This window comes from Oncorhynchus keta, chromosome 12, assembly GCF_023373465.1.
Source record: "Oncorhynchus keta strain PuntledgeMale-10-30-2019 chromosome 12, Oket_V2, whole genome shotgun sequence".
Taxonomy (NCBI): Eukaryota; Metazoa; Chordata; class Actinopteri; order Salmoniformes; family Salmonidae; genus Oncorhynchus; species Oncorhynchus keta.
In genome coordinates, this window is record NC_068432.1 from 47,455,548 (window position 1) to 47,527,636 (window position 72,089).

General features: G+C 43.8%; 1 protein-coding gene across 2 annotated transcripts; it reads left to right on the forward strand.

The window, feature by feature from the left end:
* The first annotated feature begins 23,607 nt into the window (after positions 1–23,607).
* Positions 23,608–57,925, forward strand: LOC118372968 (zinc finger and BTB domain-containing protein 7C-like). Of its 2 annotated transcripts, none has more exons than XM_035759019.2 (3): positions 23,608–23,806; positions 53,744–55,081; positions 55,687–57,925. In XM_035759019.2, the coding sequence occupies exons 2-3, from the start codon at positions 53,772–53,774 to the stop codon at positions 56,435–56,437; spliced, it is 2,061 nt and encodes a 686-aa protein (XP_035614912.1). In that variant the 5' UTR covers positions 23,608–23,806; positions 53,744–53,771; the 3' UTR covers positions 56,438–57,925. The 2 variants fall into 2 exon arrangements, with proteins under 2 accessions (XP_035614912.1, XP_035614913.1); XM_035759020.2 differs by lacking the exon at positions 23,608–23,806 and adding an exon at positions 45,688–46,074.
* The last annotated feature ends 14,164 nt before the right edge of the window (positions 57,926–72,089 follow it).

Sequence of the window (72,089 nt, forward strand, 5' to 3'; positions counted from 1 at the left end):
AAAGGGTGATACTTCCTCTCATTTGGGGACAAATGAGTTGTGGCTATCACTTTCTTATTTTCTGAAAAGTATGTTTAGTAGATTAGTGCAGCAGCTCTGAGAAAAATCTGTTGAGATAAAGGTGCTGTGATAGACCTCACCTTTCCTCTTGGGCCTGTTTCTAAACCACAACAATGAGGTGATGATACACTGAGGCCTGATAACAAATACTATAACCTTTTAGAGTCTGTTTCTCTATTAACCCAGACGCACATCCTGTCTCCCCCACATCAGCATATTCTCAAACACAACTGAGAAAAAAAGAGTGAATGAGTACATATAGAAAAAAAGATCTTTGATCATCAAGCAGGATCATCAAAGTATTGAAGTCACATATTTTTTAAAGAAGAATATATTTTTCATAGGATAGATGCAGTATACTCCCTGTCTGGAAATGGGAGTGACCTTCGTCTGTCAATTACAAGATTATGGGAGGGACTTCCATATGACTGATGATTGGCTGAGAGAAATTGATGATACAATTATTGTGAGGGTTGTCTTGTTAGACTTCAGTGCAGCTTTTGACATTATTGATCATAGTCTGCTGCTGGAAAAACGTATGTGTTATGGCTTTAAACACCCTGTTATAAAGTGGATAAAGAGTTACTTGTCTAACAGAACACAGAGGGTGTTCTTTAATGGAAGCCTCTCAAATATAATCCAGTTAGAATCAGGAATTCCCCAGGGTAGCTGTTAAGGCCCCTTTGTTTTTTTCAATTTTTACTAACGACATGCCACTGACTTTAAGTAAAGCCAGAGTGTCTATGTATGCGGATGACTCAACACTACACACGTCAGCTACTACAGCAACTGAAATGACTGCAACACTTAACAAAGAGTTGCAGTTCGCTTCAGAATGGGTGGCGAGGAATAAAACTAAAAGCATTGTATTTGGTGACAAAATATTCACTAAACCCTAAACCTCAACTACATCTTGTAATAAATCATGTGAATTTTGAGCAAGTTGAGATGACTAAACTGCTTGGAGTAACCCTGGGTAGTAAACTGTCATGGTCAAAACATATTGATGGAATAGTAGCTAAGATGGGGAGAAGTCTGTCTATAATAAAGCACTGCTCTGCCTTCTTAACAACACCATCAACAAGGCAGGTCCCACAGGCCCTAGTTTTGTCGCACCTGGATTACTGTTCAGTCGTGTGGTCAGGTGCCACAGAATAGGACTTAGGAAAATAGCAATTGGCTCAGAACAGGGCAGCACGGTTGGCCCTTGGATGTACACAGAGAGCTAATATTAATAATAGGCATGTCAATGTCTCCTGGCTTAAAGGAGAGCTTGACTACACCTACTTGTATGTATGAGAGGATTTGACACACACAGCACACAGCTCGGACACCTATGCACACCCCACAAGACATACCCGTAAGAGGTCTCTTCACAGTCTCCAAGTCCAGAACAAACTATGGGAGGCGAACAGTACTAAATAGAGCCACGACTACATGGAATTCCACATCAAGTAACTCATGCAACAGTGAAATTAGATATAAAAAACACCTTATGGATGCAGGGACTGTGAAGCAACACAAACATTGGCACAGACACACGCACGCACACACGCACACACACACACACACACACACACACACACACACACACACACACACACACACACACACACACACACACACACACACACACACACACACACACACACACACACACACACACACACACACACACACACACACACACACGATAACATACACACTATACATACATACACATGGATGTAGTACTGTAAATATGTGGTACTGGTGGAGTAGGGGCCTGAGGGCACACAGTGTGTTGTGAAATCTGTGAATGTATTATAATGTTTTTGAAATGGTATAAACTGCCTTAATTTTGCTGGACCCCAGGAAGAGTAGCTGCTGCCTTGGCAGGAACTAATGGGGAGCTATATTAAACACCAGGAAGTGTAGCTGTTGCCTTGGCAGGAACTAATGGGGATCCATAATAAATACAAATATTTCCTCTTTCTTCCTGGTTATGTAACATGTTTGTCACATTGTATATCTAAATACTGTACATTAACTCCTCTTCATACATTCAAATAACTCCAGCCTGGTTTATATATTCTCTCTACCCCATGCAGTGACAGGGTTAAGTTGAGAAGAAGTGCTCCCTCCCTCCCTCCCTCCCTCCCTCCCTCCCTCCCTCCCTCCCTCCCTCCCTCCCTCCCTCCCTCCCTCCCTCCCTCCCTCCCTCCCTCCCTCCCTCCCTCCTGCAGCTGCCCACCCACCCACCCACTCCCTCCTCCTGCTACAGGGTGGGTAGGATGTACAGTATGTTGAGAGAGGAGTTCTGTGAAACTGTGTAGGAGAGGCTAAGAAAAACATTCCGGCCTGGCAGCAATATCGTTGAAGAGGAGGAGTGGAGGAGGGGGAGAACAAGGGAGAGAGAGAGGGTCGAGTTGGTGGATGGAGGGGGGGGGGGTGAGGCGAATGAGGGTGTGGGTGCGGGGGGTGAGGTAATATATCTCTGGGAGAGAGCGTGTGGTTAGATCACATTCCTCTCCCTGTCTTCTCATGCCGTGGGTTGAGGGCCTGACTGGGAGGGAGGGAGGGAGGGAGGGAGTGGGGGAGAGAGCTGCTCGTGTGAACCAGTCCGACCGCTCCAGGGGCGTAGCCTTGGCATGGCCTCACTTAGAACCACGGACACGCAGCTCTATTTCGGCTCTATCTTACCTCTTGCTCTCTCCTTCCATCTCTCTCTCTCTTTCTCTCTCTCTCACTGTCTCTCTCCATCTACTTCTTTTGTGAGTGAGGTATTGGTTTCCTAGCCAGACTTTGCCTGTGCCGGGTTTTGCCAGTTCTATGGAGTTTATGGTACATGGCACAATGTCTATGGTACATACCGATACATAGCGTTTCTTGGCAGAGATGTGAACTTGACTGGTTTCACCCCTACTCCAATAGCAACACACCCTGTATAACGTTAGAGTTAATACCAAGTCACAGAAATCTCAAGGACAGGGAGTTCTTAGGGTGCGTTCCACTTGATTTGTGTATCGGTTAAGGAGGATTATGTGCTTTGTTATAACCAATACCAACTCATGAAAGACATAGCCTACCAACTTCGGAAAGACAGCCAACTTCTGAAAAACAACCCTGTTAACCTCTGAAAGACATTTTTAACAGACTGAAAAGTCTAAATCGTGTTTTTCATGAAATTGGATCATATTTGGATGAAAAAAAGACTGAAGTGTGATGACTGTTTCTTCTACATTGATAAAGTTTGATCATAAAGTGACTGGTCCCCTCCTCTGTGACAAACACTTGAGGAGACGGCATTATTAACCCCCTGAGAATCGATTGGCGCACACGCACACAAAAAATCCATCAGTTTAAGCTAGAGATATCTGTCTCAATCCACAACATCCGTCAGTTTAAGCTAGAGATATCTGTCTCAATCCACAACATCCATCAGTTTAAGCTAGAGATATCTGTCTCAATCCACAACATCCATCAGTTTAAGCTAGAGATATCTGTCTCAATCCACAACATCCATCAGTTTAAGCTAGAGATATCTGTCTCAATCCACAACATCCATCGGTTTAAGCTAGAGATATCTGTCTCAATCCACAACATCCATCAGTTTAAGCTAGAGATATCTGTCTCAATCCACAACATCCGTCGGTTTAAGCTAGAGATATCTGTCTCAATCCACAACATCCATCAGTTTAAGCTAGAGATATCTGTCTCAATCCACAACATCCATCAGTTTAAGCTAGAGATATCTGTCTCAGTCCACAACATCCATCAGTTTAAGATAGAGATATCTGCCTCAATCCACAACATCCATCAGTTTAAGCTAGAGATATCTGTCTCAATCCACAACATCCATCAGTTTAAGATAGAGATATCTGTCTCAATCCACAACATCCATCAGTTTAAGCTAGAGATATCTGTCTCAGTCCACAACATCCATCAGTTTAAGCTAGAGATATCTGTCTCAGTCCACAACATCCATCAGTTTAAGCTAGAGATATCTGTCTCAATCCACAACATCCATCAGTTTAAGCTAGAGATATCTGTCTCAGTCCACAACATCCATCAGTTTAAGCTAGAGATATCTGTCTCAATCCACAACATCCATCAATTTAAGCTAGAGATATCTGTCTCAATCCACAACATCCATCAGTTTAAGCTAGAGATATCTGTCTCAGTCCACAACATCCATCAGTTTAAGCTAGAGATATCTGTCTCAGTCCACAACATCCATCAGTTTAAGCTAGAGATATCTGTCTCAGTCCACAACATCCATCAGTTTAAGCTAGAGATATCTGTCTCAATCCACAACATCCATCAGTTTAAGCTAGAGATATCTGTCTCAGTCCACAACATCCATCAGTTTAAGCTAGAGATATCTGTCTCAGTCCACAACATCCATCAGTTTAAGCTAGAGATATCTGTCTCAATCCACAACATCCATCAGTTTAAACTAGAGATATCTGTCTCAATCCACAACATCCATCGGTTTAAGATAGAGATATCTGTCTCAATCCACAACATCCATCAGTTTAAGCTAGAGATATCTGTCTCAATCCACAACATCCATTAGTTTAAGATAGAGATATCTGTCTCAATCCACAACATCCGTCAGTTTCATACTTCCGCATCTGTGGTGAAAGATGGCTAGAGTGATGTTTGTCAGACCATGAGACATCTGTGGTGAAAGATGGCTAGAGTGGTGTTTGTCAGACCATGAGACATCTGGGGTGAAAGATGGCTAGAGTGGTGTTTGTCAGACCATGAGACATCTGGGGTGAAAGATGGCTAGAGTGGTGTTTGTCAGACCATGAGACATCCTGAAAATCGGCCTTCTCACGAAAAACGTCTGTAGCGTAATCTATTATTAACTATTACCACTCTATATACCACTATATTACCACTCTATATACCTCTCTATGGAAAGGAGAGACTCTCGTGAACACGATGGTGTTCTCTGTTTTACTCTACGACCCCCACAGGGGTCACGGGACTTGTCTAACTGTAACCGGTACCGTTTTCTGTAACGAATGGAAGGATGAAGGTAGTTTTGTACCTAGCCAAAAAACAAGCGTTAATATGTGTAAAATATATATATATAAATCTCTATATATATACAGTACCAGTCAAAAGTTTCTACATTGTAGAATAATAGTGAAGACAACATAACTATGAAATAACACATATGAAATCATGTAAACTCAGCAAAAAAATAAACGTCCCTTTTTCAGGACTCTGTCTTTCAAAGATAATACGTAAACATCCAAATACACAGATCTTCATTGTAAAGGGTTTAAACACTGTTTCCCAATGCTTGTTCAATGAAGCATGAACAATTAATGAACATGCACCTGTGGAACGCTCGTTAAGACACTAACAGCTTACAGACGGTAGGCAATTAAGGTCACAGTTATGAAAACTCAGGACACTAAAGAGGCCTTTCTAATGACACTGAAAAACACCAAAAGAAAGATGCCCAGGGTCCCTGCTCATCTGTGTGAATGTGCCTTAGGCATGCTGCAAGGAGGCATGAGTACTGCAGATGTGGTCAGGGCAATAAATTGCAATGTCCGTACTGTGAGATGCCTAAGACAGCGCTACAGGGAGACAGGATGTACAGCTGATCATCCTCACCGCATGTAACCACACCTGCACAGGATATGTACATCCGAACATCACACCTGTGGGACAGGTACAGGATGGCAACAAAAACAGCCCAAGTTACACCAGGAATGCACAATCCCTCCATTAGTGCTCAGGCTGTCCGCAATAGGCTGAGAGAGGCTGGACTGAGGGCTTGTAGGCCTGTTGTAAGGCAGGTCCTCACCAGACATCACCGGCAACAACGTCGCCTATGGGCACAAACCCACCGTCGCTGGACCAGACAGGACTGGCAAAAAGTGCTCTTTCTCTGACGAGTCACAGTTTTGTCTCACCAGAGGTGATGGTCGGATTCGCGTTTATCGTAGAAAGGAATGAGCGTTACACCGAGGCCTGTACTCTGGAGCGGGATCGATTTGTTTGGTGGAGGGTCCGTCATGGTCCGGGGCGGTGTGTCACAGCATCATCGGACTGAGCTTGTTGTCATTGCAGGCAATCTCAACGTTGTGCGCTACAGGGAAGACATCCTCCTCCCTCATGTGGTACCCTTCCTGCAGGCTCATCCTGACATGACCCTCCAGCATGACAATGCCACCAGCCATACTGCTCGTTCTGTGTGTGATTTCCTGCAAGACAGGAATGTCAGTGTTCTGCCATGTCCATGAGGAGGAGATGCACTGCAGTACATAATGCAGCTGGTGGCCACACCAGATACTGACTGATTTGGACCTCCCCTTTGTTCAGGGACACATTATTCCATTTCTGTTAGTCACATGTCTGTGGAACTTGTTCAGTTTATTTCTCAGTTGTTGAATCTTGTTATGTCCATACAAATATCTACACATGTAAAACGCAGTTGACAGTGAGAGGACGTTTCTTTTTTGGCTGAGTTTAGTAACCAAAAAACTGTTCAACAAATTATAATATATTTTATATTTGAGATTCTTCAAAGTAGCCACCCTTTGCCTTGATGACAGATTTGCACACTCTTGGCATTCTCTCAACCAACTTCATGAGGTAGTCACCTGGAATGCATTTCAATTAACAGGTGTGGAATTTGTGGAATTTCTTTCCTTCTTAATGAGTTTGAGCCAATCGTTTGTGTTGTGACAAGGTAGGGTAGGTCAATTTGGTAAAAGACCAAGTCCATATTAGGGCAAGAACAGTTCAAATAAGCAAAGAGAAACGACAGTCGATCATTGCTTTAAGACATGGAACATTTTCAAGAACCTTTTTCTTCAAGTGCAGTTGCAAAAACCATCAAGCGCTATGATAAAACTGGCTCTCATGAAGACTGCCACAGGAAAGGAAGACCCAGAGTTACCTCTGCTTCAGAGGATAAGTTCATTAGAGTTAACAGCCTCAGAAATTGCAGCCCAAATAAATGCTTCAAGTAACAAACACATCTCAGCATCAACTGTTCAGAGGAGACTGTGTGAATCAGGCCTTCATGGTCAAATTGCTGCAAAGAAACCACTACTAAAGAACACCAATAAGAAGAAGAGACTTTCTTGGGCCAAAAAACACAAGCAATGGACATCAGACCGGTGGAAATCTATCCTTTGGTCTGATGAGTCCAAATTTGAGATTTTTGTTTCCAACTGTCGTGTCTTCGTGAGAGTCAGAGTGGGTGAACGGATGATCTCCGCATGTGTGGTTCCCACCATGAAGCATGGAGGAGGAGGTGTGATGTTGTGGGGGTGCTTTGCTGGTGACACTGTCAGGGATTTATTTAGAAATCAAGGCACACTTAACCAGCATGGCTACCACAGAATTTTGCAGCAATACGCCATCCCATCTGGTTTGGGCTTAGTGGGACTATCATTTGTTTTTCAACAGGACAATGACTCAACACACCTCCAGGCTGTGTAAGGGCTATTTGACCAAGAAGGAGAGTGATGGAGTGCTGCATCAGATGACCTGGCCTCCACAATCACCTGACCTCAACCCAATTGAAAATGTTTGTGATGAGTTGGACCGCAGAGTGAAGGAAAAGCAGCCAACAAGTGTTTTATCATATGTGGGAACTCCTTTAAGACTTTTGGAAAAGCATTCCTGGTGAGGCTGGTTGAGAGAATGCCAAGAGTGTGCAAAGCTGTCATCAAGGCAAAGGGTTACTTTGAAGGATCTAAAATATAAAATATATTCTGATTTCTTTAAAACTTCTTTGGTTACTACATGATTCCATATGTGTTATTTCATAGTTTTGATGTCTTCACTATTATTCTACAATGTAGAAAATAGTACAAATAAAGAAAAACCCTTGAATGAGTCCGTGTGTCCAAACTTTTAACTGGTACTGTAGGTGTTTCAAAGAGCTGCCAGTCAAGGCGAGCTCATGAATAGTGTTTTTGTATATTTATTAATATTGATATTTAATTACTCAAAAGGCTATTTTACATGGGAATCAGAATGACTTTTCGGGACCTTTAAACATTTACCAAACTTTTTGTTCAGTCTGTCATTTTACAAGTGTCTGTTGTGTGATCTCCAGAATAACTAAGCCTATAGAGAGGGAATAGTCAACCGTATCTGACCTGTGTGTACACAACCATACTCTATTCCTCTCGGCTAACTGGACATTCCTTTAATCTATACAGAGTTAGGTATATCAGCTTTTAGGTTTTTTTTTGCATCTTATTTGTGAAACAATCTTCAAAATGTTCTTAATTTTGATGTTTTGGTGCTTCTAGGACAATTCAGAAAGATGATTGATGACCTTATTACTGATGAATGTGTTTGGTTTTATTGACTCTGTTTTTCTTTCTGTTTGCATTTTGTATTTCTATTTTGATGTGTGTATTTTTTGTCATTTCTGTCATTTAGGGGTAATCTGTAAAGACATCTCAGTATGACTAAAATACTCCAGGCAACTATACTTACTCTTCTCTACCTACTCTACTCTACCTAACCTGTGCCCCCGCACATTGACTCAGTACCGGTTCCCCCTGTATATAGCCTCGCTATTGTTATTTTACTGCTGCTCTTTAATTATATTTTACTTTTATTTCTTATTTTTCTTTAGGTATTTTTCTTAAAACTGCATTGTTGTTTAAGGGCTTGTAAGTAAGCATTTCACTGTAAGGTGAATCTGTGAAACCTGTTGTATTTGGCGCATGTGACAAATACAATTTGATTTGATTTGATAACATGACATGACACGACACCTACAATCTTAACATAGTCAGACAGCCTGACACCACTTTAATTCACATAAACATGGTTAATAGTTACAGTGAGACTAGATAAGAATGTAGGAATTAAAGTGGTGGCAGGCTGTCTGACTAGATAAGAATGTAGGCACAGCGCTTCACAGGTAATGCCATCCCAAAGGCCAGGTTGTCTGAATACAACCTGCAGTCAATATCAGGTGAGGCTAGGTGGGACAATCTGCAGTCAGTCTCAGGTGAGGCCAGATGAGGCCAGATGAGGCCAGGGAAAGGTGGGACAATCTGCAGGATCTCAGGTGAGGCCAGATGAGGCCAGATGAGGCCAGATGAGGCCAGGCGAAGGTGGGACAATCTGCAGGATCTCAGGTGAGGCCAGATGAGGCCAGATGAGGCCAGATGAGGCCAGGGGAAGGTGGGACAATCTGCAGGATCTCAGGTGAGGCCAGGGGAAGGTGGGACAATCTGCAGGATCTCAGGTGAGGCCAGATGAGGCCAGGGGAAGGTGGGACAATCTGCAGGATCTCAGGTGAGGCCAGATGAGGCCAGATGAGGCCAGGGGAAGGTGGGACAATCTGCAGGATCTCAGGTGAGGCCAGATGAGGCCAGGGGAAGGTGGGACAATCTCCAGAATCTCAGGTGAGGCCAGGGGAAGGTGGGACAGGACAGCTGGCAGGTACAGTATGGGAATGAGGAAGGCAAGGAGCAGGATGTTTGCCTTGGGTGTGTCTGTCAGCTCGACAACCTCCTGAGGCTCAAGGGCCTAACCTCACCCACCCTTAACATATACCCTACAATGATCTACCCCTACGCTCTCCCTACCACTTACCCACCCTTACCTTATACCCTACCCTGACCCTACGCTCTCCCTACCACTTACCCACCCTTACCTTATACCCTACCCTGACCCTACGCTCTCCCTACCACTTACCCACCCACCCTTACCTTATTCCCTACCCTGACCCTACCCCTACGCTCTCCCTACCACTTACCCACCCATACCATATACCCTACCCTGACCCTCACCCTACCCCTAAACTACCACTCAACCACTCTTACCGTATACCCTACCCCTACGCTCTTCCTTGCCTTATACCCTTACCCTAGCGGGGTGGGGGTATAACTGTGGCAACAATTCCCAAGCATGTGCAGACAATTAAAGAGTTTATTTTCTCGTCTATAGGCTCCACTCATTGCACAGAGTTAATAATAGCATTCTTCACCAAGTAACATTAGCCTATCGAAAATGAACGATTACCCCTCTGAAATGAAATCAAAAGTTCAGTACTACCTTACAACATTACAAAAAAACATGCTTCATTTTTATCAATATCATGCAAATCATTGCATGTGGTAAAAGCTCATTGCTAGTGAAAATGTGGGTATTAGTGAATTCAAATCAAATGTTACAGAATACAACTGGTGTAAACATTACTGTGAAATGTTTACTTACAAGCACTTAACCAACAATGCTGTTCAAGAAATAGAATTAAGAAAATATTTACTAAATAAACTAAGGTAAAAAAATAATATATTTTTAAAAGTAACACAATAAAATTACATAACAATAACGAGGTTATATACAGGGGGTACCGGTACCGAGTCAATGTGCGGGGGTACAGGTCAGTCGAGGTAATTTGTAAATGTTGGTAGGGATGAAGTGACAATACATAGATAATAATCAGCAAGTCGCAGCAGTGTAAAAACATGGGGGGTGGGGGGTGGGGGTCAATGCAAAAAATATGTGTGGCCATTTGATTAATTATGGCTTGGGCGTAGAAGCTTTTAAGGAGCCTTTTGGACCTAGATTTGGCGCTTGCAATGCGGTAGCAGAGTGAACAGTCTATGACTTGGGTGACTGAAGTATTTGACCATTTTTGGGCCCTCCTCTGACACCGCCTGGTATATAGGTCCTGGATGGCAGAAAGCTTGGCCCCAGTGATGTACTGGACTGTACGCACTTCCCTCTGTAGCGCCGTATGGTCGGATGCCGAGCAGTTGCCATGCGATGATGCAACCGGTCAGGATGCTCTCGATGGTGCAGCTGTAGATCTTTTTGAGGATCTGAGGACCAAAACCAAATATTTTCAGTCTCCTGAGGGGGAAAGGTGTTGATGTGCCCTCTTCACTACTGTCTTGGTGTGTCTGGACCATGATAGTTTGTTGGTGATGTGGACCCAAGGAACATGAAACTCTCGACCCGCTCCACTACAGCCCTGTCGATGTTAATGGGGGCTTGTTCGGCTCTCATTTTCCTGTAGTCTGCAATCAGCTCCTTTGTCTTGCTCACATTGAGGGAGAGGTTGTTGTCCTGGCACCACACTGACATGTCTCTGACCTCCTCCCTATAGGCTGTCTCACCGTTGTCTGGGATTAGGCCTACCACTGATGGTGTTGGAGCCGTGTTTGGCCACACAGTCATGAGTGAACAGGAAGTACAGGAGGGGACTAAGCACGCACCCCTGCGGAGCCCCGGTGTTGAGGATCAGCGTGGCAGATGTGTTGTTGCCTACCCTTACCACCTGGGGGTGGCACGTCAGGAAGTTCAGGATCCAGTTGTAGAGGGAGGTGTTAAGTCCCAGAGTCCTTAGCTTAGTGATGAGGTTTGTGGGCACTATGATGTTGAATGCTGAGCTGTGGTCAATGAACAGCATTCTCACATAGGTGTTCCTTTTTTCCAGGTGGGAAAGGGCAGTTTGGATTGAGATTGAGTGATCTGTGGATCTGTTGGGACGGTATGTGAATTGGAGTGGGTCTAGGGTTTCCGGGATGATGGTGTTGATGTGAGCCATAACCAGCCTATCAAAGCAGCTCATAGCTACAGACGTGAGTGCTACAGGGCGGTAGTCAATTAGGAAGGTTAGCTTTGCATTCTCTGGTACAGGGACTATGGTGGTCTGCTTGAAACATGTAGGTATTACAGACTCGGTCAGGGAGAGGTTGAAAATATCAGTGAAGACACTTGCCAGTTGGTCCACACATGCTCTGAGCACCCATCCTGGTAATCCGTCTGGATGTGTACTCAGTGCTCACGGCTGGGTTTCCCTTTGTAGTCCGTAATAGTTTGCAAGCCCTGCCACATCCGATGAGCGTCAGAGTTGGTGTTTTAAGATTCAACATTTGTCCTGTATTGACGCCTTACCTGTTTGATGGTTCGTCTGAAATATTCAGCAGGATTTCTTATAAGCGTCCGGATTAGTGTCCTGCTCCTTGAAAGTGGCAGCTCTAGCCTTTAGCTCAGTGCGCATGTTGCCTGCAATCCATGGCTTCTGGTTGGGATATGTACGTACTGTCACTGTGGGGACGGTGTCCTCGATGCACTTATTGATGAAGTCGGTGACTGAGGTGGTATACTTCTCAATGTCATTGGATGAATCCCGAACATATTCCAGTCTGTGCTAGAAAAACAGTCCTGTAGCGTAGCATCCGCTTCATCTGACCACTTCTGTATTGAGCGAGTCACTGGTACTTCCTGCTTTAGTTTTCGCTTAAAAGCAGGAATCAGAATAATAGAATTCAGGTTCAGATTTGCCAAATGGATGGCAGGGGAGAGCTTTGTATGCGTCTCTGTGTGTGGTGTAAATGTGGTTTAGAGTTTTTTTTTCATCTGGTTGCACATATGACATGCTGGTAGACATTAGCTAAAACGGATTTAATTACAACTTCTTAGGGTTAGGCCCCTTTTTCCCTCAATTTCCGCCTGAATGACGTGCCCAAAGTAAACCGCCTGTTTCTCGGGCCCTGAAGGATATGCATATAATTGGTATCATTGGAAATAAAATATTTTAAAGTTTGTAGAAATGTGAAAATAATGTAGGAGAATATCACACAATAGATATGGTTGGAGAAAATCCAAAGGAAAAACAATCGGAAATATAATTTTTGGGGGGAGACCATCGTCTTACAATAGTAATAGTAAGGTCATACTGAAAAGTAGCTCCCTGGATGCAATTCCTATGGGGTGTCAACAGTCTATGTTCAAGTTTTCAGGCTTGTAACTTCAAAAATGAATAGGAAATAACAGTTTTAGTAGAAGGACACAGTCTTCGGAAATTTGTATTTGCATGCCATGAAGACAGGACGCACCTGCTAAAATCGGTTTCCTATTGAACATACTTCTTTCCATAAAAAATATTATAGTTTAATTACATTTTAGGGTATCTGAGGAGTATATAGAAATTGAATTTGACTTGTTGAAACAAAGTTTAGGGGAAGATTTTCGGATTCCTTTCTCTGCATGATGAGCGAGTGGATTGCTCAAATCGATGGTGCCAACTAAACAGACTTTTTGGGATATAAAGGATTTTATCTAACAAAACAACACTACATGTTATAGCTGGAACCCTTTGGATGACAAATCAGAGGAAGATTTTCAGAAAGTAAGTGAATATTTAATCGCGATTTGTGAATTTATGAAACCTGTGCCGTTGGAAAAATGTTTTGATGTGGGGTGCCGTCCTCAAACAATCGCAAGGCATGTTTTCGCTGTAATAGCTACTGTAAATCGGACAGTGCAGTTAGATTAACAAGAATTTAAGCTTTCAAATGATATAAGACACTTATATGTACCTAAATGTTTAATATCCACAATTTTTATGAATATTTATTTGATTGTGCGCCGCCCCCCCGTTTCATTGAAAGTTGTCCCGCTAGCGCACCCGTTAATTGAAATACATTCCAGGTGACTCCCTTGTGATGAGGGTTGAGAGAATGCCAAGGGTGGCTACTTTGAAAACAATGAAAAATCCCTGTTTTAGGTCAGTTAGGATCACCACTTTATTTTAAGAACGTGAAATGTCAGAATAATAGTAGAGAGAAGGATTTATTTCAGCTTTTATTTCTTTCATCACATTCCCAGTGGGTCAGAAGTTTACATACACTCAATTAGTATTTGGTAGTATTGCCTTTAAATGGTTTAACTTGGGTCAAATGTTTTGGGTAGCCTTCCACAAGCTTCCCACAATAAGTTGGGTGAATTTTGGCCCATTCCTCCTGACAGAGCTGGTGTAACTGAGTTAGCTTTTTTGGCCTCCTTGCTCACACATGCTTTTTCAGTTCTGCCCACACATTTTTTATAGGATTGAGGTCAGGGCTTTGTGATGGCCACTCCAATACCTTGACTTTGTTGTCCTTAAGCCATTTTGTCACAACTTTGGAAGTATGCTTTGGGTCATTTTCCAGTTGGAAGACCCATTTGCCACCAATCTTTAACTTCCTGACTAATGTCTTGAGATGTTGCTTCAATATATCCACATCATTTTACTTCTTCATGAGACATCTATTTTGTGAAGTGCACCAGTCCCTCCTGCAGCAAAGCACCCCCACAACATGATGCTGCCACCCCCGTGCTTCACGGTTGGGATGGTGTTCTTTGGCTTGCAGGCCTCCCCCTTTTTCCGCCAAACATAACGATGGTCATTATGGCCAAACAGTTCTATTTTTTTGTTTCATTTTTCTCCAAAAAGTACAATCTTTGTACCCATGTACAGTTGCAAACCGTAGTTGGCCTTTTTTATGACGGTTTTGGAGCAGTGGCTTCTTCCTTGCTGAGCGGCCTTTCAGGTTATGTCGATATAGTTATGTAAACTTCCGACTTCAACTGTAAGTGTTCAGTCCCTTTGCTATGAGACCCAAAATGTTGCTCGGGTACATCCTGTTTCCATTGATCTTCCCTGAGATGTTTCTACAAGTTGATTGGAGTCCACCTGTGGTAAATACAATTGATTGGACATGATTTGAAAAGGCACACACCTGTCAATATAAGGTCCCACAATTGCCAGTGCATGTCAGAGCAAAAACCAAGCCATGAGGTTGAAGGAATCTGTCTGTAGAGCTCAAAGACAGGATTGCGTCGAAGGCACAGATCTGGGGAAGGGTATCAAAAATGACTTCAGCATTGAAGGTCCCCAAGAACATAATTCATAAATGGATGAAGATTGGAACCACCAAGACTCTCTATAGAACTGGCTGCCCGGCCAAAATGAGCAATCGTGGGAGAAGGGCCTTGGTCAGGGAGGCCTTTCTGGTAGAGTGGCCAGATGGAAGCCACTCCTCAGTAAAGGGCACGTGACAGCCCGCTTGGAGTTTGCCAAAAGGCACCTAGAGGACTCTCCATGAGAAAGAAGATTCTCTGGTCTGATGAAACCAACATTGAACTCTTTGGCCTGAATGCCAAGTGTCAGATCTGGAGGAAACCTGGCACCACCCCTAAGGGGATGCGACTGGGAGACTAGTCAGGATCGAGGGAAAGATGAACGGAGCAAAGTACAGAGAGATCCTTGATGTAAACCTGCTCCAGAGCACTCAAGACCCCAGACTGGGGTGAAGGTTCACCTTAAAACAGGACAACAACCCTAAGCACACATCCAAGAAAATGCAAGAGTTGCATTTGGACAAGTCTCTAAATGTCCTTGAGTGTCCCAGTCAGAGCCCGAACTTGAACTTGATTGAACATCTCTGGAGAGACCTGAAATTAGCTGTGCAGCGATGCTCCCCATTCAACCTGACAGATCTTGAGAGGATCTGCAGAGAAGAATATGAGACACTCCCCAAATACAGGTGTGTCAAGCTTGTAGGGGCATACCCAAAAGACTCTAGGCTGTAATCACTACCAAAAGGTGCTTCAACAAAGTACTGAGTAAAAGGTCTGAATACTTATGTAAATGTGATATTTCGGAGCTCTATGGACAATTCCTTCGACCTCATGGCTTGGTTTTTGCTCTGACATGGACTGTCAACTGTGTACCTTTCCAAATCATGTCCAATCAATTGAATTTACCACAGGTGGATTCCAATCAACTTGTAGAAACATCTCAACGATGTTCAACACAGAAAAGGATGAACCTGAGCTCAATTTGGAGACTCATAGCAAAGGGTCTAAATACTTATGTAAATAAGGTATTTCTGTTTTTTTATTTGTAATAAATGTTTTCACTTTGTCATTATGGGGTATTGTGTGTAGATGATGATGACATGTTTTCTTTATTTAATCCATTTAAAAATAAGGCTGTAACTTAACAAAATGTGGAAAAGGGGAAGGGGTCTGAATACTTTCCGAATGCACAGTACATGTATACTTACACATCATTATATGCTGCTACTGCACTGTACACTATTCCACTCCAGTCACATGGGAAAACCATGTCCATACAAAATTGTGGCTTTAAAAAAAAAAAGGTATTTTCAGTTATATTTTATTTTATCTGCATGCCTCTTGTACTTGATTTAGTTAATGTTGTCCTTTTCATTAGGCCCTACGCTGTTATATATTTACAATTTCACTTATTTGCTTGCTTCCCTGTGTTACTTATTTGATTACTTTGTCACTTTTGTCACCATTGCACTACTGTGTGAGAAGCCTGCAAGTACATGACAATAACATTTGATTTAGGTGGATTTGATTCGTTGTCACCAGTGGATCCACGTGACCAGGACTGGCCCTTGTTATCTGATATATTACACACATTAACAGTATTTTTCCACAAACCATTTTTAAATGGACATGGCATACAATGTATCTTAAATAATAAATATAAATATATAAGAAATAAGTGGTGTCAGGGTGTACGCATACCGCTGGCTTGACGCTCCAACTGGCAGCTGTAGTGTACCCGGGAGAAGGGCGGGTGCCGCTTGACAAGTTGGCATATTCGCGGGCGCCCGGTGAACGTGAGGCGATGGGCAAACAAACCTGTCGCATTGCGCTCGACCACTGTAGGAATGCAGGCGTCCCGAGTGCTCATTGCAAATTGGGTCTTTGTCTGCTGTGTAAAGGGTTTTAATGTTTTCATCCTCCCAAGGGCCAGGAGTTTTCCCAGGAGTAAAAAAAAAAAAAACGTATGACCTGATTAGAAAAATTATCTGGTCCCATCATACATAGCCTAAATAAAACCTTGTTGTTTATTCCACTGATTTATGACTAAGTCATAAGCTACAACTAGGGTCCAGAGTTGGTTTGGTTACCTTACTACCAGATCAGGAAAAACTCTGGGCACCAGGAAAATACCCCCCCCCCCGCTCTGGGACCTGTGGTGCCACCTCTGAAATCAGAACACGATGTTTCAAATAAAATAAAACTATCCTTCTTGTGATCTAGATCAACAACAAAAAGAATGGTGGTGGGGATGCGCTTCCATAGTTCTACATGGCTCAGTGCAGCCAGCAGCTACTGCGACAATTTCAAAATGTAACAGGCTGTTACTGCAATTTCAGGTAAAAACTAAATAAAACGAGTCTCAAATATCAAAAGGTCTTTACATTCAGCTGTTTAAAAAACATGGCTCTACTATTTACCATTTACCAGTGCTTTACTTAGACATATAAAGGTGCCCGGTAGCCTATTCATTTTAGGTGCCGGTAGGCTACTGTTTAAATGCACAGGAGCTCCACAATACTTTTGAGGCTACAGTAATGGTCTATGAGGAACAGGAGCTCAGTAGAAAATTGGAGGTGCCGGTAGCCTACTCAGCTCTGGTAAACTCCGGCCTAAATCAAGCACTGCCATTTACGTTTAGCCTACTGAGTGTTGGCTCAACATGACACAACTGTCGGGTGACAAGACAAAACTGTCGTGCGCTACCACGAGGTAGCGGTTGAAACGTAAGCAAGTCCGCAAATTTACATTTGAGTAATATGTGTAGCCGACGGTAGGCTATTTTTACGAAAGGTGTAGCAAGTGTGAAACGGCTCTGTCTTTCTGCCTCTCACCGCTGCGCATATGAGCCAACCAGACAGAACATTGATGATGTAGGCTAAATCAAGTGTTGATCGAACGTTATGCTGATGTGGCAGAAACCGTTGATTTTTAAACTAGGTAGCTTGCTAGCAAGAGACACTCGACCGGTGACCGCATTTCTCAGACAATACATGTTTGGATACCGGGCGCGCGCAATCTCCATACAAAGCAGACTGGGGAAAGGCGCAACCGGTCTCCCTGTCTCCGCAACCAACGGACGGTTGATATTTATACAAAAACTATTATTTTTGTGAAAAATTATACCACCAACCAAAAGGGCACTTTGGAGACTGAAATGGCAATGGGGAATGTGCTCTGTACAGGTAAAGTCCAATCTGTGCACGTGCCTTCCCTACACCTACCCTCTCCCTACCCCTCACCCACCCACCCACCCTTACCTTATACCCTACCCTGTCCCATCCCCGTACCTACCCTTTACTCACCCACCTTACCACTACCCTCACCCACCATACCACTCACTACCCTCACCCACCTTACCACTACCCTCACCCACCATACCACTACCCTCACCCACCTTCCACTACCCTCACCCACCATACCACTACCCTCACCCACCATACCACTACCCTCACCCACCTTACCACTACCCTCACCCACCTTACCACTATCCCTCACCCACCTTACCACTACCCTCACCCACCTTACCACTACCCTCACCCACCTTACCACTACCCTCACCCACCATACCACTACCCTCACCCACCATACCACTACCCTCACCCACCATACCACTACCCTCACCCACCTTACCACTACCCTCACCCACCATACCACTACCCTCACCCACCTTACCACTACCCTCACCCACCATACCACTACCCTCACCCACCTTACCACTACCCTCACCCACCTTACCACTATCCCTCACCCACCTTACCACTACCCTCACCCACCTTCCACTACCCTCACCCACCTTTTTTATCTAAATGTTTTTATTTAAACTTTATTTAACACCTTCACCCCACCCTCACCCTATCCTGAGCTGTTCTTATAAATTAATATTCTGTATTATGTCATGTTTTTATGTTCTGTGTGGACCCCAGGAAGAGGAGGTTCTTTAGGTTCTGTGTGGACCCCAGGAAGAGGAGGTTCTTTAGGTTCTGTGTGGACCCCAGGAAGATTAGCTGCTTTATGTTCTGTGTGGACCCCAGGAAGAGGAGCTGCTTTATGTTCTGTGTGGACCCCAGGAAGAGGAGGTTCTTTATGTTCTGTGTGGACCCCAGGAAGAGGAGCTACTTTATGTTCTGTGTGGACCCCAGGAAGAGGAGGTTCTTTATGTTCTGTGTGGACCCCAGGAAGAGGAGCTGCTTTAGGTTCTGTGTGGACCCCAGGAAGAGGAGGTTCTTTATGTTCTGTGTGGACCCCAGGAAGAGGAGGTTCTTTGTGTTCTGTGTGGACCCCAGGAAGAGTAGCTGCTTTATGTTCTGTGTGGACCCCAGGAAGAGGAGGTTCTTTATGTTCTGTGTGGACCCCAGGAAGAGGAGATTCTTGTGTTCTGTGTGGACCCCAGGAAGAGGAGGTTCTTTAGGTTCTGTGTGGACCCCAGGAAGAGTAGCTGCTTTATGTTCTGTGTGGACCCCAGGAAGAGGAGGTTCTTTATGTTCTGTGTGGACCCCAGGAAGAGGAGGTGCTTTATGTTCTGTGTGGACCCCAGGAAGAGTAGTTGCTTTATGTTCTGTGTGGACCCCAGGAAGAGGAGGTTCTTTATGTTCTGTGTGGACCCCAGGAAGAGGAGGTGCTTTATGTTCTGTGTGGACCCCAGGAAGAGTAGCTGCTTTATGTTCTGTGTGGACCCCAGGAAGAGGAGGTTCTTTAGGTTCTGTGTGGACCCCAGGAAGAGGAGGTGCTTTATGTTCTGTGTGGACCCCAGGAAGAGGAGGTTCTTTATGTTCTGTGTGGACCCCAGGAAGAGGAGGTTCTTTAGGTTCTGTGTGGACCCCAGGAAGAGGAGGTTCTTTATGTTCTGTGTGGACCCCAGGAAGAGGAGGTTCTTTATGTTCTGTGTGGACCCCAGGAAGAGGAGGTTCTTTATGTTCTGTGTGGACCCCAGGAAGAGGAGGTTCTTTATGTTCTGTGTGGACCCCAGGAAGAGGAGGTTCTTTATGTTCTGTGTGGACCCCAGGAAGAGGAGGTTCTTTAGGTTCTGTGTGGACCCCAGGAAGAGTAGCTGCTTTATGTTCTGTGTGGACCCCAGGAAGAGGAGCTGCTTTATGTTCTGTGTGGACCCCAGGAAGAGTAGCTGCTTTATGTTCTGTGTGGACCCCAGGAATAGGAGGTTCTTTATGTTCTGTGTGGACCCCAGGAAGAGGAGGTTCTTTATGTTCTGTGTGGACCCCAGGAAGAGTAGCTGCTTTATGTTCTGTGTGGACCCCAGGAAGAGGAGGTTCTTTAGGTTCTGTGTGGACCCCAGGAAGAGTAGCTGCTTTATGTTCTGTGTGGACCCCAGGAAGAGGAGGTTCTTTATGTTCTGTGTGGACCCCAGGAAGAGGAGCTGCTTTATGTTCTGTGTGGACCCCAGGAAGAGGAGCTGCTTTATGTTCTGTGTGGACCCCAGGAAGAGGAGGTTCTTTATGTTCTGTGTGGACCCCAGGAAGAGGAGCTACTTTATGTTCTGTGTGGACCCCAGGAAGAGGAGGTTCTTTATGTTCTGTGTGGACCCCAGGAAGAGGAGCTGCTTTAGGTTCTGTGTGGACCCCAGGAAGAGGAGGTTCTTTATGTTCTGTGTGGACCCCAGGAAGAGGAGGTTCTTTGTGTTCTGTGTGGACCCCAGGAAGAGTAGCTGCTTTATGTTCTGTGTGGACCCCAGGAAGAGGAGGTTCTTTATGTTCTGTGTGGACCCCAGGAAGAGGAGATTCTTGTGTTCTGTGTGGACCCCAGGAAGAGGAGGTTCTTTAGGTTCTGTGTGGACCCCAGGAAGAGTAGCTGCTTTATGTTCTGTGTGGACCCCAGGAAGAGGAGGTTCTTTATGTTCTGTGTGGACCCTAGGAAGAGGAGGTGCTTTATGTTATGTGTGGACCCCAGGAAGAGTAGCTGCTTTATGTTATGTGTGGACCCCAGGAAGAGGAGGTTCTTTATGTTCTGTGTGGACCCCAGGAAGAGGAGGTGCTTTATGTTCTGTGTGGACCCCAGGAAGAGTAGCTGCTTTATGTTCTGTGTGGACCCCAGGAAGAGGAGGTTCTTTAGGTTCTGTGTGGACCCCAGGAAGAGGAGGTGCTTTATGTTCTGTGTGGACCCCAGGAAGAGGAGGTTCTTTATGTTCTGTGTGGACCCCAGGAAGAGGAGGTTCTTTAGGTTCTGTGTGGACCCCAGGAAGAGGAGGTTCTTTATGTTCTGTGTGGACCCCAGGAAGAGGAGGTTCTTTATGTTCTGTGTGGACCCCAGGAAGAGGAGGTTCTTTATGTTCTGTGTGGACCCCAGGAAGAGGAGGTTCTTTATGTTCTGTGTGGACCCCAGGAAGAGGAGGTTCTTTATGTTCTGTGTGGACCCCAGGAAGAGGAGGTTCTTTAGGTTCTGTGTGGACCCCAGGAAGAGTAGCTGCTTTATGTTCTGTGTGGACCCCAGGAAGAGGAGGTTCTTTATGTTCTGTGTGGACCCCAGGAAGAGGAGGTTCTTTAGGTTCTGTGTGGACCCCAGGAAGAGTAGCTGCTTTATGTTCTGTGTGGACCCCAGGAAGAGGAGGTTCTTTATGTTCTGTGTGGACCCCAGGAAGAGGAGCTGCTTTATGTTCTGTGTGGACCCCAGGAAGAGTAGCTGCTTTATGTTCTGTGTGGACCCCAGGAATAGGAGGTTCTTTATGTTCTGTGTGGACCCCAGGAAGAGGAGGTTCTTTATGTTCTGTGTGGACCCCAGGAAGAGTAGCTGCTTTATGTTCTGTGTGGACCCCAGGAAGAGGAGGTTCTTTAGGTTCTGTGTGGACCCCAGGAAGAGTAGCTGCTTTATGTTCTGTGTGGACCCCAGGAAGAGGAGGTTCTTTATGTTCTGTGTGGACCCCAGGAAGAGGAGCTGCTTTATGTTCTGTGTGGACCCCAGGAAGAGTAGCTGCTTTATGTTCTGTGTGGACCCCAGGAAGAGGAGGTTCTTTATGTTCTGTGTGGACCCCAGGAAGGGTAGCTGCTTTATGTTCTGTGTGGACCCCAGGAAGAGGAGGTTCTTTATGTTCTGTGTGGACCCCAGGAAGAGGAGCTGCTTTAGGTTCTGTGTGGACCCCAGGAAGAGGAGGTTCTTTATGTTCTGTGTGGACCCCAGGAAGAGGAGGGTCTTTATGTTCTGTGTGGACCCCAGGAAGAGGAGGTTCTTTAGGTTCTGTGTGGACCCCAGGAAGAGGAGGTTCTTTATGTTCTGTGTGGACCCCAGGAAGAGGAGGGTCTTTATGTTCTGTGTGGACCCCAGGAAGAGGAGGTTCTTTAGGTTCTGTGTGGACCCCAGGAAGAGGAGGTTCTTTATGTTCTGTGTGGACCCCAGGAAGAGGAGGTTCTTTATGTTCTGTGTGGACCCCAGGAAGAGGAGCTGCTTTAGCAACAGTTAGTTGGGCTCCTAATAAAACACAGAAAAGAGTGAATGTCTTCCCTTTTAATTATCTATTCTCTGTCCAGTCATTGTCCTTGGTTTGTGATCAGAATGAAAAGCCAACAGCAATTAGCCAGGCATTTGAGACCTTGCTGAGGGGTTTTATGGTAATCAGTGTAGTAGTAGTGGCCACTGCTAATTGCATTGTTTTAAATCACTGTGTTGAGAGGGACTCATTACGTTTTCAATGATATTTCAAATTAAAATGACTCAACGTATGAATGTGTTTGTAGAAGTTAAAACAAGCAACAATTGTGTAACAGCATATTTAATTTGAAGCAGACATTCTTGTTTGTGTGCTATTGTATTACTGTAAGTATTTTAATAGTGCACAGCACACCTGTTTTCTAAGGCTGGTTCTTCACAAGCAATGAAAACCAAACATCCGTTTTTGGGGCCATTTAATTGCAGTGCCCAACCTGATACTTGGGCCCCTCCCTTATACGCCTCTGTGCGCTTTGGGAGGGTAATACTGGGAGACATGGATGTTGACAAATTTTCAAAAATAGTGGACACATTTACAAATTTGAGACAAAAATAAAGAAGCAAGGAAACAAGAAAGATTTGTAGCTACTCTTTTAATACTGTACAGCTAAAAAGAAGAAAAAAAACTCAGCAGGCCATATGAGGTCTGAGGCCCAACCTTGATTGACCCAAAGAATATAGGTATACAGTAGGTCTATACTTGGTAAGCATTGACATCACTGATTACACCTTTTCATTATGTTCTCAATACGAGTCTAAAGAGCTTTCACAATGATGTGTGTTTCTACCTGCCACCAGGTACCAACCGACACACACCAGCACACACCCAACGCGATCACACAATCAGATAGCCCACCACACGACAGCACACACCCTGACTCAACATAAAAACAAAGATAGCCCACTTATGTCATTGCCTTTCTTCACTGTTATTTGCCTTTGTAATATTATATTGCTTAATTCCTGGCAGCAAGGGCTTTGTATTGAGCCCCTACCACAACCTTAGACAACCCCAGTCCTAGTCCCAGTTGCAGAGCACCAATTTCAGCCTTAGCTCCAATCCCAAACCCAGTCCCAGTTCTAGAGACCCAGTCCCAGTTCTAGAGACCCAGTCTCAGCTTCTATTTCAGTTCCAGCCCCAGTCCAAACATACCCCAGTTCTATTCCCACCCAAAGTCCCAGACCAGACCCCCCTGGGTTTCAGAACCAGCCCTAGCCCCAGCTATTGTTTCAAACCCAAGCCACAGACCTGGCCATAGCACCAAGCCTTATCATAATCCCCAAACAAATCCAGTTCTTGTCCCAGGCCCAGCCCCAATGCCATTACTGTGTGAGCAGGTTGATTTGTAGGCTTGGCCTGTGTGTGCGTCACTCTCCTACCCTCCACACAGCACAGGTGGACATGTGGGGAACACTGCCAAATAGTTTGGCCTGGAGAGAGGGAGGGGTTTTGGTAGGTAGGTGGGTGGGTGTTCACATTTTAACTGTTCAAATCAGTTTAACTGTTCAAATCAGTGACACACCTTCAGAGCAAAGTCGAGCTCTTCTGTCTCTGTCTACCTTTCTTTGTTTCTCTCTCACTTTCGCATGCCTGCCACAGAGGACAGGACTCTGCTTCCTGACAGACAGGGACTGAGAGTAGCGTGAGAGGAAGAAACTCAAATACAAAACGCCTATCTGCTAAAAGGTCAGTAACATCTTTCGTTCACACCAACTCATTAGTAAAGATGTCTGTTGAAGTGAGTAGAGTTCAGTGTTCACATTATGATACATCCTCAGGGTTTATTTTACATTATAGGGTCTGCATGTACCCCACACTTACTGCCTAAAATGTGGCTGGTCTCATTTCAACAAGTCTCTCCTTTACTAGAAAGTCAAACTGTACTAAGGAAGCAGTACAATTGATGATGACTTGTTGACTAGATTGCAGTGCAGTCACTCTGTTGTGTGTTGGTTATTGTCAGAAGCATGTAATGTCTTAGTAATTACATCACAAAATCATGCACATGCATGCACTTGTGGTAATATAATGCCTTGGCATGACAGTGACATCTCCTTGTTGTCTTGAGACTTCCTCAAGAGCATCTTCAATGGAATACTGGAACGGGTTTGAAAAAGGGCAACGTAATAATAAAGTGACCGAATAGCACTTTCAAACAGTTATATCAGAAAATGATACAACAACATTTTAGTAAATCTCACAGATTTTACACAACAGAAATGTATATATTTTTATTAAACACCTGCAACAACATTACACCCTCATAATGGTGTATAAATGTCATTATGCCCAGAAATAGAGAGAATCCAGCGGGCCGGCTCTCAATGGTCAAGGCTATATCAGGTTATATTAGGCTATATTAGGTTATATCATTCTATATCAGGGTATATTAGGCTATATTAGGTTATATCATTCTATATCAGGGTATATCAGGTTATATTAGGCTATATTAGGTTATATCATTCTATATCAAGCTATATCAGGTTATATTAGGCTATATTAGGTTATATCATTCTATATCAGGGTATATCAGGTTATATTAGGCTATATTAGGTTATATCATTCTATATCAAGCTATATCAGGTTATATTAGGCTATATTAGATTATATCATTCTATATCAGGTTATATCATTCTATATCATTCTATATTAGGTTATATCATTCTATATCAGGTTATATTAGGCTATATTAGGTTATATCATTCTATATCAGGGTATATCAGGTTATATTAGGCTATATTAGGTTATATCAGGCTATATCAGGTAATATTAGGCTATATTAGGTTATATCATTCTATATCAGGTTATATCAGGTTATATCATTCTATATCAGGTTATATCAGGTTATATCATTCTATATTAGGTTATATCTTTCTATATCAGGTTATATTAGGCTATATCAGGTTATATCAGGCTATATCAGGTTATATCAGGTTATATCATTCTATATCAGGTTATATCAGGTTATATCATTCTATATTAGGTTATATCTTTCTATATCATTCTATATCAGGTTATATCAGGTTATATCAGGCTATATCAGGTTATATCAGGCTATATCAGGCTATATTAGGTTATATCATTCTATATCATTCTATATCAGGTTATATCAGGCTATATCAGGTTATATCAGGCTATATCAGGCTATATTAGGTTATATCAGGCTATATCAGGTTATATCAGGCTATATCAGGCTATATTAGGTTATATCATTCTATATCATTCTATATCAGGTTATATCAGGTTATATCAGGTTATATCAGGCTATATTAGGTTATATCATTCTATATCATTCTATATCAGGTTATATCAGGCTATATCAGGTTATATCAGGCTATATCAGGCTATATCAGGCTATATTAGGTGTGTAGGTCGGCAGATGACTGACAGATTCATTATTCTGCCTCCGTCACATTGCATCTGTTGTAGATACATGCTAGTCTGAGATTTCCTTTCAAACCATAAGTGAGAATGGGTTTGGATCAGGGCTCCTTCATTCTCTCTACATGTCAGTCATTAGTCAATGATTGATATCTGATGATGATTACACCAGCAGACCCACCCTGCAGAGAAAGGTGTGTGTGTGTGTGTGTGTCAACACTCGAAAAGGGTTACTTAAGCAATAAGGCCCGAGGGGGTGTGGTATATGGTCAATATACCACCGCTAAGGGCTGTTCTTATGAATGACACAACGCGGAGTGCCTGGACACAGCCCTTAGTCGTGGTATATTGACCATATACCACAAACCCCTGAGGTGCCTTATTGCTATTATAAACTGGTTACCAACATAATTAGCACAGTAAAAATACACATTTTGTCATACCAATGGTATATGGTCTGATATACTACGGCTTTCAGCCAATCAGCATCCAGGGCTCGAACCACCCAGTTTATAATTGTGGATAGCCAACATGTGCCACCGTAGCGCACCACACCTCTGTCTATTGAATAAAACTACCAGGGCTCTTTCATTTCAGTCACTCACTGGGACAACAAGGTTTATCACAGTTGAACCTGATCCCAGAGCTTGTTTTGTTACAACATTCCGGATACTTTTACATCAGTGTGTTAACAATACAACCCAGGCACAGCCAGCCTCTTTCGCATGTGTGTGCGCAGCTCTAGTTTGTGGGAATGCAACAGGCAGTACAATGCTCAGACAGGCATGTTTACAGTGGAGTACCAACATCCCACATGGCAACAACCCTGCCATGTCTCTTTCTATCCTCCCCTGCCTCCCCTGCCTTTGCAAAACCACAATCTAGACCAAGGTGGGCACTTCAATCCATCCCGCAACACATATATATATTTTTTAAATACTTATTTAATATATATATATATTTTTTTACACATTTTTTCTCCCCAATTTCATGGTATCCAATTTGTAGTAGTTACAGTCTTGTCCCATCGCTGCAACTCCCGTACGGACTCGGGAGAGGCGAAGGTCAAGAGCCGTGTGTCCTCCGAAACACAACCCAGCCAAGCCACACTGTTTCTTGACAATGCCCATCCAACCCAGCCGCACCAATGTGTCGGAGGAAACACCGTACACCTGGCGACCACGTCAGCGTGCATGTGCTTGGCCCGCCACAGGAGTAGCTAGAGCGCCGTGGGACAAGGAAATCTCAGCCTGCCAAACCCTCTCCTAACCGGACGACGCTGAGCCAATTGTGCGCCGCCTCATGGGTCTCCCGGTCACAGTCAGCTGTGACACAGCCTGGGATCGAACCCGGGTCTGTAGTGACGCCTCTAGCACTGCAATGCAGTGCTTTAGACCGCTGCACTACTCGGTAGGCCCCTGCAAATAGATTTTAACGAACAATTGGTCCCCCCAAAAATGCGTCCCTCCATTGAATTTCAAAATCCCAAAGTGTCCCTCGAGCCAAAATGTTTGTCCACCCTGATCAAGACGGTCATTTAACTATAACAGTACAAGCTACACGATAATCCATTCATACAATACTGAGGTGTAATAATGGCAGCTAATTATCATCCATAGTCCCATAGTGGACAGCTAATTATCATCCATAGTCCCATAGTGGACAGCTAATTATCATCCATAGTCCCATAGTGGAGAGCTAATTATCATCCATAGTCCCATAGTGGAGAGCTAATTATCATCCATAGTCCCATAGTGGACAAATAAATGATACCCTGTGGCCCTGTCCTATAGTGTTATAATGCCTGCTGAGGCCCTGTCCTATAGTGTTATAATGCCTGCTGAGGCCCTGTCCTATAGTGTTATAATGCCTGCTGAGGCCCTGTCCTATAGTGTTAAAATGCCTGCTGAGGCCCTGTCCTATAGTGTTATAATGCCTGCTGAGGCCCTGTCCTATAGTGTTATAATGCCTGCTGAGGCCCTGTGGCCCTGTCCTATAGTGTTATAATGCCTGCTGAGGCCCTGTCCTATAGTGTTATAATGCCTGCTGAGGCCCTGTGGCCCTGTCCTATAGTGTTATAATGCCTGCTGAGGCCCTGTCCTATAGTGTTATAATGCCTGCTGAGGCCCTGTCCTATAGTGTTATAATGCCTGCTGAGGCCCTGTCCTATAGTGTTATAATGCCTGCTGAGGCCCTGTCCTATAGTGTTATAATGCCTGCTGAGGCCCTGTCCTATAGTGTTATAATGCCTGCTGAGGCCCTGTCCTATAGTGTTATAATGCCTGCTGAGGCCCTGTCCTATAGTGTTATAATGCCTGCTGAGGCCCTGTCCTATAGTGTTATAATGCCTGCTGAGGCCCTGTCCCATAGTGTTATAATGCCTGCTGAGGCCCTGTCCTATAGTGTTATAATGCCTGCTGAGGCCCTGTCCCATAGTGATATAATGCCTGCTGAGGCCCTGTCCCATAGTGTTATAATGCCTGCTGAGGCCCTGTCCTATAGTGTTATAATGCCTGCTGAGGCCCTGTCCTATAGTGTTATAATGCCTGCTGAGGCCCTGTCCTATAGTGTTATAATGCCTGCTGAGGCCCTGTCCTATAGTGTTATAATGCCTGCTGAGGCCCTGTCCCATAGTGATATAATGCCTGCTGAGGCCCTGTCCTATAGTGTTATAATGCCTGCTGAGGCCCTGTGGCCCTGTCCTATAGTGTTATAATGCCTGCTGAGGCCCTGTCCTATAGTGTTATAATGCCTGCTGAGGCCCTGTCCTATAGTGTTATAATGCCTGCTGAGGCCCTGTGGCCCTGTCCTATAGTGTTATAATGCCTGCTGAGGCCCTGTCCTATAGTGTTATAATGCCTGCTGAGGCCCTGTGGCCCTGTCCTATAGTGTTATAATGCCTGCTGAGGCCCTGTCCTATAGTGATATAATGCCTGCTGAGGCCCTGTGGCCCTGTCCTATAGTGTTATAATGCCTGCTGAGGCCCTGTCCTATAGTGTTATAATGCCTGCTGAGGCCCTGTCCTATAGTGTTATAATGCCTGCTGAGGTCCTGTCCTATAGTGTTATAATGCCTGCTGAGGCCCTGTCCTATAGTGTTATAATGCCTGCTGAGGCCCTGTCCTATAGTGTTATAATGCCTGCTGAGGCCCTGTGGCCCTGTCCCATAGTGTTATAATGCCTGTTGAGGTCCTGTCCTATAGTGTTATAATGCCTGCTGAGGCCCTGTCCCATAGTGATATAATGCCTGCTGAGGCCCTGTCCCATAGTGTTATAATGCCTGCAGAGGCCCTGTCCTATAGTGTTATAATGCCTGCTGAGGCCCTGTCCTATAGTGTTAAAATGCCTGCTGAGGCCCTGTCCTATAGTGTTATAATGCCTGCTGAGGCCCTGTCCCATAGTGTTATAATGCCTGCTGAGGCCCTGTCCCATAGTGTTATAATGCCTGCTGAGGCCCTGTCCTATAGTGTTATAATGCCTGCTGAGGCCCTGTCCTATAGTGTTATTATGCCTGCTGAGGCCCTGTCCTATAGTGTTAAAATGCCTGCTGAGGCCCTGTCCTATAGTGTTATAATGCCTGCTGAGGCCCTGTCCTATAGTGTTAAAATGCCTGCTGAGGCCCTGTCCTATAGTGTTATAATGCCTGCTGAGGCCCTGTCCTATAGTGTTATAATGCCTGCTGAGGCCCTGTCCTATAGTGTTATAATGCCTGCTGAGGCCCTGTCCTATAGTGTTATAATGCCTGCTGAGGCCCTGTCCCATAGTGTTATAATGCCTGCTGAGGCCCTGTCCTATAGTGTTATAATGCCTGCTGAGGCCCTGTCCCATAGTGTTATAATGCCTGCTGAGGCCCTGTCCTATAGTGTTATAATGCCTGCTGAGGCCCTGTCCTATAGTGTTATAATGCCTGCTGAGGCCCTGTCCTATAGTGTTATAATGCCTGCTGAGGCCCTGTCCTATAGTGTTATAATGCCTGCTGAGGCCCTGTGGCCCTGTCCTATAGTGTTATAATGCCTGCTGAGGCCCTGTCCTATAGTGTTATAATGCCTGCTGAGGCCCTGTCCTATAGTGTTATAATGCCTGCTGAGGCCCTGTCCCATAGTGTTATAATGCCTGCTGAGGCCCTGTCCTATAGTGTTATAATGCCTGCTGAGGCCCTGTCCCATAGTGTTATAATGCCTGCTGAGGCCCTGTCCCATAGTGTTATAATGCCTGCTGAGGCCCTGTCCTATAGTGTTATAATGCCTGCTGAGGCCCTGTCCCATAGTGTTATAATGCCTGCTGAGGCCCTGTCCTATAGTGTTATAATGCCTGCTGAGGCCCTGTCCCATAGTGTTATAATGCCTGCTGAGGCCCTGTCCTATAGTGTTATAATGCCTGCTGAGGCCCTGTCCTATAGTGTTATAATGCCTGCTGAGGCCCTGTCCTATAGTGTTATAATGCCTGCTGAGGCCCTGTCCTATAGTGTTATAATGCCTGCTGAGGCCCTGTCCTATAGTGTTATAATGCCTGCTGAGGCCCTGTCCCATAGTGTTATAATGCCTGCTGAGGCCCTGTCCTATAGTGTTATAATGCCTGCTGAGGCCCTGTCCTATAGTGTTATAATGCCTGCTGAGGCCCTGTCCTATAGTGTTATAATGCCTGCTGAGGCCCTGTCCCATAGTGTTATAATGCCTGCTGAGGCCCTGTCCTATAGTGTTATAATGCCTACTGAGGCCTTGTCCCATAGTGTTATAATGCCTGCTGAGGCCCTGTCCCATAGTGTTATAATGCCTGCTGAGGCCCTGTCCTATAGTGTTATAATGCCTGCTGAGGCCCTGTCCCATAGTGTTATAATGCCTGCTGAGGCCCTGTCCTATAGTGTTATAATGCCTGCTTAGGCCCTGTGGCCCTGTCACAGTAACATGACGAGAAACTAGCTCATGGTCTGCGGGCTTTAAGGGGCTGTCTCTGCAGTGTGTGTGAGTGTGTGTGAGTGGTCATGTGTGAGTACCATCCTCTTCCACCTCCTCATCAGGTTGTGTTGTGTGTGAGTAAGCAGCCATCATAGAGCAAAGCAGCTGAACAGAGGAAGTGGGAGGATACTTGAAAAGGGTGGGAGGAGACTTGAAGAGGGTGGGAGGAGGCTTGAAGAGGGTGGGAGGAGGCTTGAAGAGGGTGGGAGGAGGCTTGAAGAGGGTGGGAGGAGGCTTGAAGAGGGTGTCGTGGGTGGGAGGTCTGATCACTGCCAAAAAAGCAAGTTTGGGGGATTTGTGTACTCTGTGTTACTCACGAACAAACGCCGTTTTCAAATCGTCAGGCATACACTCACACACCCAGAGGTCTCACCCTCCCTCTCTTTCTGTCCCTCTATCTATTTCTGTTCCTCACACACACACACACACACACACACACACACACACACACACACACACACACACACACACACACACACACACACACACACACACACACACACACACACACACACACACACACACACACACACACACACACACACACAAACACACACGCACACACAACCTATCTCTCTCCCCTTCTCTCTATTCAATTTAAATTGAGCTATCTTTCTCTCTCTCTCTCACTCTCTCACTCTCACACTCTCCTTCTTGCCTACTCTCTCTCTCTCTCTCTCTCTCTCTCTCTCTCTCTCTCTCTCTCTCTCTCTCTCTCTCTCTCTCTCCCCCTCCCTCTTGCCTTCTCTCTCCCTCCCTCTTGCCTCCTCTCTCTCTCTCTCCGTCTTGCCTACTCTCTCTCTCTCTCTCTCTCTCTCTCTCTCTCTCCGTCTTGCCTCTTCTCTCTCTCTCTCCCTCTTGCCTCCTCTCTCTCTCTCTCCCTCTTGACTACTCTCTCTCCTTCTCAATTCAATTCAAATTGCCAAAGCAAGTGAAATAGATAATAAACAAGTGAAATAAACAATAATAAATAACAGTAAACATTACACTCACAAGTTTTAAAAGAATAGACACATTTCAAATGTCATCTCTCTCTCTCTCTCTCTCTCTCTCTCTCTCTCTCTCTCTCTCTCTCTCGCCTCTTCTCTCTCCCTCTCCATCTCTCTCTCTCTCTCTCTCTCTCTTGCCTCTTCTCTCTCCCTCTCCATCTCACACTCTCTCTCTCTCTCTCTCTCTCTCTCTCTCTACTTGCTCTAAAGATTGAATAGACTGACATGCAATAGTGTATGGCTTAGTCAATCACTTGAGACCGTTTCCCTCCAATCCCACACCGTCTTTCCCCCAATGCTAAAGGAATCTAAAATGACATACTGGTAATAGGCTAGTGTGAACCAAGTCTTTATACGGCCAAAAAAAATATATATATATCATGGATCAGTTTAGGGATTTACAGTAAACTACTTATGATAATATTATCTAAACTAGAATATCAAACCTCAAATATGAATGTTGTACAGTAATTGTCTTGAACACAAAGCATACCGTATGTGACATGATGGTGTTAAAGTCCTTCAGAAGAGAATCTTTCTACTGTTAGTTATGTAGGAGTTTCCTGTGTGGACAAGCGAGCTCATCATAAATAGTCCTGGTAACCACTGGCAACCCCCTGAGCAGAGCTCACTTTCCACCTAGCCTCTCCTAGCCTGCACAGTCACGACTCTCAGACGATCAAGTGAAATGAACTCAAAGTAAATCAACAAGACAACAACAGTCGGAGCGCTGGAAGAACAGAAAATTAGACCACATCATTTGATACGTCTTTCGAAGATCTGTGTTGAAGAAGTGGGTCTACCGACCTGTGTGATGCGGGACATGGGGAGGGAAGGGATATCCGTTTAAATAAGACATGAGTGTGTGTGCTGTACTTCGGAAGGCTGCAGTGATCTTCCCACCCACCCCAGACACACAGCAACTTGTATGGGTCTGGTTCATGAAAGCAGATTACTATACAGTACATTCCCATGCTCAGAGAGACATGCTGACAATACATTCCCATGATCAGAGAGACACAGTGACAGTCTGAAGATTGACACGGGACAAGGCTAGCCACTAGACTAGGATGGTCCAACCTGTACAGTATCTGATAGACACAGAGCACCTGCTACGGGCCAGACTGTGTGAGTGCATGTTTTAGAGTGTGGGTGGGGGCGCTATGTACATACTTGTATACACGGATGTCTGTGTGTGACCATTTGCGTGCCTGTACTGTATGTGCATACTTGTGTCTATCTCTGTCTGTGTGCATGTGTATTTCTCGCTGTCTGTTGTGTACCGGTCTCTGTGTGCCTGCACTGTAAGTGTGTGTGTGCCTTGGCGTGACAAGCATCTGTCTGCCCTGCCCTACAGCCTGGCTGCTTTTAATTAGGAGGTGCCAGAGCGCCCCAGGGCAGACAGAGGCTCTCCGCCTCTCCCTCCTCTACTCTCGTCTCTCCTCCCTCCTCCCTCCTCCCTCCTCTACTCTCCTCCCTCCTCCCCTCCTTTCCTCTCTCCTTCCTCCTCTCTCCTTCCTCCTCTCCTCTATCCTCCACCCTCTCTTCTCTCCTCTCCTCCTCTCCTCTCTCCTCTCATCTCCCCTTGTCTCCCTCCCTAGTCTCCCTTTTCTGTCCTATCCACTTACTCCTCTCTCTTCTCATCTCCCACCTTTCCTCTCTCCTTTCCTCTCCCCTCCACCCCCTTATCTCTCCTTCTCTTCTCTCGCTCCTCTCCTCTATCCTCCTCTCCCTTCCTCCTCTCTCCTCTCCTTTCTCCTCTCATCTCCCACCTTTCCTCTCCTTTCCTCTCCCCTCCACCCCATTATCTCTCCTTCTCTTCTCTCGCTCCTCTCCTCTATCCTCCTCTCCATCCCTCCTCTCCCTACTCTCTCCTCTCTCCTCCTCTCCCTCCTCTATCCTTCTCTCATCCCTCCCCTCCCTTCTCTACTTCTCTCTTTTCTCCTCTCCCTGCTCCTCTCCTCTCTTCTCCTCTCTCCTCCTCCTCCCCCTCTCCCTCATCCCACTCTCTCTCTTCTCCTCCTGCCCCTCCCTCCTCTATTCCTCTCCCTCTTATCCTCCCCCTCCTCCTCCCCCTCTCCCTCATCCCACTCTCCCTCTTATCCTTCCCCTCCCCCTCCCCCTCCCCCTCCCCTCTCTCCTCCCTCCATTCCTCAGCCTGGCCTCCCCCTCGTTATCATCAGCAGAGCCAGGAGATGTCCTCACTCACCCCACAGACCCACACACACACACACACACACACACACACACACACACACACACACACACACACACACACACACACACACACACACACACACACACACACACACACACACACACACACACACACACACACACACATACAACTACGACCACCTGTGAAATAAGCCAGCCAAAGTATAGCTATCTCTGTCTGGCTGGTTATACTCATATATGGTTGTGAATAGATTGTGTATTACAGTACATCTCTCCAGAACATGTATATTTCTGGTAATTAAAAAAAAACTCTCAACCAGATTAGGATGTTTAGAAACAGACAAAACAAGAGGAATAGTTTTAGTATGTCAGCAGAAAAACAGCTCTGAACCTCAACTCATCCTGAATAGTGGGCTACTTAGAGGTGAGCTGGTCTAATGACCTTGCTGTGTGTGTGTCTACTGTACTGTACTGCCTGTAAGCTGTCCTTGGAGATGGTTTTTAAGGAGGTCTGTCTGTCTGGTCTGGCAGGTGGGAGATGCGGGGTCTATCTACAGTGGGCATAATAGCTGGCAGAGCTGAACTGTGTGGGGGGCTCCCCCCCTGCCTCGGCCCACGTCTGCTTCTTTCCCACAGCAACCTTGTCCTCCAGACAACAAGAGCCACATGGTGTGGAGTGGGTTGGGGGGTTGTGGCAGGTGGGGTGGTGGGGGGCAAGATGGCTGGCCTCTGAGTTGGCCTACTCTTACCCATGAAACTGCACTAGCAGCAGAACAGCCCAAACCCACAAGCCTCATTGGTTTACTTTAAGTGGCTGTAGAACATATTTCTTTCCCCTTTGACCCCTACAGTACAAACAGTAACAACGCAAACAGAAACACACATTTAGGCCTAAAGGCCTTGTCTCCCTTCAAATCAGTTCAGCTGTCGATGATCGAAAGAGCCTGGTTTGCTTAACTAATTTTATGTAAGATCTATGCCAGTCTCTGTGCCAGTCTGCCCCTCCTCATGGGTAAGAGATTGAGAGCCGATCTGCTGCTGAGAGCTGAGTATGGCATGCTGGGAACACAGCGGGTGGAAGCAAACAGGTACTGCAGTGCCCAACACTTACTCAGACCCAGCCTCCTGTGCAGTGCGAACAGACTGCACGAACCCTTAAAGACAAGTCCAACTGAGATGGACCAGTATTTAACCCCTTGTTAGGGAAGCTCTTCAGAGATGGACCAGTATTTAACCCCTTGTTAGGGAAGCTCTTCAGAGATGGACCAGTATTTAACCCCTTGTTAGGGAAGCTCTTCAGAGATGGACCAGTATTTAACCCCTTGTTAGGGAAGCTCTTCAGAGATGGACCAGTATTTAACCCCTTGTTAGGGAAGCTCTTCAGAGATGGACCAGTATTTAACCCCTTGTTAGGGAATTTAACTCCCTGTCTGTTTATATATACCAAGACTCCCTGTCTGTTTATATATACCAAGACTCCCTCTCTGTTTATATATACCAAGACTCCCTCTCTGTTTATATATACCAAGACTCCCTGTCTGTTTATATATACCAAGACTCCCTCTCTGTTTATATATACCAAGACTCCCTGTCTGTTTATATATACCAAGACTCCCTCTCTGTTTATATATACCAAGACTCCCTGTCTGTTTATATATACCAAGATTCGCTGTCTGTTTATATATACCAAGACTCCCTCTCTGTTTATATATACCAAGACTCCCTGTCTGTTTATATATACCAAGACTCCCTGTGTGTTTATATATACCAAGACTCCCTCTCTGTTTATATATACCAAGACTCCCTGTGTGTTTATATATACCAAGACTCCTTCTTTGTTTATATATACCAAGACTCCCTGTCTGTTTATATATACCAAGACTCCCTCTCTGTTTATATATACCAAGACTCCCTGTCTGTTTATATATACCAAGACTCCCTCTCTGTTTATATATACCAAGACTCCCTGTGTGTTTATATATACCAAGACTCCCTCTCTGTTTATATATACCAAGACTCCTTCTCTGTTTATATATACCAAGACTCCCTGTCTGTTTATATATACCAAGACTCCCTCTCTGTTTATATATACCAAGACTCCCTGTCTGTTTATATATACCAAGACTCCCTCTCTGTTTATATATACCAAGACTCCCTGTGTGTTTATATATACCAAGACTCCCTCTCTGTTTATATATACCAAGACTCCCTCTCTGTTTATATATACCAAGACTCCCTGTCTGTTTATATATACCAAGACTCCCTCTCTGTTTATATATACCAAGACTCCCTGTCTGTTTATATATACCAAGACTCCCTCTCTGTTTATATATACCAAGACTCCCTCTCTGTTTATAATTTACCTCTTGGTGATGTCACCATGGAAGGCCGAAACTCCACCCCACCAAAACAGGCTGAAATTTCATGCGGCCTTTTCAAACAGCACTTACACTGAAAGGGCATTATCATAATTTTCACAATTTCACAGTATTATTCCAACCTCATAGTGTACATAAATCACAGGAAAATACATATTTATTGACTGCACTGGGTCTATAATAACATAATAGCAATGGAATTTAAACATATTTGTTTTACAATATTCATTTGACTAAACTAAACTCTGGTATCACATAAAAACAACAACATTCAGAACCTGTTTAGATTCTAATTTTGATGAGCGAAATTTCAAGAATTGACCTAAATCCTATAATACTGGTCATTACATATTAGGGCAATAGGGTTGATCTAGGAAATGATGTCCTAATGGGCCAGTCTGTCAGTAACAGAAGCTATCCTGTGAAAGTGTCCTATCATGGTAAAATAAGGGGCTTGTAAAATTCAGGAAACACTGGGAGAGAATGAGATCTACATTGTTATGTTTGTCCTGGCTGTGATGCCATAGACACCGAGCAGTGAGTTCATTGTTATGAGACAAGAAAAAATGACTTCCTTTGCCATCTCACTTTTTCATTGCTTTAACGTTCAGTGAAGCCCACCCCTCTGAGAGTGTGTGAAGTTTTTCACTCTCTCTATTGCTCTCTTTCACTCTCTCTTGCCCACCTATCTAAGTCCACATGCCAGACAGATACTTTCCATTTCTAAATTGAAGAAGAGGGTGACCACATCTTTTCTCTTTTTTTCTGTTCTATGTCAACACCCTGGTCTTAGGAGTCTGTCCTCCACCTCTACAGACGGGCTGAGCAGTATAATATGGCTGAGCAGTATAATATAGCAGAGCAGTATAATATGGCTGAGCAGTATAATATGGCTGAGCAGTATAATATAGCAGAGCAGTATAATATGGCTGAGCAGTATAATATGGCTGAGCAGTATAATATAGCAGAGCAGTATAATATGGCTGAGCAGTATAATATGGCTGAGCAGTATAATATAGCAGAGCAGTATAATATAGCAGAGCAGTATAATATAGCAGAGCAGTATAATATAGCAGAGCAGTATAATATGGCTGAGCAGTATAATATAGCAGAGCAGTATAATATAGCAGAGCAGTATAATATAGCAGAGCAGTATAATATAGCAGAGCAGTATAATATAGCTGAGCAGTATAATATAGCAGAGCAGTATAATATAGCTGAGCAGTATAATATAGCAGAGCAGTATAATATGGCTGAGCAGTATAATATAGCAGAGCAGTATAATATGGCTGAGCAGTATAATATAGCAGAGCAGTATAATATAGCTGAGCAGTATAATATAGCTGAGCAGTATAATATAGCTGAGCAGTATAATATAGCAGAGCAGTATAATATGGCTGAGCAGTATAATATAGCAGAGCAGTATAATATAGCTGAGCAGTATAATATAGCAGAGCAGTATAATATAGCAGAGCAGTATAATATAGCAGAGCAGTATAATATATTTTTATTTATTTATTTTTATTTCACCTTTATTTAACCAGGTAGGCTAGTTGAGAACAAGTTCTCATTTGCAACTGCGACCTGGCCAAGATAAAGCATAGCAGTGTGAACAGACAACACAGAGTTACACATGGAGTAAACAATTAGCAAGTCAATAACACAGTAGAAAAAAAATGGGCAGTCTATATACAATGTGTGCAAAAGGCATGAGGAGGTAGGCGAATAATACAATTTTGCAGATTAACACTGGAGTGATAAATGATCAGATGGGCATGTACAGGTAGAGATATTGGTGTGCAAAAGAGCAGAAAAGTAAATAAATAAAAACAGTATAAAAACAGTATGGGAATGAGGTAGGTGAAAAAGGATGAGCTATTTACCTATAGACTATGTACAGCTGCAGCGATCGGTTAGCTGCTCGGATAGCTGATGTTTGAAGTTGGTGAGGGAGATAAAAGTCTCCAACTTCAGCGATTTTTGCAATTCGTTCCAGTCACAGGCAGCAGAGTACTGGAACGAAAGGCGGCCAAATGAGGTGTTGGCTTTAGGGATGATCAGTGAGATACACCTGCTGGAGCGCGTGCTACGGATGGGTGTTGCCATCGTGACCAGTGAACTGAGATAAGGCGGAGCTTTACCTAGCATGGACTTGTAGATGACCTGGAGCCAGTGGGTCTGGCGACGAATATGTAGTGAGGGCCAGCCGACTAGAGCATACAAGTCGCAGTGGTGGGTGGTATAAGGTGCTTTAGTGACAAAACGGATGGCACTGTGATAGACTGCATCCAGTTTGCTGAGTAGAGTGTTGGAAGCCATTTTGTAGATGACATCGCCGAAGTCGAGGATCGGTAGGATAGTCAGTTTTACTAGGGTAAGCTTGGCAGCGTGAGTGAAGGAGGCTTTGTTGCGGAATAGAAAGCCGACTCTGGATTTGATTTTTGATTGGAGATGTTTGATGTGAGTCTGGAAGGAGAGTTTGCAGTCTAGCCAGACACCTAGGTACTTATAGATGTCCACATATTCAAGGTTGGAACCATCCAGGGTGGTGATGCTAGTCGGGCATGCGGGTGCAGGCAGCGATCGGTTGAAAAGCATGCATTTGGTTTTACTCGCGTTTAAGAGCAGTTGGAGGCCACGGAAGGAGTGCTGTATGGCATTGAAGCTCGTTTGGAGGTTTGATAGCACAGTGTCCAATGACGGGCCGAAAGTATATAGAATGGTGTCGTCTGCGTAGAGGTGGATCAGGGAATCACCCGCAGCAAGAGCAACATCATTGATATATACAGAGAAAAGAGTCGGCCCGAGAATTGAACCCTGTGGCACCCCCATAGAGACTGCCAGAGGACCGGACAGCATGCCCTCTGATTTGACACACTGAACTCTGTCTGCAAAGTAATTGGTGAACCAGGCAAGGCAGTCATCCGAAAAACCGAGGCTGTTGAGTCTGCCGATAAGAATTTGGTGATTGACAGAGTCGAAAGCCTTGGCGAGGTCGATGAAGACGGCTGCACAGTACTGTCTTTTATCGATGGCGGTTATGATATCATTTAGTACCTTGAGTGTGGCTGAGGTGCACCCGTGACCGGCTCGGAAACCAGATTGCACAGCGGAGAAGGTACGGTGGGATTCGAGATGGTCAGTGACCTGTTTGTTGACTTGGCTTTCGAAGACCTTAGATAGACAGGGCAGGATGGATATAGGTCTATAGCAGTTTGGGTCCAGGGTGTCTCCCCTTTGAAGAGGGGATGACTGCGGCAGCTTTCCAATCCTTGGGGATCTCAGACGATATGAAAGAGAGGTTGAACAGGCTGGTAATAGGGGTTGCGACAATGGCGGCAGATAGTTTCAGAAATAGCGGGTCCAGATTGTCAAGCCCAGCTGATTTGTACGGGTCCAGGTTTTGCAGCTCTTTCAGAACATCTGCTATCTGGATTTGGGTAAAGGAGAACCTGGAGAGGCTTGGGTGAGGAACTACGGGGGGGGCGGAGCTGTTGGCCGAGGTTGGAGTAGCCAGGCGGAAGGCATGGCCAGCCGTTGAGAAGTGCTTATTGAAGTTTTCGATAATCATGGATTTATCGGTGGAGACCGTGTTTCCTAGCCTCAGTGCAGTGGGCAGCTGGGAGGAGGTGCTCTTGTTCTCCATGGACTTCACAGTGTCCCAGAACTTTTTGGAGTTGGAGCTACAGGATGCAAACTTCTGCCTGAAGAAGCTGGCCTTAGCTTTCCTGACTGACTGCGTGTATTGGTTCCTGACTTCCCTGAACAGTTGCATATCACGGGGCTATTCGATGCTATTGCAGTCCGCCACAGGATGTTTTTGTGCTGGTCGAGGGCAGTCAGGTCTGGAGTGAACCAAGGGCTGTATCTGTTCTTGGTTCTGCATTTTTTGAACGGAGCATGCTTATCCAAAATGGTGAGGAAGTTACTTTTAAAGAATGACCAGGCATCCTCAACTGACGGGATGAGGTCAATGTCCTTCCAGGATACACGGGCCAGGTCGATTAGAAAGGCCTGCTCACAGAAGTGTTTTAGGGAGCGTTTGACAGTGATGAGGGGTGGTCGTTTGACTGCGGCTCCGTGGCGGATTCAGGCGATGAGGCAGTGATCGCTGAGATCCTGGTTGAAGACAGCGGAGGTATATTTGGAGGGCCAGTTGGTCAGGATGACGTCTATGAGGGTGCCCTTGTTTACAGAGTTAGGGTTGTACCTGGTGGGTTCCTTGATGATTTGCGTGAGATTGAGGGCATCTAGCTTAGATTGTAGGACTGCCGGGGTGTTAAGCATATCCCAGTTTAGGTCACCTAACAGAACAAACTCTGAAGCTAGATGGGGGGCGATCAATTCATAAATGGTGTCCAGGGCACAGCTGGGAGCTGACGGGGGTCGGTAGCAGGCGGCAACAGTGAGAGACTTGTTTCTGGAGAGAGTAATTTTCAAAATTAGTAGTTCAAACTGTTTGGGTATGGACCTGGAAAGTATGACAATACTTTGCAGGCTATCTCTGCAGTAGACTGCGACTCCGCCCCCTTTGGCAGTTCTATCTTGACGGAAGATGTTATAGCAGAGCAGTATAATATGGCTGAGCAGTATAATATAGCAGAGCAGTATAATATAGCAGAGCAGTATAATATAGCAGAGCAGTATAATATAGCAGAGCAGTATAATATAGCAGAGCAGTATAATATAGCTGAGCAGTATAATATGGCTGAGCAGTATAATATAGCTGAGCAGTATAATATAGCAGAGCAGTATAATATAGCAGAGCAGTATAATATAGCAGAGCAGTATAATATAGCTGAGCAGTATAATATAGCAGAGCAGTATAATATAGCAGAGCAGTATAATATAGCAGAGCAGTATAATATAGCAGAGCAGTATAATATAGCAGAGCAGTATAATATAGCAGAGCAGTATAATATAGCAGAGCAGTATAATATAGCTGAGCAGTATAATATGGCTGAGCAGTATAATATGGCTGAGCAGTATAATATAGCAGAGCAGTATAATATAGCTGAGCAGTATAATATAGCAGAGCAGTATAATATGGCTGAGCAGTATAATATAGCAGAGCAGTATAATATAGCAGAGCAGTATAATATAGCAGAGCAGTATAATATAGCTGAGCAGTATAATATAGCAGAGCAGTATAATATAGCAGAGCAGTATAATATGGCTGAGCAGTATAATATAGCAGAGCAGTATAATATGGCTGAGCAGTATAATATGGCTGAGCAGTATAATATAGCAGAGCAGTATAATATGGCTGAGCAGTATAATATAGCAGAGCAGTATAATATGGCTGAGCAGTATAATATAGCAGAGCAGTATAATATAGCTGAGCAGTATAATATGGCTGAGCAGTATAATATAGCTGAGCAGTATAATATGGCTCAGCAGTATAATATGGCTGAGCAGTATAATATGGCTGAGCAGTATAATATAGCAGAGCAGTATAATATGGCTGAGCAGTATAATATAGCAGAGCAGTATAATATGGCTGAGCAGTATAATATGGCTGAGCAGTATAATATGGCTGAGCAGTATAATATAGCAGAGCAGTATAATATAGCAGAGCAGTATAATATGGCTGAGCAGTATAATATGGCTGAGCAGTATAATATGGCTGAGCAGTATAATATAGCAGAGCAGTATAATATGGCTGAGCAGTATAATATGGCTGAGCAGTATAATATGGCTGAGCAGTATAATATAGCAGAGCAGTATAATATGGCTGAGCAGTATAATATAGCAGAGCAGTATAATATGGCTGAGCAGTATAATATGGCTGAGCAGTATAATATGGCTGAGCAGTATAATATAGCAGAGCAGTATAATATAGCAGAGCAGTATAATATAGCAGAGCAGTATAACATAGCAGAGCAGTATAATATAGCAGAACAGTATAATATAGCTGAGCAGTATAATATGGCTGAGCAGTATAATATAGCTGAGCAGTATAATATAGCTGAGCAGTATAATATGGCTGAGCAGTATAATATGGCTGAGCAGTATAATATAGCAGAGCAGTATAATATGGCTGAGCAGTATAATATAGCAGAGCAGTATAATATAGCAGAGCAGTATAATATAGCAGAGCAGTATAATATAGCAGAGCAGTATAATATAGCAGAGCAGTATAATATAGCAGAGCAGTATAATATAGCTGAGCAGTATAATATAGCAGAGCAGTATAATATGGCTGAGCAGTATAATATAGCAGAGCAGTATAATATAGCAGAGCAGTATAATATAGCAGAGCAGTATAATATAGCTGAGCAGTATAATATAGCTGAGCAGTATAATATAGCTGAGCAGTATAATATAGCTGAGCAGTATAATATAGCTGAGCAGTATAATATAGCAGAGCAGTATAATATAGCAGAGCAGTATAATGTAGCTGAGCAGTATAATATAGCTGAGCAGTATAATATAGCAGAGCAGTATAATATAGCTGAGCAGTATAATATAGCTGAGCAGTATACTATAGCAGAGCAGTATAATATAGCTGAGAAGTATAATATAGCTGAGCAGTATAATATAGCAGAGCAGTATAATATAGCTGAGCAGTATAATATGGCTGAGCAGTATAATATAGCTGAGCAGTATAATATAGCTGAGCAGTATAATATAGCTGAGCAGTATAATATAGCAGAGCAGTATAATATAGCAGAGCAGTATAATATAGCAGAGCAGTATAATATGGCTGAGCAGTATAATACAGCAGAGCAGTATAATATAGCAGAGCAGTATAATATGGCTGAGCAGTATAATATAGCTGAGCAGTATAATATAGCTGAGCAGTATAATATAGCTGAGCAGTATAATATGGCTGAGCAGTATAATATAGCTGAGCAGTATAATATAGCTGAGCAGTATAATATGGCTGAGCAGTATAATATGGCTGAGCAGTATAATATGGCTGAGCAGTATAATATGGCTGAGCAGTATAATATAGCTGAGCAGTATAATATAGCTGAGCAGTATAATATGGCTGAGCAGTATAATATAGCTGAGCAGTATAATATGGCTGAGCAGTATAATATAGCTGAGCAGTATAATATAGCTGAGCAGTATAATATGGCTGAGCAGTATAATATGGCTGAGCAGTATAATATAGCAGAGCAGTATAATATGGCTGAGCAGTATAATATAGCAGAGCAGTATAATATAGCAGAGCAGTATAATATGGCTGAGCAGTATAATATGGCTGAGCAGTATAATATGGCTGAGCAGTATAATATAGCAGAGCAGTATAATATGGCTGAGCAGTATAATATAGCAGAGCAGTATAATATGGCTGAGCAGTATAATATAGCAGAGCAGTATAATATAGCAGAGCAGTATAATATGGCTGAGCAGTATAATATGGCTGAGCAGTATAATATAGCTGAGCAGTATAATATAGCAGAGCAGTATAATATAGCTGAGCAGTATAATATAGCAGAGCAGTATAATATGGCTGAGCAGTATAATATGGCTGAGCAGTATAATATAGCTGAGCAGTATAATATAGCAGAGCAGTATAATATAGCTGAGCAGTATAATATAGCAGAGCAGTATAATATGGCTGAGCAGTATAATATAGCAGAGCAGTATAATATGGCTGAGCAGTATAATATAGCAGAGCAGTATAATATAGCAGAGCAGTATAATATGGCTGAGCAGTATAATATGGCTGAGCAGTATAATATAGCTGAGCAGTATAATATAGCAGAGCAGTATAATATAGCTGAGCAGTATAATATAGCAGAGCAGTATAATATGGCTGAGCAGTATAATATGGCTGAGCAGTATAATATAGCTGAGCAGTATAATATAGCAGAGCAGTATAATATAGCTGAGCAGTATAATATAGCAGAGCAGTATAATATGGCTGAGCAGTATAATATGGCTGAGCAGTATAATATAGCAGAGCAGTATAATATAGCAGAGCAGTATAATATAGCAGAGCAGTATAATATAGCAGAGCAGTATAATATAGCTGAGCAGTATAATATGGCTGAGCAGTATAATATGGCTGAGCAGTATAATATAGCAGAGCAGTATAATATGGCTGAGCAGTATAATATAGTAGAGCAGTATAATATAGCAGAGCAGTATAATATGGCTGAGCAGTATAATATGGCTGAGCAGTATAATATGGCTGAGCAGTATAATATAGCAGAGCAGTATAATATGGCTGAGCAGTATAATATAGCAGAGCAGTATAATATGGCTGAGCAGTATAATATAGCAGAGCAGTATAATATAGCAGAGCAGTATAATATGGCTGAGCAGTATAATATGGCTGAGCAGTATAATATAGCTGAGCAGTATAATATAGCAGAGCAGTATAATATAGCTGAGCAGTATAATATAGCAGAGCAGTATAATATGGCTGAGCAGTATAATATGGCTGAGCAGTATAATATAGCTGAGCAGTATAATATAGCAGAGCAGTATAATATAGCTGAGCAGTATAATATAGCAGAGCAGTATAATATGGCTGAGCAGTATAATATGGCTGAGCAGTATAATATAGCAGAGCAGTATAATATAGCAGAGCAGTATAATATAGCAGAGCAGTATAATATAGCAGAGCAGTATAATATAGCAGAGCAGTATAATATAGCTGAGCAGTATAATATAGCTGAGCAGTATAATATAGCAGAGCAGTATAATATAGCAGAGCAGTATAATATAGCAGAGCAGTATAATATAGCAGAGCAGTATAATATAGCAGAGCAGTATAATATAGCTGAGCAGTATATTATTATCTCACTGCTGTGATCTCTGACTCAAACTGAAGAACCTGTCACTCTCTGATCGTCCTACGTAGACTTTGAATCACTTGCATGTCAAACAAGGGATCATATCATTAAATGTCATTGAATTAAATACATATGCAGTTCAACTCTTTAATTTCTGTTTTGGATTTAGTCTTGTACAAAATGTATTTATATTTTTTACATACAAAATATTTATTAAAATATGTATTCGTACAACATCTTCTAAAAATGCTCCAATAAATCCAAGTGAGCGACGTAGTGGAGTTTGACTAGACATTAATCAACAGGAAACAGACAGATTGTTAAAGAACAGGTTGGAGAGCTGCTCCAGATTATAAACTCAGATTAGCATAGCGTGTCTCCCAGCCCATAGTGAGTGTTTACGAACGGACTGAGTTTGTGGTGTGATGGAATATCCATTAAGGGTGCGATAAGGTTGAATGACAGAAAATGGTTGGAATTGAGACCGTAGTCACTGAAGGGCTACAGGACTGTAAATGTATCACGTCTTATTTGACAAAGTAAAACATACCAATCATATTTTGGGGTTTTAATCTTAAATCTTGAAGTTGTTGCTTCACATCTGATCTCTAATCTGTTGCTTCATCTCTGATCTCTGTTGTAGTGACCAGTGGAGGTTCATAAATAGCATTTTTTTAATTGAATTTTTTTACATTTCTTTCCTTCATTTTTTTGTTATACCCTAAACCCTTACTGCTTCACCCCTCTCCTTCCATAATGCAATTCACTCTAACAAAACAACAAATTCATTTTGTCTGACCTAAATCAGAGGGTGTCTGAGCCATGAGTTTATAACACACTGTGCTTAACTTGTGTTGTGGAGGAGGGCTGGGGTATTATTATCTTTCAGCTACCCACCCTGCTATAAAAACTAGTGGTGCAACATCTCCACATAGCAGTAATGCTGCTCTGCTCTCCCTCCCTACTGTGAATCTGACAAGCCTGCCTTCCCTGCCTGCCGTCTCTCAACTCCTCTGTTGCTCTGCTCACCAGCCTGTTTACGTCTGCCAGGGACACACACACCTCTCTCCGCTCCGGTCCGGTCTGGCGGTCCACTGTTAACCTCCTTTAGCTGCTACTTGTCTTTGTATTGGTTTTTGGAAGTGTTGGATATTTCCTGGTTTTTGTGAATGGGCGGCCGATGCGAGGTGGCTGTGACTGTGAATGGACTGACTGACTGTCAGCTCTGGGTACACTATTCTGAAGAGGCAATGTGACAGGTCTCTGGACACCACTGGTAGACTCTGAATTATAAACAAACGGAAAGAAAGGAATTAAGAAGGTAGGTAAATGAGGATTCCGTTTAGAATTCTAAGGATTCTTGTTTTTCAATTCCGCTGACTTGTGGCATGCTGAAAATTCTGTATCTAGTTTGGATACGTTTGTGTTTGAGTGAGTGTGCCTGCTTATTGCTGCAGTGAATGAGTCTTTATTTTCTACAGTACATGTGTACAGTGCACCTGTTCAGTGTGTGTATGTGTTTGTGTGTGTGGAGTTAGGTACGTTTTAGGTGTTTAGAGCGTTGTCTGTTGTGTGCAACACTCTGAAAGTGCCTCATCTCCAGGTGTGGATACATTAATTTATGACTCACATAATTGTTTTGGATAGCACTATGAGACACCGTCTTGAGAAAATTAGGTTGCCAAGACCTCTTTCGCAATAAAAATGTGGAGACAACATGACCAGGAATTTATTTTACTGGGTAGAAGAAATGTTAAATACAGTATTTTGGCTTTAACGTTTTAACATCTTATTGTATTCTCCTGATGGGTTTTCATTGAATTCATTATTTAGCCAAAACACACACTTGTGCTGCTGGATTTGTGGCAAAGAAAAGCTGAATAAAATGTGTAAGAGAATTGAACTCTTACATAGCACTGGGGCTAAGATATAACTCCTAAAACAAACGTTGAAGTTTTTTAAAGTTGAAGTAGGAGAGTGTTGAGAGAATAAGAACTGAGGGGTATTGAAGATGACTGTTTGTGAGACTCTTATCCCCTCAAAACATAGGGATTAAGCTAGCCTGTTTTACAACAAATGTTTGTTGTCTACTTTTTTTTAAATGATTGGAGTACTGTATATATATATAAAAGAGATGTTGAAACATTCAAGTCAAATTAGCTACAAGGATTTGTTCTACAGCGAAGCAAATATGAAAATATATTTTGTAAAGCCATTATCCGTTGACAGTAGCCTCATCTGCTATCTGGTTGACTCTTAATGAGACTGTCTGAATTATAATTCATTTGTCATAAATCACTTAAACTCACAAACAGGAGGACAGGTTGTGAGATTGATCAAAGTGGTTGTCAAGGAGACACCAACAATTCTTTAAAAACTACCATCTCTGCCATGGGATCATCAATAATTTAATTAAAAGCATCAGTGGTCAAAATTTAACTCATTAATTCCAAACTGAAATATTGCATTATCATAAGTAAATTAATATCTATTAATGATTTATAATGGTTCTATAACTGAATAATAGTAGCCAATGAACTAATTATAAACCCTTTATTAATACAAACTTATTGTAAAGTATGATATCTTGCTAAATCATATTTAATAAAGTGGATACTCTTTTACATAAAAAGTTACCAGAATGGATTCAATGAAACCAAAGGTTGTCCTCTGAGACCTAATAAAGTACCAAAACAATGTATTGACTGGTGCAGATAATGGTGTGAACCTCGGGGCTCTCCTGGAGGCTCAGTGGATGGCTCCATAAGAAACTCCTATAGGATTGGTCTTTATTTCAACAAACAAACGTTACGATTGGCTTATAGGTTTAATGAGCTTTCAATTCACGAGTGCAAAACATTGACTGTTTCTAGTACATTCTCATTACACATTTCATAAACAAAAATAAATAATTGGAATGAACATAAATATTCAGATTGTCAATATGTTTTTCTGTAGCGCACCAGCCGATAATATGTATGCTATACTGTAGGTAAAAGTATGCATCAGAGATGTCTCAATATACAGCATACAGTATCAACTATTTATATATTTAAATTAATTTGTCCTCCACAATAATTCACTATTTCTATATGAACATTTTGTCGATAGAAAAAAGCCACTTCATCAACTGTATGTCACAGGTGTCGTCGATCCAGACAAGTAGTTTCATATCAATATCCTTTATATTCTGTGACTATTCAGTTAAGAATACATTTGATTTAAAACAATCAACAACAAAAAACACAAAATCATAAATGAAGCATATATAAGTTATGAACTTTGGTCGAGTGTATCTGTGGATGGTTCTGTGTTTACCTGCATTATTATTATTGGGAGTCTGATAGTGTACGACAATCTATATATATATATTTAAACCAGTGGTGGAAAAAGTACTCAATTGTCATACTTGAGTAAAAGTAAAGATACCTTAATAGAAAAAATGGCTCAGGTAAAAGTGAAAGTCACCCAGTAAAATACTACTTGAGGTAAAGTCTAAAAGTATCTGGTTTGAAATGTACTTAAGTACATTGGTGGAAAAAGTACTAAATTGTCATACTGGAGTAAACATTACAAGTTAATAGTAAATGCTATGTAAATGCTATAGTAAATGCTATGTAAATGCTATAGTAAATGCTATGTAAATGCTATAGTAAATGCTATAGTAAATGCTATTGTAAATGCTATTGTAAATGCTATGTAAATGCTATTGTAAATGCTATGTAAATGCTATTGTAAATGCTATTGTAAATGCTATTGTAAATGCTATAGTAAATGCTATAGTAAATGCTATTGTAAATGCTATTGTAAATGCTATAGTAAATGCTATAGTAAATGCTATGTAAATGCTATAGTAAATGCTATGTAAATGCTATAGTAAATGCTATGTAAATGCTATTGTAAATGCTATACATCAAATTCCTTTTATTGAGCAAACCAGACGGCACAATGTATGTTTTTTGTTTATTTTTACGGACACACAGGGGACCAACACTCGGACTTCATTTACACACACAGTATTTGTGTTTAGTGAGGGTTAGGGTTAGGGTGAGGGTGAGGGTTAGGGTGAGGGTTAGGGTTAGGGTTAGGGTTAGGGTTAGGGTTAGGATTAGGGTTTGGGTGAGGGTTAGGGTGAGGGTTAGGGTTAGGGTTAGGATTAGGGTTAGGGTGAGGGTTAGGGTGAGGGTTAGGGTTAGGGTGAGGGTTAGGGTGAGGGTTAGGGTGAGGGTTAGGGTTAGGGTGAGGGTTAGGGTGAGGGTTAGGGTTAGGGTGAGGGTTAGGGTTAGGGTTAGATAGGGATGACTGTGCACTTTATTGGTATACGTGTGAATTGGACCATGTTGCTGTCATGCCTGAGCATTCGAAATTTAACAAATACTTTTGGGAGTCATATTTTCTTCAGGAATAAGTTAGGAATAAGTTGTCAAAATATATAAATATAATATAATATAAATATTAAAGTAAAGTCCAGACACTCCCCCCCAAAAAAATATGTTTTACTTGAAGTACTTTACACCACTGAAACAATGAATAACCAACTCATTCTAAACACAGTAAGTTTGGCTCTAAATGCCATTGTACAATCTTCTGAGTTAACTAAGTCTCCCAGCTAACACATTTACTTTGCTATATACGGCATAGCTCAGTCCAGACAAGTGTTTCCCCCAGACAGTGGAGCTTGGTGGCCCTTGGTAGCCTTTGGGGGAGCTTGGTGGCCTTTGGGAGAGCTTGGTGGCCCTGGGGTCACTAATCAGAGGTGGTGATGGGGAGTTTGGAACACAGAAAGAGAACTATGTTACTGTTAGCCCCTGTCTGTCTGGCCCCTTGGCAGCCTCTAATGATGACACTGCCTGCCACAGCACTAGAGGTGAGCGAGGACACAGTGTCAGTGGTGATTTGGGATGGGGGGTACATAGTGACTGAGGGGTCGGAGGGAAGCAGAGGAGCTGTGGATCCTGGATAGACCAACCTGCTCTCTCATTGTGACATCCTCTTCTGCTTTTCCAAACCTCATGTTCTTCCTGCTCGTTAGCAATGATATACAGCACTATTAGGATTATTAGAATTCAAATCAGGTTTAAAAAAAATTACATGTTTTAATCCAAAACAGTATGTTTTTGTATTTTTTTTTAAACATATTTGATTGTAATAGTTGCCCTGTACGCATTATCTGGGACTATTTGACATTATGCACACATGACTGTAAGTCGCTTTGGATAAAAGCGTCTGCTAAATGGCATATATTATTATTATTATATTATTATCTGGGACTATTTGACATTATCTGGGACTATTTGACATTATCTGGGACTATTTGACAAAGCAGAGTGGAAAAGCTACTCTATGGGCTCTATTGAGAACACTGGATCGACGCTGTCTTTCCATGGGCTGACAGACAGACAGGACAGGCAGAGACTGCCAGAGCAAATCGCACAAAAATAAGGGGTTATCAGGCCCTTTGACAAAAGTTTACAAATGTCCCCACCCTGAGGGAGGGAGGGAGGGAGGGGTTAAATTAAGGAAGGAGTTGTGTGATGAAACAGTGATCTATTATGCAGGACTGTGAGGTGGGAAAGCAGTGTTCTCCTCTCCTCTCCTGTCCATGTGGCACATCCTCCAGGACATAGTAATTAGCCCGGGTGTGTTAGCGTTAGCTAGCGTTAGTGCTGGAGCAGAGAGAGAGAAAGAGTGGGGTGGAGCGTTGGCTACTGCCTGGCTAGCAGCCCATATTCCCAGGGAGACAGGCTAAGTCCTAGACGGCACCCAATTCCCTATATAGGGCACCACTTTTGAGCAGGGCCCATTGGGCTCTGACCTAAAGTAGTGCACTATAAAGGGAACAGGGTGCCATTTGAAAACAGATAGAGACCAACAGCGGCCTCCCTCCCAGGTCCTCTCAGGCCCCTCTCTTATCCACTCTGTTGTTCTAAGCGCCACACCAATTGTTTGACTTGGCTGGGTATTCCAGGGAGGGGCTCCTGGTCCTACACAGCGCTGGTTTTAATGCAGCCTGTCAGGGAGGGGCTCCTGGTCCTACACAGCGCTGGTTTTAATGCAGCCTGTCAGGGAGGGGCTCCTGGTCCTACACAGCGCTGGTTTTAATGCAGCCTGTCAGGGAGGGGCTCCTGGTCCTACACAGCGCTGGTTTTAATGCAGCCTGTCAGGGAGGGGCTCCTGGTCCTACACAGCGCTGGTTTTAATGCAGCCTGTCAGGGAGGGGCTCCTGGTCCTACACAGCGCTGGTTTTAATGCAGCCTGTCAGTGAACCTTGATGGACATTCGATACCTTTTTCTCTCTCTCTCTCTCTCTCTCTCTCTCTCTCTCTCTCTCTCTCTCTCTCTCTCTCTCTCTCGCTCTCTCTCTGTCCCCCCCCCTCTCTCTCTCTCTCTCTCTCTCCCTCTCTCTCTCTCTCTCTCTCTCTCTCTCTCTCTCTCTCTCTCTCTCTCTCTCTCTCTCTCTCTGCCTCTCCTCCTCTCTCTCTCTCTCTGCCCCCCCCCCTCCTCTCTTCCCTCTGTCTGTCCTCTGTGTTGAACGAATGCTGAGTGTTACACTTACGGAAATCTGGTGAAGTCAAGACCCTGAAGCCCACGAATCCGATCCCTCTTGTCTCCTTTCCTTGTATTGTTACAGAGCTGACCTTTGACCTTTGACATGCCATCTCTTCCTTACCAAGACCTAGAAGATGATTAGGTCCCTTGTGTCAACATCAGCTGCTTCCAAGAATAATGTTAATATGGTTCAGCCGATGAAAGATATGCTAGACCTTATTGATCTAATGTCCATGAAGGTTATTAGTACTGTATGGATACATATGAAGCATAATGAAGCAACTTGCTCTTTCTATGAACTGACAGAACAGAAACAATAATCTCACTGAATTCCACTTCGTCTTTTGTTTCAAGTTGCTCATCAAAGATTCTTCATCCTCCACTGTATATCTGTAACGTATATATTCGCCTATAGGTCTTCCACTGTCTACATCTGTACCATAATCATAGCAACTGTTCCTTAGCAACAAGATCGAGAACACATTTGATTGGTAACGGAGCACAATGCCACCTGGAAATGATTTAGGGAGATGTTTTAAATATTTATCCTATGTGACGTATAGAGAGAGTGTTAATATGGGGTCGGAAACTCATAGCGTACATACACAGATTCTTCTGTAATGTTAACTATGGACCATTGAGATCCAATCACACAATGCAGCTGTGGCAAAAAGCCATCTGAAAGCATCTATCCACATACCCATTCTAACCGCTGAGGAGTGGACCGCTAAGTTTAACCTTTATTCATAGACAAGACATGAATGGAAGAGAAACTGTCCCAAAGCGTTTTTTTCACTCACTGTAAACATTACCTAGAATGAACAAGACCATTTAGGATAGCATTCAACACCACTTTGACTATAATCAAAAGACCATGAATGGATCGTTAGCCGTGGTCCGTGCAGCCCTGTTGTGTCTCTATGTGCTCTGAATGAACTTGCCTGGTGAAAGAATGTTTTATACATTTTATAAATTAAATTAAATGTTTACCTCTTTGCCACTGGGTTTCTGCTACCTCTTTTAGATCTAGGCAGGGTTGCTGTAAAGCTCTTTGGGATCTAGGCAGGGTTACTGTAAAGCTCTTTGGGATCTAGGTAGGGTTACTGTAAAGCTCTTTGGGATCTAGGCAGGGTTACTGTAAAGCTCTTTGGGATCTAGGCAGGGTTACTGTAAAGCTCTTTGGGATCTAGGCAGGGTTACTGTAAAGCTCTTTGGGATCTAGGCAGGGTTACTGTAAAGCTCTTTGGGATCTAGGCAGGGTTACTGTAAAGCTCTTTGGGATCTAGGCAGGGTTACTGTAAAGCTCTTTGGGATCTAGGCAGGGTTGCTGTAAAGCTCTTTTAGATCTAGGCAGGGTTACTGTAAAGCTCTTTGGGATCTAGGCAGGGTTACTGTAAAGCTATTTTATATCTAGGCAGGGTTACTGTAAAGCTCTTTGGAATCTAGGCATGGTTACTGTAAAACACTTTGGGATCTAGGCATGGTTACTGTAAAACACTTTTATCTAGGCATGGTGACTGTAAAGCACTTTGGGATCTAGGCATGGTTACTGTAAAACACTTTTATCTAGGCATGGTTACTGTAAAGCACATTGTTATCTAGGCATGGTTACTGTAAAACACTTTTATCTAGGCATGGTTACTGTAAAGCACTTTGGTATCTAGGTATGGTTACTGTAAAGCACATTGTTATCTAGGCATGGTTACTGTAAAGCACATTGTTATCTAGGCATGGTTACTGTAAAGCACTTTGGGATCTAGGCATGGTTACTGTAAAGCACTTTGGGATCTAGGCATGGTTACTGTAAAGCACTTTTTTATCTTGGCATGGTTATTGTAAAGCACTATGGGATGTAGGCAAGGTTACTGTAAATCACTTTGTTATCTAGGCATGGCTATTGTAAAGCACTTTGTTATCTAGGCATGGTTACTGTAAAGCACATTGTTATCTAGGCATGGTTACTGTAAAGCACTTTGGGATCTAGGCATGGTTACTGTAAAGCACTTTTTTTTATCTTGGCATGGTTATTGTAAAGCACTATGGGATGTAGGCATGGTTACTGTAAAGCACTTTGTTATCTAGGCATGGTTATTGTAAAGCACTATGGGATGTAGGCATGGTTACTGTAAAGCACTTTGTTATCTAGGCATGGTTACTGTAAAACACATTTATCTAGGCATGGTTACTGTAAAACACTTTGTTATCTAGGCATGGTTACTGTAAAGCACTTTGGGATCTAAGCAGGGTTCCTGTAAAGCACTTTGGGATCTAGGCAGGGTTACTGTAAAGCTCTTTGGGACAACTGTTGCTGTAAAGAGGACTATAAATATGTAATAAATGTGATGTTTTGTCCCTGTGCTATAAATCAGTATATTGCCTGATTTAACAGAATTGTCTACCTTCATACACTATTAGTTCATGTCTGTCTCCCTGTTCTGTAGATCAGTGAGAGGAGAAGGAGAGTCGAGGATGGGCCACAGTGAAGATGACCTGATTGGGATTCCGTTCCCCAACCACAGCAGCGATGTCCTGTGCTGCCTTAACGAACAGCGGCGCGCCGGGTTGCTCTGTGACGTGGTGCTCATCGTACGCGACCAGGAGTACCAGACCCACCGCTCGGTCCTCGCCGCCTGCAGCCTGTACTTCAAGAAGCTCTTCACCGTGGCCTCAGACGGAAGGGACAAGCACAGTGTGTATGAGATAGACTTCGTGGCCCCGGAGTCGCTGACGGCCATCTTGGAGTTCGCCTACACATCTACGCTAACGGTGACGGCGTCCAACGTGAAAGAAATTCTTGGAGCGGCTCAGATGTTGGAGATCCCCTGCATCGTCACCGTCTGTCTGGAGATTATGGACTCTGGCAAGGGAGGAGGAGAGGGAGATGAGGAGGAAGACGAAGAGGAGGAGGAACAGGAGGAGGAGGAAGAGGAAGAGTCGAGGAAGGACGAGCAGGAGGTTCATGAGGAGGACAACGCCAGTGAGTGGTCAACGAGGTCGTCAGAGAGTCAGGACCAGGCCGAGTCGGAGAGAGGAGCACCACCCAGTACCTCTCAGTACCAGCACCAGTATGAGCTGCAGAGGAACAGGAAGTGTACAGACAAAGACTCTCAGTGTGAGAAACCCAGCCCGGAGCATGAGCGCATGGAGAGCCGAGCCCTCAAGGACTTTTCCATTGAGTCTCTGCTACAGGAAGGGCTGTACCCTAAACTGCCATCAGTCCTGGACAGGAGGGACAACTTTTCCCCTCTGCTCCCTGGCTTCTACCCTCCCATGTGGGCTGCAGAGTTCCCAAGATTCCCCCCGCAGGTCCTAGACCCCAGCCACCACGCCCAGACCCCGACCCTCCACCGTTCCTCCCACCCTTCTCAACTGGACAACCGACCCTTAGACCTGGCCGTGAAGAGAGAGGTCGTCAAGGAGGAGCTGAAGGAGGAAGTCCCTCCCAGCATGCTCCACAGTGACTTCCTGAAAGACTTAATGACCTCCGGCCTGGGGGTGGGGGTGGTACGGTCCGAGGGGCCTCACCTCCACCCGGGTCAGATAAAGCAGGAGGAAGACTTCCGCTCATACCTGAGCTTCCTGAGTGCATCAAGCCACCTGGGGGCACTGTTCCCTCCCTGGCAGATGGAGGAGGAGAGGAAGATGAAGCCCAAAGCATCCCAGCAGTGTCCCATCTGTAACAAGGTGATCCAGGGGGCGGGGAAACTACCCAGACACATGAGGACTCACACAGGAGAGAAACCATACATGTGCACCATCTGTGAGGTGCGCTTCACCAGGTATGACAAACACTCTTGATACTGTAGGTCTTACCATCTTCTGCAAGGAGATTATAAAAGCCACTAAACACAGTACTGACACACACAGTATCCGTTAGTGATGCCACGTATGTGGATAAGTGGCTAAGTGATTAGGTAAAAGTGTTGCCTGATCATATTCTAAGATAATAATCAAAATGCCTACATGTAAAAAAAAAAGAAAAAAATAAAAAAAGATATCAATCATTAACCTGTGAAATTGAGAGGGGTTTTTTTTGGACAAAGATTATAGTATTACGGTAAGGGAGTGTTTTTGTGGTTAAGGCGTTTGATTTGTATCCTCTCATCTGAATATCATCCGAGACCTAAAAAGTGGAAACCCCCTGTCTTTCTTTCTAGTCACTTCCTGCCTCTGCTCTGGCATGATTGTTTCACCGGGCACATCTAATACGTACCCCAGAGTGTACCCACCGACAATGCTTTCATCTCTGATACATCTTTCAGAACACATACAGTTGAAAGGACAGCACATTGAAAAAATATATATATTGACCTCAATGAGACAACCTGGTAACATAAAAGTGAACTAAATGAAATAATATAAGCTTCTATTTTTTTCTTTTCAGGCAAGACAAGCTGAAGATCCACATGCGGAAGCACACAGGAGAGCGGCCCTACGTCTGCCTCCACTGCAACTCTAAGTTTGTCCACAACTACGACCTGAAGAACCACTTGCGTATCCACACAGGGGTGCGGCCCTACCAGTGTGAGCACTGCTACAAGAGCTTCACACGCTCAGACCACCTGCACCGACACATCAAGAGGCAGAGCTGCCGCGTCTCACGCCCTCGACGAGGCCGCAAGCCCGCCGCCTGGCGCTCAGCCAACAACTTCCTGCAGGGCCCTCCTGACTCGGCCAATCACCACGAGGATGGCAAGGGCGGCTGCCGGCTCCTGCCCTCCTCCCATCGAGGCGTTAGAGGTCACGGTCTGGGCCTAGGGGAGAGAGAGAGACAGGCCCTGGGTGGTAAGGGCCTGGGTTATAAGGACTTGGACAGTGACAGCAGAGAGAGCCGGGAGGGCAGGGAGGCCAGAGAGGGCCGGGAGGGCCGGGAGGCTAGAGAGGGCCGGGAGTGCCGGGAAGCTAGAGAGGCCAGAGAGGGCCGAGAGGCTAGAGAGGCTCGGCATCACCAGTCAGACAGGAAGCATGTGGTTGACAAGGTGGAGCTGGAGAGACAGAGGGGCGTGTTCACCTTTGCCCTGGCGGGGCCTGGGGGGGAAATCCTTACCCACCCTCCATTTTACACCCCGACCCCTGACCCCTGGACCATTAGACTGGAGAACCACGCCTCTCCCATCCCTGAGCCGACCAACTGACACAGATTAAAGATGATAGAACAGAGACAGTGCCAACTGACACCTGAACAGAGAGAGAGCCGGCCAACTGACACCTGAACAGAGAGAGAGCCGGCCAACTGACACCTGAACAGAGAGAGAGCCGGCCAACTGACACCTGAACAGAGAGAGAGCCGGCCAACTGACACCTGAACAGAGAGAGAGCCGGCCAACTGACACCTGAACAGAGAGAGAGCCGGCCAACTGACACCTGAACAGAGAGAGAGCCGGCCAACTGACACCTGAACAGAGAGAGAGCCGGCCAACTGACACCTGAACAGAGAGAGAGCCGGCCAACTGACACCTGAACAGAGAGAGAGCCGGCCAACTGACACCTGAACAGAGAGAGAGCCGGCCAACTGACACTTACAACAGATAACTGATGCTTCATCTCAGACTTCTAAGAACAATACAGAACAGAAAGTTCTCTGCCTGATAGATGTTCTACCTGCTGTTCAGAGATAGAAGGATATTAGGCTGAGGAGATGAGAGTTTGAGGGGAGCGATGTCTGGGATTATAAATGTATAGAAAACAGGGGAATTACTGGAAAACAGTTGATTTTAGACATCTCAGATCAAAATCACAAGGATTTTTATAAAACATTTCATTTGTAGAAATAAAACTGGATGAATAGATTTTGTATGTTGCAAAAGTACACACACACAAAAGAATACTCTCAGGACATTATATAATTGTTTATCTTTGGATTGTAATTGTTTATCTTTGGATTCACTACAATCAATGTAAATGTCTAATTCATAGCATAATTCATAGTATACTTAATATTAGCAATAGGTTGTTTCTCAAATTCACAGTCTACAAAAAAATAAACCAATATCAGCCGTTATTTATAAACTACAAACAGATTCCAAATCCATCCAGAGTTGTAGACCAATATCAGTTCTAATGGGCAGGGTAGTGTAGGCCAACGAAGAACATTCAAAACCAGGACAAATGATTCACTTGACTTAAAAAATATATATAATATAGATCCAAAACTTGTTTTCACCCTTGTATTGCCTTGTTCTCAGGTTTTGTAAATATCGACAAAATGTTTTAAAGATTTTGACCATAGTAATATTGATTATTGTTGTATTATACCTTTTTATCATCGATAAACCATCCAAAGGTGCCGTTTGATATTTCACACATTTTTCACAAGCCTTGTGTTACATATGGTATCTGTGTTTCTTCTAAAGACCAAGACGTGTACGATTCGTTAGACTGATATACACTGAATTATTGCTTAAGCTATGCCCTGCTCCTGATTGGAGTGTTAAGACCTTGAAAGAGGATTCTACCCTATGTTCATGTAGTGCTCTTAACTGATCTATGTACAAATATTGCTATTCAGAATTGTTTGAATTGAAATGAAATGGGAAACTATTTTCTTGCTATTTATGCATATTTAAATGAGCCTTGGCTATATTTAGCAAATATGTTGTTTTATAAAGACACTAAATGTTGTACTCCTGTGAGTCTAGGAGTCTCATTATCCTGATTTTCTGTTGTGTGTGTGTGTGTGTGTGTGTGTGTGTGTGTGTGTGTGTGTGTGTGTGTGTGTGTGTGTGTGTGTGTGTGTGTGTGTGTGTGTGTGTGTGTGTGTGTGTGTGTGTGTGTGTGTGTGTGCGCGTGCGCGCGCGCACCTTTGTTGCGAATCTTTCATAAATGTAAATATGGTTTAGATGACATTTTAGAGAACGGATATTTGACACACAATTAAATTAGGACTCTATTCAATCAGATCTGCTTTAGCTGACATCTGTATAGTGACTGTTTTGGCGGTGTCTGAGGTGTCTGAGGTGGAGCTGTCAAATCCACAAGCAGCTCCTAGTGTTAGCATTATAGATGTAATCTACACCTCCATTAGGATTATAGATGTAATCTACACCTCCATTAGGATTATAGATGTAATCTACACCTCCATTAGGATTATAGATGTAATCTACACCTCCATTAGGATGATAGATGTAATCTACACCTCCATTAGGATTATAGATGTAATCTACACCTCCATTAGGATTATAGATGTAATCTACACCTCCATTAGGATTATAGATGTAATCTACACCTCCATTAGGATGATAGATGTAATCTACTCCTCCTTTAGGATTATAGATGTAATCTACACCTCCATTAGGATGATAGCTGTAATCTACACCTCCATTAGGATGATAGCTGTAATCTACACCTCCATTAAGATTATAGATGTAATCTACACCTCCATTAGGATTATAGATGTAATCTACACCTCCATTAGGATTATAGATGTAATCTACACCTCCATTAGGATTATAGATGTAATCTAAACCTCCATTAGGATGATAGATGTAATCTACACCTCCATTAGAATTATGGATGTAATCTACACCTCCATTAGGATTATAGATGTAATCTACACCTCCATTAGGATGATAGTTGTAATCTACACCTCCATTATGATGATAGATGTAATCTACACCTCCATTAGGATGATAGATGTAATCTACACCTCCATTAGGATGATAGATGTAATCTACACCTCCATTAGGAAGACATATGTCATCTACACTTTCATTATGATGATAGATGTAATCTACACCTCCATTAGGATTATAGATGTAATCTACACCTCCATTAGGATGATAGATGTAATCTACTCCTCCCTTGGGATGATAGATGATAGATGATAGATGTAATCTACACCTCCATTAGGATGATAGATGTAATCTACACCTCCATTAGGATTATAGATGTAATCTACACCTCCATTAGGATGATAGATGTAATCTACACCTCCATTAGGATGATAGATGTAATCTACACCTCCATTTGGATGATAGATGTAATCTACACCTCCATTAGGATGATAGATGTAATCTACACCTCCATTAGGATGATAGATGTAATCTACACCTCCATTAGGATGACATATGTAATCTACACCTCCATTAGGATGATAGATGTAATCCCCCATTAGGATGACAGAAACCCTCATTATTTTGTTAAATTATTTTAAATTTGAGTGTCATTATTTAGCCTTCACTTTCTCATTCTGAACTTCGAACAGGTGTGGCTGCTCATTCTACAGCTCCAATGCAGTTACGGTTTTGACAGCTCCGAAACATCCGCTATGCGGGTTCAAAACAACAGCAATGTGAGTGTAAAACAGGATCTTTGCGGGTGCCAAACATCAGCTATGCGGGTGCAAAACAACAGCAATGTGAGTGTAAAACAGGATCTTTGCGGGTGGCAAACATCAGCTTTGCGGGTGCCAAACATCAGCTTTGCGGGTGCCAAACATCAGCTATGCGGGTGCCAAACATCAGCTTTGCGGGTGCCAAACATCAGCTTTGCGGGTGCCAAACATCAGCTATGCGGGTGCCAAACATCAGCTATGCGGGTGCCAAACATCAGCTTTGCGGGTGCCAAACATCAGCTTTGCGGGTGCCAAACATCAGCTTTGCGGGTGCCAAACATCAGCTTTGCGGGTGCCAAACATCAGCTTTGCGGGTGCAAAACATCAGCTTTGCGGGTGTCGGGTATCGCTGAATAATGCTTTGTTAGATTGAATCTAGACCTAGATTAGGCCTATGGAATTTTGACAAGTAAATAATGTATGTGCTCTGATTGTTAATAATACTGCAAACCTGTTTATTAAATCACCACATTTTATTAAACGCTTTAGTTAATGTTCCGTACATCAGATCTTCGTCTGAATTAGATTTATCTCTTTTAACTTTCCTCCATTCCTCCCATTTCTCCTCGCCCCATTTTTCTCAAAACTAATTGGAGAAGGTCAGACGGGAGGGATCTTGGACGTTCTGTGAGGAATCACATAAACACAGGTTGAGAAATATCCAGTGAAGTGTTTTCATTTATTTTTTAACTAAGCTAGTCAGTTAAGAACACATTCTTAATTACAAGGACGGCCTACATCGGCAAAACCCGGATGATATTGGGCCAATTGTGCGCCGCCCTATGGGATTCCCAATCACAGCCGGTTGTGATACAGCCTGGAATCAAATCAGGGTTTCTGTAGCGACGCCTCTATCACTGAGATGCAGTGCCTTAGACCTCTGCACCACTCGGGAGCCCCACAACAAGTGACCAACAAATTTGTTTAATTAAATCATCTACTTTTGGCAATCAGGTACAGTACACTTTCTGGTCTTGTCTTCCTAATGGACAAGCAAGTAGCGTTTTGTTCGGTTAGATTACTCATTGGTTATTATTTCGCTACACTCGCATTAACATCTGCTAACCATGTGTATGTGACAAATAAAATTCGATTTGATTTGATTATTTACAGACACAGACAGTAATTTCCTCTCGCCAATTTCTAGACTTTCATCAATCTGTAGCTCTCCATTGCTCTCTACTGGATGATTGACTGTACTACAGTTTTAATACAGGTTTATAAACTAGATCTCGCCCTGTGGTGCAGCTGTGCCCCATTAGAGGGTGATACTCTATCACTTTTGATTTGAGAATACAAAGCACAGCAAGCACTGCTAGGTCATAGGCTACACTCCGCTAAACCCCCAAAATAAGTTTTGCATTGAAAAATGATATTGATTTGAATAACAATCATTTATGAATAAACCGTTTTAGCACTGTTTCTCATTGATGTTTACTCTGGCTGCAACAATATTAGCAACGGCATGTCACTTTCCCGAGAAATATGACGGTCGGCCCCATCTTTAAATTATTATTATTTTTTTTGGAATCACATGTATGTAATTATGTTATATCTTATCATGTGGTACCAGAGAAGACTTTTGTGTATGCACGGTGAAACTAAACAGATACTATAGGAATACCAGTAGGCTACATGTTGCCCAGAAACCACATCATACTGGAATAAAGTAGGCTACATGTTTTTTTCATACTGGAATCACATGTATGTAATTATGGGAACAGAAACCACATCATACTGGAATACCAGTCACATCATACTGGAATACCAGTAGGCTACATGTTGCTGTGAGGCTGACCCTATGGGAACAGAAACCACATCATACTGGAATACCAGTAACAGAAACCACATCATACTGGAATACCAGTAGGCTACATGTTGCTGTGAGGCTGACCCTATGGGAACAGAAACCACATCATACTGGAATACCAGTAACAGAAACCACATCATACTGGAATACCAGTAGGCTACATGTTGCTGTGAGGCTGACCCTATGGGAACAGAAACCACATCATACTGGAATACCAGTAACAGAAACCACATCATACTGGAATACCAGTAGGCTACATGTTCTGAGGCTGATTGGGGCTGAATATAAGAAACCACATCATTTATCCAGAAACCACATCATACTGGTAGGCTTAGGCTGATATTTTACCAGTGAGAAAATAGTTTTGAAGCTATAATAGTTTTTTAACCAACGAGGGTCTGCATTGGGGCTGTATAAGACATTTATCCTTGGTATTAATATTTTCAGTGAGAAAATAGTTTTGAAGCTATAATAGATTAATTACCGTTTTTTCTTGTTTTGTTATTGCGCAACAGCAAGCTCTAGTAACACTTGAATATACACTGAACAAATATATGTATAAACACAACAAGCAACAATTTCAAGGATTTTACTGAGTTACAGTTCATATAAGGAAATCAGTCAATTGAAATAAATTCATTAGGACCTAATCTATGGATTTCACATGACTGGGAATAGAGATATGCATCTGTTGGTCACAGATACAGTGGGGAGAACAAGTATTTGATACACTGCCGATTTTGCAGGTTTTCCTACTTACAAAGCATGTAGAGGTCTGTAATTTTTTATCATAGGTACACTTCAACTGTGAGAGACGGAATCTAAAACAGAAATCCAGAAAATCACATTGTATGATTTTTAAGTAATGTCATAACCCCACTGTTTCTTGGCCACAGAGGGCTCTCACGGGGTGGTCGTGAGAGTGCTCAGGTAGATGTGTAGGGGTTTCTGTTGGTGCTACTATGGTGGAAAGTCCAGACCAGGTCTCCACCGTGCGCATTCCCCCTGAATATGCCGATTTGGCTCTCGCCTTCTGTAAAAAGAAGGCGACTCAATTACCACCTCATCGACTGGGGGATTGTGCGATAAATCTCCTGGTAGACGCTGCACTTCCCAGGAGTCACGTGTATCCCCTGTCGTAAGCGGAGACTGTGGCTATGGAGACATCCCCAGTCCACCTGGCAGTGCTGCTGCTCCAGTTTTAACTGTTCTGCCTGCGGCTATGGAACGCTGAACTGTTCACTGGACGTGCTACCTGTCCCAGACCTGCTGTTTTCAACTCTCTAGAGACGGCAGGAGCGGTAGAGATACTCTGAATGATCGGCTATGAAAAGCCTACTGACATTTACTCCTGAGGTGCTGACCTGTCGCACCCTCGACAACTACTGTGATCATTATTATTTGACCATGCTGGTCATTTATGAACATTTAAACATCTTGGCCATGTTCTGTTATAATCTCCACCCGGCACAGCCAGAAGAGGACTGGACACCCCTCATAGCCTGGTTCCTCTAGGTTTCTTCCTAGGTTTTGGCCTTTCTAGGGAGTTTTTCCTAGCCACCGTGCTTCTATACCTGCGTTGCTTGCTGTTTGGGGTTTTAGGCGGGGTTTCTGTACAGCACTTGCTGTGGAAGTGTTTATCAGCGGCAGGGACTGGGAGACTAGTCAGGATCAAGGGAAAGATGAACGGAGCAAAGTAGAAGGAGACCCTTGATGAAAACCTGCTCCAGAGAGCTTAGGACCTCAGACTGGGGTTAAGGTTCACCATCCAACAGGGCAATGACCCTAAGCATACAGCCAAGACAACGCAGGAGTGGCTTCGGGACAAGTCTCTGAATGTCCTTGAGTGGCTCAGCCAGAGCCCAGACTTGAACCCGATCGAACATCTCTGGAGAGACCTGCAAATAGCTGTGCAGCGACGCTCCCCATCCAACCTGACAGAGCTTGAGAGGATCTGCAGAAAAGAATGGGAGAAACTCTCCAAATACAGGTGTGCCAAGCTTGTAGCATCATACCCAAGAAGAATCAAGGCTGTAATCACTGCCAAAGGTGCTTCAAAGTATTGGGTAAAGAGTCTGAATACTTGTGTAAATGTGATATTACAGTTTCTTATTAATACATTTGCAAAAATGTCTAAAAAAATGTTTTTTTTTGTCATGTGGTGTTGTGTGTAGACTGACAACACCACAGAAAAAAACAACTATGTAATCAATTTTAGAAGGCCTTTACAAAATGTGGAAAAATTCAAGGGGTCTGAATACTTTCTGAATGCATTGCATACTCAAAAACGGAGTTATTTAACGCATGTTTCTATTTTCAATGACGTCCGTCTTCCCAGTCAGGCTGTGGTGTTGTTATGACTTAGCATGGCTCCCAAATGGCACCCTATTCCCTATATTGCACTATGTGCATAGGGCTCTGGTCTAAAGTAGTGCACTATATAGGGAATAGGGTTCTATCGGGCTCTGGTCAAAAGTAGTGCACTATATAGGGAATAGGGTTCTATAGGGCTCTGGTCTAAAGTAGTGCACTATATAGGGAATAGGGTTCTATAGGGCTCTGGTCAAAAGTAGTGCACTATATAGGGAATAGGGTTCTATAGGGCTCTGGTCAAAAGTAGTGCACTATATAGGGAATAGGGTTCTATAGGGCTCTGGTCAAAAGTAGTGCACTATATAGGGAATAGGGTTCCATTTGGAACACACTTCTAAGGAGAAGCTTTGTGTAGTTGGCATACTTGTCTAAAGCCGAGTGTCTTGACTGGTTACCCCTGGACAATAAAGATATGGATTAGTTATGAACGTTGTGAATGTGAACAGGGCTTATCATCTCGTGTGTAAGTAGGTTTGGGGAATTCGGGGAAAGCTGTGTAATGGTGGAAAGTTGATGTCTTTTCCTTATTTTAAAGGGAAGACTTCGGGCTGTGGAGACGCTGTGTTAAAGTTACCAACATTTTCCACACATTAATAACAATATTGTTAAAATGTTCTCTCATTAAAACATGTATTCAAAGGATTTGAATGAGTTACTCTGGAAGTGTCACGTCGTGTGTATAGGTGGCAGGGAAGTCAGGCGCAGGAGAATCGAACTTGGTATCAATGGAGTAGTTTAATAACTTAACAAAAACACAGCTCCAAAACCATAGTACATAATCAAAGCGAAGTGGGTACGAGGACCAGTCGCGCACCAATACAACCTTCATGAACATAAAAAAACTAACCCTGACAAGGACATGAGGGGAACAGAGGGTAAAATACACAACATGTAATGAATGGGATTGGAACCAGGTGTGTAGGGAGACAAGACAAAACCAATGGAAAAAGAAAAATGGATCAATGATGGCTAGAATACCGGTGACGTCGAGCACCGCCCGAACAAGGAGAGGCAGAAGTCGTGTCAGTACCCTCCTCCCCCCGACGCACGACTCTGGCAGTGCGTCCATACCGGCCTCGGGGACGACCCAGAGGGTGAGGCGCAGGGCGATCCGGATGGAGACGGTGGAATTCTCGCAGCAGGGAAGGATCTAACACATCCTCCACCGGAGTAGACGACAGGACTTAGAAAAAGGATCCACCACGACCAGGATTGTGGTGTTACCCTGTGAAGGTGGAAGGAAATAATCAGACAGGTGCGACCACGGCCGCTGTGGAACGGGTAAGGGTTGTAACTTACCTCTGGGCAGGTGTCTAGGAGCCTTACACTGGGCAGGAGGAAACAAACCCTCACGTTCTTAACTAAAGTGGGCCACCAGTCCCACTAAGACAGCGCACCGTCCGACCGATCCCAGGATGACCAGAGGAGGGTGACGTGTGGACCCAATAGGTCAGCTGGTCACAGACAGCAGACGGAACGTACAGATGCCCAGCTGGACACTAAGGGGGAGCGGGCTCTGCACGTGACGCCCGCTCATGTCCGTGTCCAGCTCCCATACTACTGGCGCCACCAAACAGGAGGCTGGGAGTAAGGGAGTCGGATCCATGGACCGCTCCTCTGTGTCATACAGACGGGACAGTGCGTCTGCCTTTACATTCTGGGAGCCTGGTCTGTAAGAGAGGGTAAACACAAAACGGGAGAAAAACATGGCCCACCTTGCCTGGCGAGGATTCAGTCTCCTCGCCTCCCGGATGCACTCCAGATTGTGGTGGTCAGTTCAGATGAGTAAGTGATGTTTAGCTCCCTCAAGCCTCCACGCCTTCAAAACCCTGACAGCCAAACATTCCTGGTCCCCCACATCATAGTTTCGTTCCCGCTGAGCTTCTTAGTGAAGAGGGGAGCTTCGGTGGCGTACCCGAGCCCTGAGAGACCACAGCTCCCAGCCTCGGACGTGTCCACCTCCGCTATGAACGGCAAAGAGGGATCCGGAACACAGGAGCCAAGGTAAACAGAGCCTTCAGGTGCCTAAAAGCCCTGTTCACCTCAGCTGACCAATGCAAGCGCATCGGGCCCCTCTTTCAAATCAAATCAAATTTATTTATATAGCCCTTCGTACATCAGCTGATATCTCAAAGTGCTGTACAGAAACCCAGCCTAAAACCCCAAACAGCAAACAATGCAGGTGTAAAAGCACGGTGGCTAGGAAAAACTCCCTAGAAAGGCCAAAACCTAGGAAGAAACCTAGAGAGGAACCGGGCTATGTGGGGTGGCCAGTCCTCTTCTGGCTGTGCCGGGTAGAGATTATAACAGAACATGACCAAGATGTTCAAATGTTCATAAATGACCAGCATGGTCGAATAATAATAAGGCAGAACAGTTGAAACTGGAGCAGCAGCACAGTCAGGTGGACTGGGGACAGCAAGGAGCCATCATGTCAGGTAGTCCTGGGGCACGGTCCTAGGGCTCAGGTCCTCCGAGAGAGAGAAAGAAAGAGAGAAAGAGACTCTTTAGCAGTGAAGTAATGGGAGCAGGTACCTGACCAAAACCCAGGATAAACCTCAGTAGTCAGCAAACCCTAAGAGTCGCTGCACCTCCTTCACCATGGTGGGAGGTGGCCAATTACGCACGGCTGCAATTTTATTTTACCTTTATTTAACCAGGTAGGCTAGTTGAGAACAAGTTCTCATTTACAACTGCGACCTGGCCAAGATAAAGCAAAGCAGTGTGACACAGACAACAACACAGAGTTACACATGGAGTAAACAATTAACAAGTCAATGACACAGTAGAGAAAAGAAAGTCTATATACAGTATGGCAAAATGCATGAGGACGTAGGCAATAAATAGGCCATAGGAGCGAAAAATTACAATTTAGCAGATTAACACTGGAGGGATAAATGAGCAGATGATGATGTGCAAGTAGTGATACTGGTTGGCAAAAGAGCAGAAAAGTAAATAAAAACAATATGGGGATGAGGTAGGTAGATTGGGTGGGCTATTGACAGAAGGACTATGTACAGCTGCAGCGATCAGTTAGCTGCTCAGATAGCTTATGTTTAAAGTTGGTGAGGGAAATAAAAGTCTCCAACTTCACAGCGATTTTTGCAATTCGTTCCAGTCACTGGCAGCAGAGAACTGGAAGGAAAGGCGGCCAAATAACGTGTTGGCTTTGGGGATGATCAGTGAGATATTCCTGCTGGAACGTGTGCCACCGGTGGGTGTTGTTATCGTGACCAGTGAACTGAGATAAGGTGGAGCTTTACCTAGCATAGACTTGTAGATGACCTGGAGCCAGTGGGTCTGACGACAAATATGTAGCGAGGGCCAGCCGACTAGAGCATACAGGTCGCAGTGGTGGGTGGTATAACGTGATTTGGTAACAAAACGGATGGCAATGTGATAGACTGCATCCACTTTTCTGAGTAGAGTACTGGAAGCTATTTTGTAGATGACATCGCCGAAGTCGAGGATCGGTACGATAGTCAGTTTTACTAGGGTAAGTTTGGTGGCGTGAGTGAAGGAGGCTTTGTTGCGAAATAGAAAGCCCATTCTAGATTTGATTTTGGATTGGAGATGTTTAATATGAGTCTGGAAGAAGAGTTTCCAGTCTAACCAGACACCTAGATATTTATAGTTGTTCACATATTCCAGGTCGGAACCGTCCAGGGTGGTGATGCTAGTCGGGCGGGCGGGTGCAGGCAGCGAATGGTTGAAAAGTATGCATTTGGTTTTACTCGCGTTTAAGAGCAGTTGGAGGCCACGGAAGGTGTGTTGTATGGCATTGAAGCTCGTTTGGAGGTTCGTTAGCACAGTGTCCAAGGAAGGGCCAGAAGTATAAAGAATGGTGTTGTCTGCGTAGAGGTGGATCAGGGAATCGCCCGCAGCAAGAGCGACATCATTGATATATACAGAGAAAAGAGTCGGCCCGAGAATTTAACCCTGTGGTACCCCCATAGAGACTGCCAGAGGTCCGGACAACATGCCCTCCGATTTGACACACTGAACTCTGTCTGACAAGTAGTTGGAGAGGCAGTCATCAGAAAAACCAAGGCTATTGATTCTGCCGATAAGAATAAAGTGATTGACAGAGTCGAAAGCCTTGGCCAGGTTGATGAAGACGGCTGCACAGTACTGCACAGTACAGTCTTTTATCGATGGCGGTTATGATATCGCTCAGTACCTTGAGCGTGGCTGAGGTGCACCCGTAACCGGCTCGGAAACCGGATTGCACAGCGGAGAAGGTACAGTGGGATTTGAAATGGTCTGTTTATTAACTTGGCTTTCGAAGACTTTAGATAGGCAGGGCAGGATGGATATACTGTAGGTCTGTAACAGTTTGGGTCTAGGGCACATATGTCAGAGTCAAGGCCCGCGGGCCACATCCGGCCCGCGAAGGTTTTTTACGGCCCCTGGGATGATCTTGATTTATTATTAGAACCGGCCCGCAGACCGCAGCAAGCCGGCAGCCCGCAGATCTTTTACACGCACCAATACTACATTTCCCACAATGCAACGGTGACGCACCGAGCAGTAGGCTGCTTCATTTCAATATTTATTGGCACAGCAGTTGTCAGCATCACAGTAAAATTAACTTTCAGATACCCATCAAAAATGGCAAAACGGAAGGTGGACACTGAGAACCGGGGTTTCAAACAAGGTGGGAGTCGGAGTATTTGTTCACGGAGGTAGCTGGAAAACCTGTGTGTCTTCTGTGTGGAGAAAGTGTGGCGGTACTGAAAGAGTATAATCTGAGACGACATTATGAAACGAAACACGCGGACATGGAACAAAGGCTACAAAAGGCAGAGGAATTAAAACGAGGCCTCAAATCTCGACAGGCTCTGTTCAAAAAAGCCAAATCACAAGGCCAGGCTGCTGTCAAGGCCAGTTTTATTTTGGCAGAAGAGATCGCTAAATCAGCCCGGCCATTTACGGAGGGGATTTCATCAAAAACTGCATGATTAAAGTTTGTGACGAAGTTTGCCCAGAAAAAGGCAACTCTTTTTAAATGTGAGTCTGAGCAGAAACACCATTGCCGAGAGAGTAGACCAGTTGTCCATCAATCTAAAAGAGCAGCTTGTGAAAAAGGGAAAAGATTTCATTGCATATTCCTTGGCTGTGGATGAGAGCACCGACATTTCTGACATTGCCCAGTTGTCAATTTTCATCCGCGGAGTGGACTCCAGCCTAAGCGTGACAGAGGAGTTTTTGGCTTTACGTCCTATGCATGGCACAACTACGGGGCATGATTTGTATGAAGAGGTGTCAAGATGTGTAAATGAGATGGAGCTGCCTTGGGAAAAACTCGTGGGTTTGACAACCGACGGAGCACCTGCGATGTGTGGACACAGGAGCGGACTGGTGGCGAAGATACGGGAAAAGATGCAAGAGGAAAACGCGACAGGTGAGCTGACAGCTTATCATTGTATCATACACCAGGAAGCGTTGTGCGGTAAAGCCTTGAAAATGGAGCATGTAATGAGCATCATCACGCGCACAGTTAACTTTATCAGAGCCAAAGGTTTGAATCACCGCCAGTTCAAGGCATTTCTGACGGAGTTAGAAACGGAGCATGGTGATTTGCCTTATCACACAGAGGTGCGATGGCTAAGCCAGGGAAAGGTGCTTCAAAGATGTTTCGAGCTTCGTGAGGAGATTTGTCTGTTCTGGACAGCAAAGGGAAAGACACAACACAACTCCGAGACGAAATGTTTCTGTGTGAAATGGCTTTTCTGTGTGACATTACGAGTCATCTGAATGCAATGAACTTGCAGCTGCAGGGTCGGGATCGTGTCATCTCTGATATGTACAGTACAGTGAAGGCATTTAAAACCAAACTGACTCTGTGGGAGACGCAGATGCGGAAAGAAAATTTGAGCCACTTTCCCAGCTGCCAGACCATGAAAGAGAAGCTCTCTACCAGTGCGTTCCCGAGCGCACAGTTGGCTGATAAAATAGGTATGCTTGCCGCTGACTTTCGACGCCGATTTGCTGACTTTGAAGCACAAAAAAGCAGGTTGGAACTGCTCGGTAACCCATTTGCTGTTGACGTGGAAAGCTCACCACCAAACCTCCAAATGGAGTTGATTGACCTCCAATGCAATGATGCACTGAGGGCAAAATATGCGGCAGTGGGTGCTGCGGAGTTCGCCCGTTTCCTCCCGACACAATGCCCCAGCTGCGCATCCAGGCTGCTCAAACGTTGTCTATGTTTGGCAGCACATACCTGTGTGAACAACTGTTTTCTTTGATGAACTTGAACAAAACATCACACAGAAGTCGACTTACTGCTGAACACCTCCACTCAATTCTGAGGATTTCCTCAGCTCAGAGCCTTACCTCGAACATTGATGAACTTGTGGAAAAGATGGGACACCACCAAGTATCACCCTCAACCTCAAACAAGTGAACATTACTGTGCAATCACATATTTAGAGTTTTTACTCAGTTCAAGTTTAAAAGTTAAAGTTTAATATTTGTTTTCACTGCATGTTACTTCTCCTTAAACAAAGTGTTGTTTTTGATTAATAGATTTTTGCACTTTATTTTATTGTATTTCAATCCAATTATATTTTAAAAATATTTCAGTTGAGTGGATGATAGAAAATTGCTATTATTGTTTTTTTCTTTGAAGTAAATTTAGCCCACTTTTTGCTAAAATAGAAAATATAGGCTACTGATGGTGCCTTGAATACCGGTTTCTTTCATTTAATGTTCATGTTATGGGGATTTTTATATAAAGGAAATTTGTCTTTGTGTCTGTTGAAAATTAAAGATTACTGACAGAGCCATAAGAAAATATTGCTTTATTTATCTGATCATATTGGAATATATTTGTTAGGTTTTCAGTAGGTTCAATTAGGTTCACTAGACTATATGCGTCATTTAAAAATTTTTCAATGAACATTCGAACAGTCCGGCCCTCGGCTTGTAGCTAAATTTTTATTTGGCCCTCCGTCCATTTGACTTTGACACCCCTGGTCTAGGGTGTCACACCCTTTGAAGGGCAGTCAGGTCTGGAGTGGCCAGGCCAAGTGCAGTCAGGTCTGGAGTGAACCAAGGGCTATATCTGTTCTTAGTTCTGCATTTTTTGAACGGGGCATGCTTATCTAAGATGGTGAGGAAATTACTTTCAAAGAATGAACAGGCATCCTCGACTGACGGGATGAGGTCAATAGCCGGTGTCCTGTGTGAATTTAAATATGCTCTCTCTAATTCTCTCTTCTCTCTTTCTTTCTCTCTCTCTGAGGACCTGAGCCCTAGGACCATGCCACAGGACCACCTGGCATGATGACTCCTTGCTGTCCCCAGTCCACCTGGCCATGCTGCTGCTCCAGTTTCAACTGTTCTGCCTGCGGGTATGGAACCCTGACCTGTTCACCGGACGTGCTACATGTCCCAGACCTATTATTTGACCATGCTGGTCATTTATGAACATTTGAACATCTTGGCCATGTTCTGTTATAATCTCCACCCGGCACAGCCAGAAGTGGACTGGCCACCCCTCTCTAGGTTTCTTCCTAAGTTTTTGCCTTTCTATGGAGTTTTTCCTAGCCAATGTGCTTCAACACCTGCATTGCTTGCTGTTTGGGGTTTTAGGCTGGGTTTCTGTTCAGCACTTTGAGATATCAGCTGATGTACGAAGGGCTATATAAATACATTTGATTTGATTTGATATCCTTCCAGGATACCCGGCCAGGTCGATTAGAAAGGCCTGCTCGTAGAAGTGTTTCAGGGGGCGTTTGACAGTGATGAGGGGTGGTCGTTTGACCGCGGACCCATAGCGTATACAGGCAATGAGGCAGTGATCACTGAGATCCTGATTGAAAACAGCAGAGGTGTATTTGGAGGGCAAGTTGGTCAGGATAATGTCTATGAGGGTGCCCATGTTTACGGATTTAGGGTTGTACCTGGTGGGTTCCTTGATGATTTGTGTGAGATTGAGGGCATCTTAGATTGTAGGACTGCCGGGGTGTTAAGCATATCCCAGTTTAGGTCACCTAACAGAACGAACTCTGAAGCTAGATGGGGGGCGATCAATTCACAAATGGTGTCCAGGGCACAGTTGGGAGCGGAGGGGGTTCGATAGTAGGCGGCAACAAGTGAGAGACTTATTTCTGGGGAGATTCATTTTTAAAATTAGAAGTTCGAACTGTTTGGGTATAGACCTGGAAAGTATGACAGAACTTTGCAGGCTATCTCTGCAGCAGATTGCAACTCCTCCCCTTTGGCAGTTCTATTTTGGTGGCCTTCCTAAGCTAGGATTCAGACA

Excerpts from the sequence above, each read along its gene's own strand:
- LOC118372968 (XM_035759019.2), top strand. The coding sequence starts at position 53,772 with ATGGGCCACAGTGAAGATGACCTGATTGGGATTCCGTTCCCCAACCAC. Across the intron at positions 55,082-55,686 it reads TGTGAGGTGCGCTTCACCAG|GCAAGACAAGCTGAAGATCC; the intron begins GTATGACAAACA and ends TTTTCTTTTCAG.